At 42.6% G+C, this 72,089-nt stretch overlaps 1 protein-coding gene, 1 long non-coding RNA gene and 1 pseudogene across 2 annotated transcripts; 2 read left to right on the top strand and 1 right to left on the bottom strand.

Moving 5' to 3' along the window:
* Positions 1 to 3,918: 3,918 nt before the first annotated feature.
* LOC148341655 (E3 ubiquitin-protein ligase TRIM35-like) lies at positions 3,919 to 5,108 on the top strand (annotated as a pseudogene).
* A 37,800-nt stretch (positions 5,109 to 42,908) lies between these two features.
* Positions 42,909 to 49,117, top strand: LOC148341654 (uncharacterized; the record flags this gene model as incomplete). Its single annotated transcript, XM_088283326.1, has 2 exons — positions 42,909 to 43,880; positions 49,052 to 49,117. Coding segments are annotated over 2 exons (1,038 nt in total), but the record flags the coding sequence as incomplete, so codon positions are not given.
* An 18,470-nt stretch (positions 49,118 to 67,587) lies between these two features.
* LOC148341653 (uncharacterized) lies at positions 67,588 to 69,441 on the bottom strand. The gene is made up of 3 exons (XR_015839758.1): positions 69,366 to 69,441; positions 68,781 to 68,871; positions 67,588 to 68,044 (listed from the first exon to the last, which is right to left on the bottom strand). It is a non-coding gene; the product is annotated as an uncharacterized LOC148341653 (long non-coding RNA).
* Positions 69,442 to 72,089: the final 2,648 nt, after the last annotated feature.

The following is a 72,089-nucleotide window of genomic DNA, read 5'->3' as shown; positions in this document are numbered from 1 at the left end:
ACAATTGTGTCTCTCAGCACCCTTTTTAGAAAATAATTTTTTCGCACAAACGCTGCAACTGAATGGCTTTTCTCCACTGTGTGTTCTTGTGTGGCTTCGTAAATGTGACTTTTGAGAGAAACCCTTGGCACAAACTGAGCAGGAAAAAGGTTTTTCTCCAGTATGCTTTCTTGTGTGGCTTGTTAAACTTGCCTTTATAAAAAAGCTTTCACCACAAACTGAGCAGGAAAAAGGTTTTTCACCACTGTGTGTTCTTGAGTGCGCTGTTAATTGTGACTTTCGAGAGAAACTTTTTCCGCAAACTGAGCAGGAAAAGGGTTTTTCACCACTGTGTATTCTTGTGTGTTCTGTTAAAATTGACTTTCCAGAAAAGCTTTTGCCACAAATTGAGCAGGAAAAAGGCTTTTCTCCACTATGTATTCTTGTGTGACTTGTTAAATTTGCCTTTTGAGAGAAACTCTTGCCACAAACTGAGCAGGAAAAAGGTTTTACACCACTGTGTGTTGTTGTGTGTTTTGTTAAACTTATCTTATGAGAGAAACTCTTGCCACAAACTGAGCAGGAAAAAGGTTTTTCTCCACTGTGTGTTCTTGTGTGTTCTGTTAAACTTGCCTTTTGAGAGAAGCATTTTCCACAAATTGAGCAGGAAAAAGGCTTTTCTCCAGTGTGTGTTCTTGTGTGTTCTGTTAAACTCGCCTTTTGAGAGAAGCATTTTCCACAAATTGAGCAGGAAAAAGGCTTTTCTCCACTGTGTGTTCTTGTGTGCAGTTTTAAAGAGAATTTTGAGGTTAATGATTTCCCACAGTGAGAACATACCCAACTGTCAGTGGGACATGCCCTTTCAACTTTGGCTTGCCCATCATCATCATCATCATCGTCATGAGCATCTGATAATGTGTCCTCATTATGTGCTTGTGATGGCCCCCAGTGGTCTTCGTCACCTTCTGTTGTCACGAGATGACTTGAACTGCTACTTGGAGGCTCCGCCCCTCTCTTGTTCTCACTCTCATCCTTGTTTACATCTTCAGTCTTTATAGGGACAACGTTCACTGGTGACTTGTTGATCTCCTCCTCCTCCTCCTTTTTGATGTGAGTCAAGTCTGGCTCCTCTTTCACAGAACGGAGATCGTTTTCACTGACGTCTGCAGGACACAGAAAGACAAACACACATTTGGTTTGGTCAAGTCAAACCTCATGCGGCGACTTTTTCTTATATTGTTTACTACCGTGCTACCTTGACTTGTGCCTGCCTCACACGGAGCAATACGTGCGACCCCAACTTGGACCGGACCATGGGGGCATTTCACAAAATTACGTCCTACGATGTAAGCCTCCCGTTAGCCGCACAACAGTGATAAACGAGCATTTAAAAAGGAAGCACGTTGCGGCTGATGCCCGATTTCATTCCTGACATGGTCACAGACGTTTCTGGAAGCGAGCTGAAGTTAGCGCACACAGGCTGATGGAACACCTGTTGTGGGACCCTAACATATTGATGCAGACCACTGGGGGGCATTGCAAACTTAATGTCATCGATAAAATATGAATCCTTCAAGTGAAATATGCTTACAAGTATTACATTTTGCATTTAGGGATAGAACTAAATGTTCCTGGCCTTTTTGGTAGAAAAGGGGGTTGTGACGTTCTCCCTTTTTAAGCCCATAGTAAGCCAAAGATGCAGATGCATTCCTTGCCGCATGCGCTTGTTCAGTGATGAGATCCGTGCAACACTGGATGGCCGCATTCAATGTATTTTAAATGTTTGGATGAGGTGAAACTATGCACACGTGCACAAAACTGTGCAGGGCCACCGGAGGTTCATTGACTCACCCGACCAAGCCAGTACAAACTTCATAAATAAATAAGACCAATACGTATTTTTTTTTTTTTAAACTTAATATTTTGTGTTTTATCCACTAAAATTGATCAACCGCCATTGATGTTTTCGCCGCAGTGTGCACATTTTTTAGAGTCAGTCAGAATTCCTTCTGTCAAGAATTGCATGAAAAAGATATAAAATAAGTAAAATGTAAACTGTTCAATAATCAGTTCAAATTTTATACTGGAAAAAACATGGAGTTCACCCCCCACTATTGGTTATTCTTTGGCATTTATTTTCTGCACTGATTTCATTTGGCATAAACAAATGTTCAGCAAACCGACAAGTAGAAGGCAATATTCAAAAATAAAACGGCAATAACCGTGAACGCATGTCCCCAAACAACTTAATGTTGTGATGCATATTTCTAACGATAGAAAGTCGTTCTTTCCAAAGCAAATGAGAGTAAGACGGGTACAAACCTGCTTCGTGTAGCACAACACGAGGCTGGTTGCAAACTTCGTCAAGCAGTTGAAGATGTTGCTCGTTCTCTTCTTTTATTCCACAAAGTTCCTCTTTGTACTTGGGTGTCGTTCTTTCACACATTTTCAAATGATAATTCCAAAAAACCCGCCCTTGATCGCTGCTTGGCGATGAGTCATGTGCCTCTTTTCGTTAGCGGCTAGCTAGCTAACTAGCTAAGCTAACTACGCCGAAAAGCATCAACGCGCGAAGATGAGGTTATCGGGACACAAAGACTTAATGAATTATGTCGTAGTCCTTTAGAGTAGCACTGGACATCCTTTGAGAAATTTACAGTCAGTTCCACACTAAATCAGAAGAATTTAGCGGAGGTTTTTTTTGTTCCCGTGTGGACGGGTCGGTGGATGTGGTCGAGGTCCTTCGGAAGCTGCGCGCTTGTTAATGACGTCATGCTTTAAACACGTATTTTTCAAATATATTTCTTTGCCTCTGTGTTTGTTTTTACACCTGGCTGTTCTATTTTAATATATATTCTATATAATATTTCAATTCAGTTGATAATTTTTTTTAAACAAAATAACTGCATCCCACCATGATGACGCGCCAGCCGCACGTCACTTCCGCTTATGCTCCGAGAAGTCGCTGCTGCAACAGCAGTGGAACGTTTACGTTTCTCCTACCGAACTTGCAGCAACTGATCTCCGTTCTCATCATTTTTCCTGCATTTGCAGGATTATTTTCTGTCAACACGCCTGCCAACCTGGGGCCTGGAACGAAAGCAATTTGAATATGCAAACTCATAAAGAATGGAAAAATATGAACACTTGAACACTCGTCTTCTGTTGGATACAGAGACGCGCAGAACTGTGCTGAGAGGGACCGAGCCCCAGACTTTGTACTAGATCTCCTGTTAGGAATAAATCCGCTCCCGTGTGGAATTACCGGCTTCCTGGTCATTTCTCTCTCAAACCGTGCACGCATAATTGTTGGATGAATGTAGGTCGTGTTTGGTTAACAATTAATGGAGTCAGATAACCAATTAGAACAATTTGGTAAACTTTTGGTCCAGATTTATAGTTAAAATTCCAACAATCCCCACAAGAATTTGTTTCAATATTTCTGATTGGTTTGGATGAAATCAGTGATTCTCATCTGTTTCACACTCGACTTGCATTTTGAAACCATTGAGGCACTGTCTGGGCAAACAGGAAGTCGATGATTTGAGTAGGTCCCCCCCGTCACTGCACTATGAGAGCATCTGAATAGGACAAAATTATCAGTTTTACGATCATGCAGTGAGTCTGAATATTCTTTCGACTTGAGCAACTTCTTGACCTGACACTCCCTTCGCCGGCCGTTATCTCTTTTAATGTTGCACTTTGGTACCTGGCTAATTGCAGTTGCACAATAATAAAGACATAAAAGTTTGTTCAATACAATTCAAGTCCAAGTGTCATCGATTGAACTCTGGCAACAGAAGCACAGCTCCAGGAAGTGCACTTTGGGCTTTTTTAGGATGTCAAATCATCTGTCCACTTGTGACTGAGGCAGACGCACAGTGGCTCTCCTGAAAGAGAACGTTGGAAGCTTGTTGACGGAGTGTCTTTGCGAATAATATGGCCAGCCATGTTGGGGTCATTCTCCAATGTCCGACCTGTTTGGACGTCTTTAAAGATCCTGTCGTGCTGCCTTGTAGTCACAGCTTCTGTCGCACGTGTGTGCTGCAATGGTGGGAGCAGAAAGGAGATCTATCGTGTCCGGTCTGTAGGACTGAGTTTAGTTCGATGGATATTCCTTCAAACCTGGCCCTGAAGAATGTGTGTGAGGCTTTTTCACAAGCCTCAGTGGAGGCGGAGGAGAGATGCAGCTTGCACAAGAAGAAACTGAAACTCTTCTGTTTGGACCACCAGGAGCTTGTGTGCCTCATCTGCAGAGATGCAAAAATCCACACTGGCCACAAATTTTGTCCCTTCTGTAAGGTGTCAAAGGTCACAAAGAGACAGTCCAGGAAGGCCTGAAGGACATGAAGAAAAGACTGAAAAAATTTGAGATAAGAGACAACTGCAACGAACAAGCGACGTACATCAAGGTCCAGAGCGAGTAGGTTGAAAATAAAATTAAGAAGGATTTTGAGGAGCTTCGTCGCTTCCTGCAGGTTGAGGAGGAGTCCAGGTTGTCCACTGTGAGGGATCAAAAGCAGAAGAAGACTCAGAGGATGAAGGAGAAGATTGAGGCTCTCAGCAGAGACATTGTCGCTTTCGCAGATGCCATCAGGAGCACAGAGGAGCCACTGACGTCAGAGCCCGTTTCCTTCATGAAGAACTTTCAGACCACGGTGACCAGAACCCAGAAGCTGTCCGACAAGCCCGAGTTGCTCCCAGGGGCTCTGCTGGATGAAGCCAAACATGTGGGCAACCTCACGTTCAACGTGTGGGAACGAATGAAGGAGATGGTCTCCTACAGTCCAGTCATTCTGGACCAAAACACGTCTGCTCCAGAACTCAGTCTGTCTGAAGATCTGACCAGTGTGAGTTTTAAAGAAGGACAGCAGCGTCCAAACAATCCAGAGAGGTTCAAGTGGAACGATGTGCTCTGTTTGCTTTGGCCTCGGGAACACACACGTGGGATGTGGAGCTGGGAGACAACATACGCTGGGAATTGGGGGTGCTGTGGAGGGACCCTTGTTTGCCATATGACATGAAACTATGCCGCATTTCATTTTTTGATGGTGACTACATTATGTTTTGTGAGCCACTTGAATCTTGGACTAAGCCTGTGAAACTGTATAGGATTCGAGTTCAAGTGAACACGAACGAAAGATCAGTTTCCTTCTCTGACTCTCTTACAAACACTCAATTCTGCAAAACAAAACCTTCCACTTAGCTACGGTTGTCACACAACACGAAAATGTTTCCTGACTTTGAGACGGAGGATAAAATTCCTCTGCAAATAATTCCACTTGCTCCTCATGTTCCAACTCAAAGTCAGAGATGTTTTGCTCCCACATTAGAAATCTGATCTGTTGTTTTGCATGAGATTTTTTTCCCAGCGAGATAGTTGACATGGATTGATTTACTCAATAAGCTGCAAACAAAACAGAAAAATTTTGAACAATGTTTCCTGATTAAGAATGTGGGAAATGTCATGTCACACTTTGCCAAATTTTAAGAAATAAATAACGAAATGTGCAATGAAGTATTTTTTAGTGGTGTCAGAAAAACGCGTTATTAATGGGATTAATCCAACCCCATTTTAACGCCGTCAATTTTTTAAATAACTTAGCACCTGCCATGTCACTCAGGACTTCTTCATGCTTGGGAATCTGATAATGTTCTCTTATATGAAACAAATGAGTGCCTACCTTCTGCCAGGGAGTTGTGGGAAGGTCAGTTGCTAATACGTGCATAATATAGAAAACACAAAAAGAAGAGCCAGGGGGATTTTAAACAAAAATTCTTTGTAAATAACATAAAGCAACAGCTTTAGTATGTTTACGATACGTTTTTTTAAAAATAATTTTATGGTTACTATACGGTTTTTTTAATGGTTACTGTAATGTTCCGTCTTCTATCTGAAGTAGTCACGCAGGCAACGTGATGCTGCAAGCTTATGTCTCTTTATTTATTGACTTGCATTCTCGTCTTTGTGCGTACACACTTGTTCGTCTGGTAACCAAACACACGTCAGGCAATACTGCCAACTAGTGACCAATGATATAACTGCTATCATTACATCTCCCTTTCAAACGTTAAACAATGCCTATGCCTTTTTTATTATTATTATTTTATTATTATTATTATTATTATTATTATTATTTTGTTTTGTTATCAATTATTTTAACTTCTTATCAATATCTATCCATTTTTTTATGACAACAAGCAGCTCTACAACATTTTTAGCAACAATCACACAACATTAAACATTTTCAATCAGCCTGTCCGGTTGTCGTCTCACTCTTGTTGATCTTCGAAGAGGTTCAGTAATCCCAGAAATTGCTGGCGGTTGAGGTCTGTGCTCCTTCGATGTATCCGCCTGCTTTGCAGCCTCAGCCGCATCAGAAGATTTCTTCCAGTCCTCGGGAACCTTCAGAAGACTCCTCCAGTTCCCCCTCACTCTTTGTCCATGCTTTGTTTCCACAATGTAAGATCTCGGTCCGGCTTCGCTAAGGACAGTCGCTTTTCTGTCCCAACAATTAGGTCCCTCGATCCTTACAGTGTCTTTCTCAGAAAGACGTTCCAGATGTTTTGTAGCTCTGTCATATGCAATTTTCTGTTTGAGTTTGAGCATTCTCTTATTTTCAATCCAAATGTTGTGGTCATGTCCTTGTGGTATTTGTGGAAGCGTGGTGCGAAGCTTACGGCACATGAGTAGGTCAGCAGGCGAAGCTCCCCACTCCAGAGGTGCAGCTCTGTAACTCAATAGGGCAAGGTAAGGATCAGATGCATCATCCTTGGCCTTCCTTAGCAGTCTCTTGATGATTTGCACTCCCTTCTCAGCCTGGCCATTTGCCTGTCGGTATAAAGGGCTTGAAGTGATGATGTGAGCCTCAGCCTCCTCCGCCGTAACGCAGTCCTTGATGTCACTGTTAGGGTGCGGCGCTCGGGATAATGCATCAGCAAGCACTATGTATTCTCCAGGCGTGTATATTAGCTCAAAATCATAGCGCTGCAATGTCATCATCATGCGTTGAATTCTGGGCGTCATGTCATTGAGATTTTTCTTCCTAATTGAAATCAGTGGCTTATGATCAGTCTCTGCTATGAACGTGGGCAGTCCATAAACATACGTGTGAAATTTGCCACATCCAAACACTAAACCCAGTGACTCCTTTTCGATCTGAGCATAGCATTTTTCAGTCTCTGACATTGACCTGGATGCATAGGCTACAGGTTGCCATGTGTCTCTCGCCTTTTGCAGCCGTACGGCACCTAGCCCATCTTTCGACGCATCCGTGGAAATTTTGGTTGGTTTTGATGGATCAAAGTAGGCAAGGACTGGCTCAGCTGTCACAGTTCTCTTTAGATCTTGCCATTCTTTGTCATGTTTTGTTGTCCACTCAAAGACTACGTTGTGATGCAGCAGCAAACTTAGGGACTTTGTCCTTGAAGAGAGGTTTGGAATGAACTTGCCCCGGAAGTTTATCATCCCCATTGCTTGCAGAAGTCCTTTTTTCTCAGTTGGAACTGGCATGTCCGGCATTGCTTGCACTTTGGTCCCGTCAGGCACCACTCCATCTGCTGTGAGCTTGTCTCCCAAGAATGTCAATTCTGTAACTCCAAACAGACATTTCTCTCGTTTTAGTTTAAGTCCATTCATTTTAACTCTTTGTAGCAGTTCCTCAAGTCTCTCATTGTGTTCTTGTTCCGTGTTTCCCCAAACAACCAAATCATCAATGTACACACGGGTTCCTTCCAGACCTTCTATGATTGACTCCTTAGCTCTGTGAAAGATCTCAGGCGCAGACTTTATGCCAAATGGCAGTCTCAGAAAACAGAAACGCCCAAATGGTGTGTTGAAGGTGGTGTACCTGCTGCTTTCGGTGTCCAGCTTGAGCTGCCAAAATCCATGCGATGCATCTAATTTGAAGTACTTAGCACCTGCCATGTCACTCAGGATTTCTTCACGCTTGGGAATCTGATAATGTTCGTTTTTAATGTTCTCATTCAGATCTTTGGGGTCGAGGCAAACACGTAACTCTGGGGAGTTCCTCTTTTTAACACACGTGACGGAATTTACCCAGTCGGTGGGTTCTTCCACTTTCTCTCTGACTCTTATTGGTGTCATTCTGCTCAGTTCCTTTTTTAATCTCTCTTTGAGAGGGGCTGGAACTCTTCTCGGGGCATGTACTACAGGTTTAGCATCTTCCTTGAGCTGTATTTTGTAAGTGTAAGGTAGCGTACCTTGTCCTTTGAAGACAGAAAAGTATTTGTTGACTATACTCTTACTACCTTCACTCTGCAACATTTTGTTGTTCTTATTGACATCCTTGCTGTTGATTTGGTAAATTCTTTTTACCAGTCCAAGCTCTTCAGACGCCTTGTCTCCAAGGATTGACTCCAGTCCACTTGGCACAATTGTGAACGTTAATTTGTGTTGTCTTCCCTTTGCTGTCACTTTTAGCCTACAACATCCCTTTATTTTGATTGGCTGATTGTTGTCGGTTTTCAATTTCACGGCCTTGTTAGACGGTTGCGACAGCCAATCAGATCACGAGTTGGTTACAGTGAGCCTTTTCGCTGGCCTTACGCTGAGAGTGATGAACGCGTTTTGTAATTGGATACTCACTCGTGAGGGGGCAGCGCGATGCAGAATCAACACACTCGTAACACAGTCGTAATTGGCGGCCGTTCGAAAATCTAAAATATATTCTTGCTTTTTTTGAACCACAATGGCCGAAGGAGGGAAAAGCATGGATTTAATTGCAGACACACTTGCAAGGACATTTTCAAGTCGGACCTTTCAAGAGAAGCTATATCGTCCAACACTCACTCAGTGGTGCGTAAGTGTGTTTCTGGATATTATTTGTCCAGCCGTGGTGTCATAAATGATGGTATTTTAATGGGGATTTATTCAAGTAGGACGAAGTAGGACTTCACTGAAGGCTCAGGTGTGAAATGCACTGAATTAACTTAAAAATTAAAAGTAAAAAACTTACGATTGTTTAAGAATGTGCAAGCAAGAACTCAATCTGATCGAAATGTTGTGCTTTGAGAAATGTTGATAAATAAGGATATTTTCCAGGAGGTATTTATTTCTTTGTTGTTTATTCATTCAATTCTATACTTATTTCAATATTTGAGTATTATTTTTCTTTCAAAATGTCGTATATTTTGTCTTTGAAGTGTGGGTCCTTGCTGCCTTCCGGAGAGGCAGCTGAGCAAGGCTGGATTGGTGATGGAAAAGAACGAAAGAAAGAAGAAAGATTTTATTCTCGTCACATGCTGATGTCAAAAGAAGTCTCCCCAAAAACGTGCGAGCCCCCTCTCAGACATTCCCTTCTGATGGGGAATGCCCAAATAGGACATGAATATCTAATTTTCCCTTGTTGCATATGCATTCCCATCACGCTAGTCTTCGGGATTTCCGTCCAAAAGTCCCCCAGAGGGAGAGCAGATGCGTCTCCCCTTTGATACGACCAGTCTACTCGTGACCACCTTAAATTACTCTCACACCCTGGAAGGTCACTGACCTGGCGAGAGAATTGCCCCCACCATAAACAACGCTCAGGCCTATTTTCTCTCAGTGCAGTATCTGGTTACATCGGAACTTCAGAACCAAGACTTGTCACTTCTGTGAGCTCCAGTCCCTTCATAGTTTCATAAAGAGAATTACTTCCCATATCTATATTAGGCCATTTAAAAATATACGACTTTTTTTTAATTCATTTCAATGTATATTTAAGCTTGCTTATGTAATAATACAATATTTATTCAATTATTTTAGTATGTAAAATTCTCAACAATTTAAACCTTTTTATTTCACACTTGAATATTTCTTAACATATTTGTTCTTTTGAATTTGGATGCAATTTAAATTATTCCATCCATCCAGCCATTTTCTGCCGCTCATCCCGGGTCGGGTTATTGAATTAATTTTTTAAGTATTTTTTATAATTCAATATTTATTTCAAGATCAGGACTCTTCTCAATTAGTTCAATATTTATGAAATGTTTCTATATTTATTATTAATTGAATTAAGTCTGTATGTGGTTTCCAATTTTAAATTTTAATATTTTCCTATTTCAATATAGAAATAATCCAATGTATAAAAAATATAATACAGCATGAAAAAAAAAAATTGGTATATTTGACAAAATGATAGTTTTTTTCCGAAGTGAGATTCTGCTTCGCAACAAACCCCAAACGATTGATAGAGCTCAACCTAGAAAGTGTATTTTGCCAGTCAAAAATTTATTCAGAAAGCGAAATATTGAATGTATGTGAGGGGATATTTGAAGAGTTTGAGTTTTGTTCAATGGACCATACATATACGAGCCAGCCAAACACAGCGAGAAAACCAGCGCTGACTCCAGTCGCCATCAAGTTGCCAACTCCTGACATACCAAAACCTTTGAGAGAAACTGAGCCGATTTGCGTTTCTCTTTCTGGTTCTTTTTATAGTTCAACTTCTAGATCTGTTTTTCACCTTTTCACACTGCGTAATGAAGGCCAGTTGAGCAAGTGGAACAAGTGATTTTATTTATGATTGTGGAAGGCACCGATATCATCAGCACCGTTTCTTCTCACACCTTTTCCATTAGGTACGATTAAAAAGACAACTGAAAAGCATAATGTTAAAAAATGTTGTTCCAGGCAATGGCAATTTATTTTATTTACATGTTTGATGTAAACACCAAAACAAATCATCGTCACTCAGACACAATGGTTCTTCTGGCAATGATCACATTGGCTTAATGTCAATAAAAGGGCTTTGCAAAATTTAATTTATCATATTTCATTCAAAATCACATTTACATCTTACCACAAAGAGTCAGTTCCTTCAGTTTTTTGTTGTATTTTTTTTAAGCTTCAAGGATCGCTGCTTTTCTCAGCAGCACAATTGTGACTCTCCGCACCATGTTTAGTGAAGAATTCTTTAGCACAAACGCTGCAACTGAATGGCTTGTCTCCACTGTGTGTTCTTGTGTGGCTTCGTAAATGAGACCTTCGAGAGAAACTCTTGCCACAAACTGAGCAGGAAAAAGGTTTTTCACCACTGTGTGTTCTTGTGTGGATTTGTAAATTTGACTTTGTTGAGAAGTATCTTCCACAAACTGAGCAGGAAAAAGGTTTTTCTCCAGTGTGTGTTCTTCCATGTTTTGTTAAATTTGACTTTTGAGAGAAACTCTTGCCACAAACTGAGCAGGAAAAAGGTTTTTCACCACTGTGTGCTGTTGTGTGTTTTGTGAAACTTGCCTTATGAAAGAAACTTTTGCCACAAACTGAGCAGGAAAAAGGTTTTTCTCCACTGTGCGTTCTTGTGTGTTCTGTTAAACTCTTCTTATGAGAGAAGCATTTTCCACAAATTGAGCAGGAAAAAGGTTTTTCTCCACTGTGTGTTCTTGTGTGTTCTGTTAAATGTGACTTTTGAGAGAAGCAGTTTCCACAAATTGAGCAGGAAAATGGTTTTTCTCCACTGTGTGTTCTTGTGTGGCTGGTTAAATGCGACTTTTGAGAGAAACGCTTGCCACAAACTGAGCATGAAAAAGGCTCCTCTCCACTGTGTGTTCTTGTGTGAATTGTGAACGTTGACTTATGCAGGAAGCTTTTGCCACAAACCGAGCAAGAAAATTTTTTTTCTCCACTGTGTGTTCTTGTGTGGATTTGTAAATTTGACTTTGTTGAGAAGTATCTGCCACAAACTGAGCAGGAAAAAGGTTTTTCTCCAGTGTGTGTTCTTCTATGTTTTGTTAAATTTGACTTTTGAGAGAAACTCTTGCCACAAACTGAGCAGGAAAAAGGTTTTTCACCACTGTGTGCTGTTGTGTGTTTTGTGAAACTTGCCTTATGAAAGAAACTTTTGCCACAAACTGAGCAGGAAAAAGGTTTTTCTCCACTGTGCGTTCTTGTGTGTTCTGTTAAACTCTTCCTATGAGAGAAGCATTTTCCACAAATTGAGCAGGAAAAAGGTTTTTCTCCACTGTGTGTTCTTGTGTGTTCTGTTAAATGTGACTTTTGAGAGAAGCATTTTCCACAAATTGAGCAGGAAAATGGTTTTTCTCCACTGTGTGTTCTTGTGTGGCTGGTTAAATGCGACTTTTGAGAGAAACGCTTGCCACAAACTGAGCATGAAAAAGGCTCCTCTCCACTGTGTGTTCTTGTGTGAATTGTGAACGTTGACTTATGCAGGAAGCTTTTGCCACAAACCGAGCAAGAAAATGTTTTTTCTCCACTGTGTGTTTTTGTGTGCGGTTTTAAAGACAACTTTGAAGTTAATGAGTCAGTGTGACATGCCCTTTCACCTTTGGCTTGCCCATCAGCATCATCATCATCATCATCAGGAGAGTGTGATAATGTGTCCTCATTATGTGCTTGTGATGGCCCCCAGTGGTCTTCATCACCTTCTGTTGTCACGTGATGACTTGAGCTGCTGCTTGGAGGCTCCGCCCCTCTGTTGTCCTCACTGTCATCCTTGTTTTCATCTTCAGTCTTTATCGGGACAAAGTTCAGTGGTGACTTGTTGATCTCCTCCTCCTCCTCCTCCTCCTTTTTGATGTGAGTCAAGTCTGGCTCCTCTTTCACAGAACGGAGATCGTTTTCACAGACGTCTGCAGGACACAAAAAGACAAACACACATTATGTTTGGTCAAGTCAAAGCTCATGCGGCGACTTTGTCTTATATTGTTTCTACCATGCTACCTTGACTTGTGCCCGCTGCACACGGAGCAATGCGTGCGACCCCATCTTGGACCGGACCATGGGGGCATTTCACAAAATTACGTCCTACGATGTAAACCTCCTTTTAGCAGCACAACAGTGATAAACGAGCATTTAAAAAGGAAGCACGTTGCGGCTGATGCCCGATTTCATTCCTGACATAGTCACAGACGTTTCTGGAAGCGAGCTGAAGTTAGCACACACAGGCTATTGTGTGCGTCTGATGGAACACCTGTTGTGGTACCTTAACATATTGATGCAGACCACTGGGGGCCATCGCAACATCATGTCATTGATAAGAGGAATCCTTCAAGCGAAATATGTTTTCAAGTATTTCATTTTGCATTTATAGATAGTTTCATCGTGGGTACTTTTTGCTTCCGTTATAATCTGGATCCCTAAAAGAATTAAAGGGGCCCTGGAATCAGAGTCCCTATTTATTGTATGATTTACGTTTGGGGTTTTTTTTTACCCAAAATGACATTTATCCTGCGAGTAAGTTCCGACGTTACCCTTTTTATTTTATAAAATTTCTGTTTCTAAATAAATTTTAAAACAAAATTACGTTTGAAGAGTAAAAGTTCTTACACATAAGCATTCAGCAACAACACTTTCACTCTGACTTTCATGTTGACATATTTGAATAATGACTGTATATTTTAAAGTTATCCAATATGTATTAAAATTAGACACACCATAATATTTTAAGAGTTCACTGAATTATTTTGGAACTGCAATGATGCTTAACAGCCATAGGGTGACAGTAATGAGTAACAAAGTAACACAACACCTCTCATGATTCCGTCATCATTGTCATTTGCAAAAATCACCAGGAACTATGAGATGCTGTCGAGATGCAAACCACCTGGGCCACAGGAACTTTATTACCAGGAACTAAATGTTCCTCGGCTTGTAGTTGGAAAAGGGGGTTGTGACGTTCTCCCTTTTTAAGCCCATAGTAAGCCAAAGAGCAGGTCAGTGACTTCCAGCTTGAAACAGGGATCCATGTTGCGACTCGACCACAAGTCGCATGTGGATGCAAAATGCTTGACATGTCTACGCTTCCGTCCCGATGTTGTCCATATTGGGAAGTGCGGTTTGCGACAAATATTTTCGTACCTCTTGTCGGCTGCTTTCATGAGGCGTTTAAATCCTGTCCGCTCCATTGTAACTCGAGGAGCTCTATCTTTAGAGCTATGTGCTCGGCTATCGCGTCCACCTCTGAGACGTTCTCTCGTATGGTGTCGCCTCCGTTATGGGCTGTTGTCACTTGTCCAAACTTGCTCCTCACTTTGAACTTTTAGCACAAGCTCCAAGTCAACAGCATGGTTGTGTTGTGGGTGGTGAAAAAGAAAAGGTTGGACGTGCTGTTTCAAGTGCTTACGATGCACTTTGTAGTTCATGTTTTTTTGCTTAAACATCGTCTTTATGGAACCCAAAACATTTCCAAACGACAGATGTCCACTTTATTTTCGGGACAAGTGCGACAGGAACAATTTCAACTAACGTTCCTTCGTCCGCAGCCGTGTCAGCCGCTTCAGGATTTGAATCGCCAGCTACGAACTCGTCTTGTTTACATTCTTGTTCAGAAGGGAGGAGTCACGTGACTACACGCGCTGTAGCCGTCTTAAAGGGGCATGAGCATCGCCGCAGACAGAAAAGACTTCTTTTTCTTTTTTTTTTTTTAGACACCGAATTTACCGACATGGGCAAAATGATGCCGGTCATTCTAATAAATTTCGGTAACGGTAAATTTTCGGTTTATCGCCCAGCCCTAACACATAGTATTTTCATGACCCACACTCTCATTCAGAACAAACAGATTCAGTCTGCTCAGGTCAAACTGATGACACCCCAGATAGCACTTCATGGACAAATACAATAAAACACATTCTCCACATAGGCCATAGAAGATACAAACATATCAAGTTGGGGGAGGACGTCACAGGGATGCTATCTCTAATCTCGTTGCACACTTGAGTACAATGACAATAAAGAGATTTCTAATTTCTAATTTCTAATCAAGAAGACCCAAAAATATAATCTGATCTGGGAAAACATACACCACACAATCTGTACACTGACGAGATTACAGGGGAATGTGAGCAGGAGAGACGGAGAGACTGCCGCCTGCCTGAGAGGGTCAGCCTTGGACCTGGAACGTGGGCCGGGCCGGGGGAAGGAGCAAGGACGACCGATTCAACCTACATGACCCTTGACATAAAAAGCCTCCTATAAAATGTGAGGCTGGGCTGAGATCAGCCCGCCATTTTTCGATAGTACTCGTCTTGAGTACAGTTTCTCGTCAGATTAAGACAAAGCCGCCCAGATATCTGTATTTGTACTATTTCCTGAACGCCAGAAATTGAAGAAACTAAATATTGGAACTCTATTCAGTTGTTGTTGAGTCTTTATTTGACCCTATTCTTCTTGAGTACAAAAAACGATCACGCATTGGAGTAACTTTGGCATTTAAGATTCATTTCCAAAATGTTTCTCATTTTCTCGGTGGCTCAACTCCAACAGTGGATATAAAAGTACACTACATCTGTCAGCATAGTTTTGAAACATGATGACATGACAAACTTAATTTCTTTCACAACATTTAAAAACCGGAATAAGTAAAATGTTAAATAATCAGTTCAAATTTTAAACTGAGAAAAAAAAACACGGAGTTTACCCCCCGCTAATGGTTATTGGCATTTAATTTCTGCACTGATTTCATTTGCCATAAACAAATGTTCAGCAAACCGGCAAGTAAAAGGCAATATTTAAAAATAAAACGGCAATAACCTTGAACGCATTTCCCCAAACAACCTAATGTTGTGATGCATATTTTTAACGATGGAAAGTCGTTCTTTCCAAAGCAAATGAGAGTAAGACGGGTACACACCTGCTTTGTGTAGCACAACAGGAGGATGCTTGTTAACTTCGCCCAGCAGTTGAAAATGTTGCTCGTTCTCTTCTTTTATTCCACAAAGTTCCTCTTTGTACTTGGGTGTCGTTCTAGCACAAATTTTCAAATGATAATTCCAAAAAATCCGCACTTGATCTCTGCTTGGCGATGAGTCATGTGCCTCTTTTCGTTAGCGGCTAGCAAGCTAACAAGCTAAGCTAACAAGCTAAGCAAACTACGCCGAAAAGCATCAACGCGCGAAGATGAGTTATCGGGACACAAAGACTTAATGAATTATGTCGTAGTCCTTTAGAGTAGCACTGGACATTCTGTGAGAAATTTACAGTCAGTTCCACACTAAATCAGAAGAATTTAGCGGTGGACTGTTTTTGTTCCGGTGTGGACGGGTCGGTGGATGTGGTTGAGGTCCTTCGGAAGCTGCGCGCTTGCTTATGACGTCATGCTTTAAGCACGTATTTTTCAAATATATTTCTTTGCCTCTGTGTATGTTTTTACCCCTGGCTGTTCTATTTCAATATATATTCTATATAATATTTTAATTCGGTTGATAAAAAAAAATAAATAAAAAATAACTAAAATAACGCCACATTGGCGCGTAAGATCTGACGTCACTTCCGCCTTTGCCTCGAGAAGCCGCTGCTACTCCAGCAGTGGGACGTTTAAGTTTCTCCTCCCGAACTTGCAACAATGCTGTGTTTCACTCGGGCTGCGAGATTGTATGAATATAATGTCTGCAAATACTAGCAGTGCTTCTCAATTATTTCACGCCCGCCCCTACCAAGAAGAAAAAGATTCGCGCCCCCCACCACCAATCTTTTTCTGTCTTTGTAGATTGATGTTAGATTGTCAATAAAATATCCCTTAACTAAGCTAAATTGCTAATAAATATAATTTTGAGAATTATTATTGTGAGGATCTCGAAACTCAGTACTCTGTTGTGCAAATATTGATGAGATGATAAATATTTACTAATACGTTTTTTTTTTTATCTTTATTCACAGAAGCAAACCAAACACATTTATGAATACCGAAATCCATGCGATGCATCTAATTTGAAGTACTTAGCACCTGCCATGTCACTCAGGATTTTTTCACGCTTGGGAATCTGATAATGTTCTCTTATATGAAAAAAATCAGTGCCTACCTTCTGCCAGGGAGTTGTGGGAAGGTCAGCTACTAATACGTACATAATATAGAAAACTAAAAAAGAAGAGCCAGGGGGATTTTAAACAAAAATTCTTTGTAAATAACATAAAGCAACAGCTTTAGTATGTTTACGATACGTTTTTTTAAAATAATTTTATGGTTACTATACGTTTTTTTTAATGGTTACTGTAATGTTCCGTCTTCTATCTTAAGAAGTCACGCAGGTGACGTGATGCTGCAAGCTTGTGTCTCTTTATTTACTGACTTGCATTCTCGTCTTTGTGCAGACACACTTGTTCGTCTGGTAACCAAAACACACATCGGGCAATACTGCCAACTAGTGGCCAATGATATAACTGCTATCATTACATCTCCCTTTCAAACGTTAAACAATGCCTAAGCTTTTTTTTTCATTCTTATTATTTTTTATTATTATTATAATAATTTTGTTTTGTTATCAATTATTTTCACTTCTTAACAATATCTATCCATTTTTTATGACAACAAGCAGCTCTACAACAATTTTAGCAACAATCACACAACATTAAACATTTTCAATCAGCCTGTCCGGTTGTCGTCTAACTCTTGTTGATCTTCGAAGAGGTTCAGTAATCCCAGAAATTGCTGGTGGTTTTGGTCTGTGCTCCTTCGATGTATCCACCTGCTTTGCAGCCTCAGCCGTATCAGAAGATTTCTCACAGTCCTCGGGAACCTTCAGAAGACTCCTCCTGTTCCTCCTCACTCTTTGTCCATCCTTTGTTTCCACAATGTAAGATCTCGGTCCGGCTTCGATAAGGACAGTCACTTTTCTGTCCCAATGAGGTCCCTCGATCCTTACAGTGTCTTTCTCAGAAAGAGGTTCCAGATGTTTTGTAGCTCTGTCATATGCAATTTTCTGTTTGAGTTTGAGCATTCTCTTCTTTTCAATCCAAATGTTGTTGTCATGTCCTTGTGGTATTTGTGGAAGCGTGGCGCGAAGCTTACGGCACATGAGTAGGTCAGCAGGCGAAGAAGCTCCCCACTCCAGAGGCGCAGCTCTGTAACTCAATAGGGCAAGGTAAGGATCAGATGCATCATCCTTGGCCTTCCTTAGCAGTCTCTTGATGATTTGCACTCCCTTCTCAGCCTGGCCATTTGCCTGTCGGTATAAAGGGCTTGAAGTGATGATGTGAGCCTCAGCCTCCTCCGCCGTAACGCAGTCCTTGATGTCACTGTTAGGGTGCGGCGCTCGGGATAACGCATCAGCAAGCACTATGTATTTTCCAGGCGTGTATATTAGCTCAAAATCATAGCGCTGCAATGTCATCATGCGTTGAATTCTGGGCGTCATGTCATTGAGATTTTTCTTCCTAATTGAAATCAGTGGCTTATGATCAGTCTCTGCTATGAATGTGGGCAGTCCATAAACATACGTGTGAAATTTGCCACATCCAAACACTAAACCCAGTGACTCGTTTTCGATCTGAGCATAGCATTTTTCAGTCTCTGACATTGACCTGGATGCATAGGCTACAGGTTGCCATGTGTCTCTCGCCTTTTGCAGCAGTACGGCACCTAGCACATCTTTCGACGCTTCCGTGGAAATTTTGGTTGGTTTTGATGGATCAAAGTAGGCAAGGACTGGCTCAGTTGTCACAGTTCTCTTTAGATCTTGCCATTCTTTGTCATGTTTTGTTGTCCACTCAAAGACTACGTTGTGATGCAGCAGCAAACTTTGGGACTTTGACTTGAAGAGAGGTTTGGAATGAACTTGCCCCGGAGGTTTATCATCCCCATTGCTCGCAGAAGTCCTTTTTTTTTTCGGTTGGAGCTGGCATGTCCAGTATTGCTTGCACTTTGGTTCTGTCTGGCACCACTCCATCTGCTGTGAGCTTGTCTCCCAAGAATGTCAATTCTGTAACTCCAAACAGACATTTCTCTCGTTTTAGTTTAAGTCCATTCATTTGAACTCTTTGTAGCAGTTCCTCAAGTCTTTCATTGTGTTCTTGTTCCGTGTTTCCCCAGACAACCAAATCATCAATGTACACACGGGTTCCTTCCAGACCTTTTATGATTGACTCCATAGCTCTGTGAAAGATCTCAGGCGCAGACTTTATGCCAAATGGCAGTCTCAGAAAACAGAAACGCCCAAATGGTGTGTTGAAGGTGGTGTTCCTTCAGCTTTCGGTGTCCAGCTTCAGCTGCCAAAATCCATGCGATGCATCTCATTTGCTAAAGTACTTCGCACCTGCCATGTCACTCAGGATTTCTTCACGGTTGGGAATCTGATAATGTTCTCTTTTAATGTTCTCATTCAGATCTTTGGGGTCGAGGCAAACACGTAACTCTTGGGAGTTCCCCTTTTTAACACACGTGATGGAATTTTCTTCCACTTTCTCTATGACTCCGATCCATGTCATTCTGCTCAGTTCCTTTTTTAATCTCTCTTTGAGAGGGGCTGGAACTCTTCTCGGGCATGTACTACAGGTTTAGCATCTTCCTTGAGCTGTATTTTATAAGTGTAAGGTAGCATACCTTGTCATTTGAAGACAGAAAAGTATTTGTTCACTATACTCTTACTACCTTCACTCGGCAACACTTTGTTGTTCATATTGACATCCTTGCTGTTGATTTGGTAAATTCTTTTTACCAGTCCAAGATCTTCAGATGTCTTGTCTCCAAGGTTTGACTCCAGTCCACTTGGCACAATTTTGAACGTTAACTTGTGTTGTCTTCCCTTTGCTGTCACTTTTAGCCTTCAACATCCCTTTGTTTTTATTGGCTGATTGTTGTAAGTTTTCAATTTCACGGCCTTGTCTGTGACTCTTTCCGGTTTCTCTTCAAGTGATTTCAAGTCTTTTTCGTTAATTATGTTTGCTTTTGCTCCTGTGTCAATTTTAAAAGTAACAAGTGTGCCATTGACAAGCAGTGGTGCAATCCATTTATCTTCTTTTACTGCATTAACAGCTTGCTCTGGGTCTCCTCTAGTTTGTTGTTGCCTATCGCTTTCGTCATATGACACGATTTTGATGAAAAAAGTGTCACTTAGGTCATCACTATCATCTGTGTCTTCCTGCACGGTGTGCACTTTCTTCTTGGTGTTGCACATCTTAGCATAGTGATTTTGCTTTTTACACTTAGCACATGTTCTCCCAAATGCAGGACATCGTTTTGGCTCGTGCATTTCTCCGCACTTTTTTCCAGCTGAATGGAGCTTGATCATTTTCATTGTTTTTGGTCTTTTTCTTGAATCGCAGTTTACCTTTCCTTGTCACTGCCTTCACGGACTCTGTTTTTTTCACAAGATGGCGCTGCTTGGAAAGTTAGCACGTGCTGCTTTGCTAGCTCGTTAGCTTGGCAAGGCTTTCCTTATTATTGAGTTTTTCAGATCACCAAAGTTACAAGACTTAGCTTTAATTTTGAGATCGGTGAGGAAATTGTCAAAGGACTCACCGCGCTGTTAGAGTCTTGAACGAAACACGTATCTCTCATAAGTTTCGTTTTTCTTAGCAAGACAGTTTTCATCAAATTTTTGTAAGACCGTTTCAAACTTGTCTTTATCTTCGGTTCATCATAAACAAAGGTGTTGAATACCTCGATGGCCTCGGCTCCGGCATTGGTTCGCAAAAGGGCTATTTTTCTTTCGTCCGCTCTGTTACCGACTCCCACGGCGGCAAGGTAGAGCAGGAATTGTTGCTTGAAAGCTCGCCAACTCTCGTCCACATTTCCCGTCATTTTCAGCGCTTCTGGTGGCCTTACGGAGTCCATCTTGCGTCAGTCCTTTTCTTGACCCGCGACCTGGTACCATGTAACGTTCTGTCTTCTATCTTAAGAAGTCACGCAGGTAACGTGATGCTGCAAGCTTGTGTCTCTTTTTTTACTGACTTGCATTCTCGTCTTTGTGCATACACACTTGTTCGTCTGGTAACCAAACACACATCAGGCAATACTGCCAACTAGTGACTAATGATATAACTCCTATCATTACAGTTACTTTACGTTTGACATCAAACCACTTCGTCGTGATGACGTCAGACATTTCCGTGTTCCTTTTATTTTATGTTTAGATACTTAATGGTTGCAATACAACATTTCTGTTCATAGTTGCTGGCTCTCCACCCAAACGCAGTTCAAGTCAGACTTCTATTAAACGTCGAGCGTACATAGAAACAATTCATTTTAGCGATTACCGCGCTTATCACCTCCTCGCCTCCTCGTTTTGCACGCTACTTGTTAGTGGAGTCGTTTATTTGCCATCACGTAGCTTGTTGCTGCTGCTGTGCATGTACTTACATATAGTTCAAATAAAGTCCGTGCTGCTGCGGCACAAGATAGCTTAGCGCAGGGCATTTAAGTAGCGGCGAAAGAAATCACTTCCGGGACAACAAGCGACAGGGCGACGCAATTTTTTATTTTTTTTTAATCAGTACCGCGTGAACTAGGGGCACATACAGCTTTGTCCGAGATCGCCTTTTTCGGTTCCAAAACTATGCATCGTTCAGCTGGACTACGGCGGACAAAAGCATGTTCCCCAGGGTCCCACGCGCCCGCCTCAGCATCGCACCGCGACCCATGATTTGAGAATCACGGCTTTAAAGAGTGAAGATGAAGACAAGGGTGAGAGTGAGGACAACAGACACGCGGAGCCTCCAAGCATCACGTGACAACAGAAGGTGACGAAGACCACTGGGGGCCATCACAAGCACATAGTGAGGACACATCGTCCCACGCTCCTGAAGACGACAATGATGATAATGATGATGATGATTTTCGGCACCGCGCAAGTGGCTGCCTGTTTCAGCAGCACTGGCTCACCGTTGAGCCTTCTTCGTGTGTTTTTCCCTCTACCCTGTTTATTTATTTATTTATTTCACCTCATCACAGCAATGGACATCCAACTTGTGGTGGTTTTATTGCTGCTGGGGGCTGTTTTTTGCGCGACCGTGTCCGGAGACATAACTCTGAGCTACGGATCGATCGTGTACACAAGAGATCACCTGTTAGCACCCTAACCCCGCACCGGCTGCCGGAGCGAGACCCGATTTCCCCCGGGAGCTGAGGAGGAAGAGACGGGGATGCGGAGGCTAAACACCAGGCAAGGAGGAGACGATAGCACCCTGTCCTCCCATCCGTTATTATAGGGAATGTTAGATCTGTTCCCAATAAAATGGACAAGCTAACAGCGTTAACCCGTCACGAGTGGAATTTCTGGGAGGCTAGCTTGCTGATGTTCACGAAGTCTTGGCTAACAGAGCTAACGCCGGACGCCATCGTCAAATTGGACGGCTTCCAAATTCTACGTGCGGACAGGACACTGGAAAGCGGTAAGAAGAAAGGAGGAGGGCTGGCTGTGTTTATTAATGATAGATGGTGTAATCCTGGGCACATCACTATTAAGGAGCAACTTTGCAGTCGGGACATTGAACTTCTAGCTGTTAGCGTGCGTCCGTATTACGTCCTACGAGAGTTCAGTCACGTGATCTCGGTGGCGGTGTACGAACCTCCGTCTGCTAAGAGTGACACAGTCTGTGACGTACTGACTGCTGCTGTGAGTAGGCTACAAACAAAGCACCCAAATGCCCTGCTCCTTATCACTGGTGACTTCAATCATGCTTCTCCTTCCTCCTCTCTGCCTTCATTCACACAATATGTGACTGCCACACCAGAGACAATAAAATCTTGGACCTTTTCTATGCCAACACCAAGGAGGCGTACACATCACTGTCCCTCCCCTCGCTGGGCAAAGCTGATCACAACTTGGTGGCTCTCCTTCCTGTGTACAAACCTCTGGTCCGCAGGCCGCCAGCTGTGACAGGCAAAGTTCAGAGAGGGTCTGGAGAAGCAGAGGAGGCCCTAAAGGACTGTTTCAACACAACTGTGTGGGAAGTATTCAGCGAAGCCCGCTGGGAGGACACTAATGGTCTAACGGACACAATTACAGACTATAATAATTTCTGCATGGAGAACACCATTCCCACCAGGACAGTAAGAGGTTTCTCCAACAACAAACCATGCATCACACCAGACATTAAAGCTCTCCTGAAGGAGAAAAAGATGGCTTTTGTGTCAGGCGACAAGGAAGAGCTGAAGAGAAACGTCAGCTGAGAAGGAGGATCAGAGAGGGGAAAAAGTCCTATGGGATGCGGATGGAGGAAAAGCTGCAGAGTAATAATGCCATGGATGTCTGGAGGAGCCTGAAGACCATTTCAGGCCACAGAAACCAAAGCCCCAGAAGGAGGGGGACCTTCATTGGGCAACTGAGTTGAACCTATTTTTCAATATGTTTGATCAGATGCCTACCCCCGCTTAGTCTCCCCTGCTGCAGCCCCCACCAAGCCCTCCTGCCGCTGCGAATGAGACCCTCTCTCCCCCTCTCTCTCCTCTCCCCCCCACAGGCTTCAGTTCCCTGCCACATCAGACAACCACCACTTCCTACTGCTCAGCCTTGTTCCTCACAACATCTCAGGTGAAGAACCAGCTGAGGAAGATAAAGGCAAGGAAGGCAGCGGGTCCAGGTGGGATTCGTTCCCAGCTCCTCAAATCCTGCGCAGACCAGTTGTGTGGAATCGTCCAGCACATGTTCAGCCTGAGCCTGAAGCTGGGCAGAGTCCCCCAGCTGTGGAAAACATCCTTCCTGGATCCCCCATCCGAAGGAGCTCAACAACTTCAGACCAGTGGCGCTGACGTCTCATCTGATGAAGACCCTGGAGAAACTGGTCCTCGTCCATCTGCGCCCCCTGGTGAGCTCTTCGATGGACCCACTCCAGTTCGTATACCAGCCTGGCATCAGTGTGGATGATGCCATCATCTACCTGCTCCACACTTCACTCTCCCACCTAGAGAAGGCGGGGAGCACTGTGAGGATCATGTTCTTTGATTCCTCCAGTGCTTTCAACACTATCCAGCCCACCCTATTGGGAGACAAGCTGGAGCAGGCGGGAGTGGCTCACCACCTCATCACATGGATCCATGACTTCCTCACAAACCGGCCACAGTACGTGAAAACACACGACTGTGTGTCTAACGTGCTCCTCTGCAGCACAGGAGCGCCGCAGGGAACTGTTCTGGCTCCCTTCCTATTCACCTTCTACACCTCGGACTACAAATACAATTCCTCTACCTGTCACCTGCAGAAGTTCTCTGATGACTCTGCGATTGTCGGCCTCATCACTGACGGAGACGATCGGGAGTACAGAGGGGTTACGCAGGGTTTTGTGGACTGGTGTCAGCAGAACCGCCTCCAAATCAACGCTGGGAAATCCAAAGAGCTGGAAGTGGATTTCTGCAAGAGTTGGCACTCTCCCCCTGCACCAGTGAATATCCAGGGAACAGACGTTGAGAGGGTCTCAACTTAAGAGTACCTGGATGTTCATCTGAACAATAAACTGGACTGGAGCGACAACACAGACGCTCTCCATAGGAAGGGGCAGAGCAGACTCTTCCAACTCAGGAGACTGAGGTCCTTTGGCGTTCAGGGGACACACCTCAGGAATTTCTATGACTCTGTGGTTTCATCTGTCTTTTTCTATGGAGTGGTCTCCTGGGCAGGAGGCATCTCGGGCCGGGACAAAAAGAGACTGGACAAACTAGTGAGGAGGGCCAGCTCTGTCCTGGGCTGCTCCCTGGACTCTGTGGACTCAGTGGGGGCAGGAGGATGATGGCGAAACTGGCATCAATGCTGGACAACCCAGCCCACCCACTCAATGACACTCTTGGAGCACGCCACAGCTCCTTCAGTGATAGAGTGAAGAGATTTTTCCGCTCCTTCCTGCCGGCTGCTGTCAGACTTTTTAACAAGAACATTAGGACAGGTGTCAGGTTCGTCAATCAGACATAATATATTTTTAAAGTTTATCTTACCCCAGGTGTTCCGTGCTGTCCCTTCTGGTTCAGTCGGATGGTGATCGAGCCGAGAGTCGGGATGTTGTAGCGAGGCTGGCCTCAAGATGAGGGTTTTAAATACTAGTTGCTGTGCACAGTCTTTCTCCAGCCGTCACTGTTCTCTCCGCTCGATCCAGTCACCATCCAGCCCGAACTTTGAAATGTCACGGAAGAATCAGAGACAAAAATAGACACGAACACCAAGTGGCAAGAGTCTGGCAGCCAGGAGAGATGATACCCCAGTGATCCTGTCGAATCTCTGAAGCTTACTGCACCTCCCTGGGCCTTTTATTGAAAATCACGAGTTATATCACAATACAGGTTTACACAACAGATCAAGGGTATGTTTATTCTGGTCGCAGCTGTTGTTGATCCTGCTCACGTCCGCACTTCTTTCATGTTGATTTGGAGTCGACTTAACCTGGGTGCAGGTGGCTGTTCCCAGAGTTGTTAGTTAATGTGTGAACCAAAATTAGCAACAAAACCTATACCGTGTAGTTAATGTTGTGCCGTGTGATATCAACTTCTCTTTATTACATTTGTTAATAATTGTTCTTATGTTATTTCTCTGTAGCCACTTCATAAGAATTTCTTTATTATTCCCGACATTCTTTTTTAGCATAGGTGTCGTCGTAGTAGCAGCAGACTTCAGCAAACATCTCTTATCAGGATTCAGCACGATGTTGCTTGCATCAGCTTTTCTCCTGCATTTCCACTCAAACTGCAAACACTCAAGCATAGTCTACTTCACTAGATTGCAACATGTTATATGCTTATATGCACTACGTATTAAAATAAAGCTGTGTCACGGCAAATGTATAATAACCTCTTAATGTTATTCTAACAGGTATAATTGACAAAATGATATTTTTTTTCCGAAGTGAGATTCTGCTTAGCAACAAACCCCAAACGCTTGATAGAGCTCAACCTAGAAAGTGTATTTTGCCAGTCAGAAATTTATTCAGAAAGTGTAATATTAAATGTATGTGAGGGGATATTTGAAGAGTTTGAGTTATGTTCAATGGACCATACATATACGAGCCAGCCAAACACAGCGAGAAAACCAGCGCCGACTCCAGTCGCCATCAAGTTGCCAACTCCTGACATACCAAAACCTTTGAGAGAAACTGAGCCGATTTGCGTTTCTCTTTCTGGTTCTTTTTATAGTTCAACTTCTACATCAGTTTTTAACCTTTTCACACAGCGTAATGAAGGCCAGTTGAGCAAGTGGAACAAGTGACTTTATTGATGATTGTGGAAGGCACCGATTTCATAAGCACAGTTTCTTCTCACACCTTTTCCATTAGGTACGATTAAAAAGACAACTGAAAAGCATAATGTTAACAAATGTTGTTCCAGGCAAAGGCAATTAATTTCCTTTACATGTTTGATGTAAACACACCAAAAAAAATCATCATCACTCAGACACAACGGTTCTTCTGGCAATGATCACATTGGCTTAGTGTCAATAAAAGAGCTTTGCAAAATTCAACGTTTCATGTTTTATTCAAAATCAAAATTTACACAAAGAGTCAGTTCCTTCAGTTTTTTGTTGTCTTTTTTTTAAGCTTCAAGGATCGCTGCTTTTCTCACCAGCACAATTGTGACTCTCCGCATGCTGTTTAGCGGAGAATTTTTTAGCACAAACGCTGCAACTGAATGTCTTGTCTCCACTGTGTGTTCTTGTGTGGCGTCGTAAATGAGACCTTCGAGAGAAACTCTTGCCACAAACTGAGCAGGAAAAAGGTTTTTCTCCAGTGTGTGTTCTTGTGTGCCTTGTTAAATGAGAATTTCGAGAGAAACTCTTGCCACAAACTTGAGCAGGAAAAAGGTTTTTCACCACTGTGCGTTCTTGTGTGGATTGTTATATCAAACTTTTGAGAGAAGCTTTTACCACAAACCAAGCAGGAAAATGGTTTTTCTCCAGTGTGTGTTCTTGTGTGAATTATTAAATGAGACTTTTGAGAGAAGCTTTTGCCACAAACTGAGCAGGAAAAAGGTTTTTCTCCACTGTGTATTCTTGTGTGGTATTTTAAACTTGATTTTAGAGAAAAGGTTTTACCACAAACCAAGCAGAAAAATGGCTTTTCTCCAGTGTGTATTCTTTTGTGGTATGTTAAACTTGAATTTTGAGAGAAGCTTTTACCACAAACTGAGCAAGAAAAAGGTTTTTCTCCAGTGTGTGTTCTTGTGTGACAAGTTAAATTTGACTTTACAGAGAAGCGTCTACCACAAACTGAGCAGGAAAAAGGTTTTTCTCGACTGTGTGTTCTTGTGTGGATCGTTAAATAAAACTTTCGAGAGAAGCTTATGCCACAAACTGAGCAAGAAAAAGGTTTTTCTCCACTGTGTGTTCTTGTGTGCCTTACTAAATAAGACTTTCGAGAGAAGCTTTTGCCACAAACTGAGCAGGAAAAAGGTTTTTCACCACTGTGTTTTTTTCTGTGCCCTTTTAAAGACAACTTTGAAGATAATGAGTCAGTGTGACATGCCCTTTCACCTTTGGCTTGCCCATCATCATCATCATCATCGTCATGAGCGTCTGATGATGTGTCCTTATTATGTGCTTGTGATGGTCCCCAGTGGTCTTCATCACCTTCTTTTGTCACGTGATGACTTGAGCTGCTGCTTGTAGGCTCCGCCCCTCTGTTGTCCTTGTTTTCATCTTCAGTCTTTATAGGGACAACGTTCACTGGTGACTTGTTGATCTCCTCCTCCTCCTTTTTGATGTTAGTCAAATCTGGCTCCTCTTTCACAGAACAGAGATCATTTTGTCTGACGTCTGCAGGACACAAAAAGACAAATTTGGTTTGGTCAAGTCAAAGCTCAGGCGGCGACTTTGTCTTATATTGTTTCTCCCGTGCTACCTTGACTTGTGCCTGCCGCACACGGAGCAATGCGTGCGACCCCAACTTGGACCGGACCATGGGGGCATTTCACAAAATTACATCCTACAATGTAAACCTCCCTTTTGATGCCCGATTTCATTCCTGACATGGTCACAGACATCCTACGATGTAAACCTCCTTTTAGCAGCACAACAGTGATAAACGAGCATTGAAAAGGGAAGCACGTTGCGGCTGATGCCCGATTTAATTCCTGACATAGTCACAGACGTTTCTGGAAGCGAGCTGAAGTTAGCACACACAGGCTATTGTGTGCGTCTGATGGAACACCTGTTGTGGGACCCTAACTTATTAATGGGGGCCATCGCAACTAAAGGAGTGGAAGAGTTTAAACCTGGCTAGTTTTATTCAACGTCCTGCATCTTGTGTCACTGTTATTCTGTGGAATGCTGTGTGTGTGGCTGGTGCAGCTGGACAAAGAAAGTGAAAGAATGTGAAGGTTTGGGAGGTTTTAGGTTGGTGCCTGGCGGAGACAGATACCTCGAGGGGGAAGGGTCGACAAGAAACTGGACCCTTCAACTACAAGCAGGAGTAGCCACCACTTGAAGAAAGACCAAGAAAAGCAAGCTAAAGTTAACTGCAGCGTACACATAGCCAATAGAATCATGCCAGGATGCCTTAGTCTCTGTGTCATTTGCATATTGTGTCTATAAATTAATGCTGAACAGCGGAGACAAAGAGAGCTGTATTGAGAGGGACCCAAGCCCAAAGTGTAGACTTGTGTGTTAGGAATAAATCCACTCGTGTGTGAAAATGCCGGCTTCCTGATACCTTTCTATTGCAGAACGAGCGCGCATATTGTTGGATGAGTGAGAGTTGGTTAAGGTCGCGAATTGGAGTCAGATTACTAATTCGAGTTTACATTGGTTTAAAATTAAATTCTAAAATTGATTTAAAGATAAATTCCAACACAACATTATGTCATTGATAGAATAGGAATCCTTCAAGCGAAATATGTTTTCAAGTATTTCATTTTGCATTTAGAGATAGTTTCATCGTGGGTACTTTTTGCTTCCATTATAATCTGGATCCCTAAAAGAATTAAAGGGGCCCTGGAATCAGAGTCGCTATTTATTGTATGATTTACGTTTGGGGTTTTTTTTACCCAAAATGACATTTATCCTGGAGGTAAGTTATGACATTACCCTTTTTATTTTTATAAAATTTCTGTTTTGAAATAAATTTTAAAACAAAATTACGTTTGAAGAGTAAAAGTTCTTACACATAAGCATTCAGCAACAACACTTTCACTCTGACTTTCATGTTGACATATTTGAATAATGACTGTATATTTTAAAGTTATCCAATATGTATTCAAATTAGACTAAGATACACCATAATATTATTCGAGTTCATTGAATTATTTTGTACCTGCAATGATGTGCATAACAGGCAGACGGTGTCAGTAATGAGTAACAAAGTAACACAAAACCTCCCATTGTTCCGTCATCATTGTCATTTGCAAAAATTATCAAGAACTTTGAGTTGTGGGGGCGATGCAAACCACCTGGGCCACACGAACTTTATTACCAGGAACTAAATGTTCCTGGACTTGTTGGTAGAAAGGGGGTTGTGACGTTCTCTCTTTTTAAGCCCATTGTAAGCCAAAGATGCAGATGCATTCCTTGCAGCATGCGCATTATCACCGATGAGATCCGTGCAACCCTGGGTGGATGCATTAAATGTATTTTAAATGTTTGGATGAGGTGAAACAATGCACACGTGCACAAAACAATGCAGAGCCACCGGAGGTTAATTGACAGAGCCAGTAAAAGTTTCATAAATAAATAAGACCAATACGTACTTGATTTATTAAAAAAAACTTAATCCTTTGTGCTTTATCCACTAAAATTAATCAACCGCCATTGATCTTTTTGCCGCAGTGTGCACAGTTTTTAGAGTCAGTTTGAATCATTCCAGAAGGAATTGCTTGAACAAGATATGTCAGAGAAGTTATTGTCAAAAACGAGACAAGCCTTCATAAATGAATCACCCAGCCAAGATTGTCTTTGTCACTTGCGAGGAGCAGTCCGCCAAAGAGAAAAGCTTTCCCGCTGCTGTGCGGCGTTTTATTGAAGCACAGCAAAGCATTTTGAATATGCAAACTCATAAATAACGGAAAAACATGAATACTTTGACTTTATACCACCCGTCCACACTCTTCCTGTTGTTCGAACGGTTTCAGCTTACAAGACATGTTAGGGTCACACTTCTGTTCAATGCGAGCTAAACGGTTTCCTGTCAAACACGGTTCAAGACGTGCATCTGTTTTTGTGGCTTCCTGCTAAACTGCCAGCATAGACACAACTCTGTTACCACTGAACTCACGTTTTCCTGTTTAAGAGGTCCATGTTTTTGTGACCTTCTATTAACCCGTAAGCATAGTTTTGAAACATGATGACATGACAAACTTAATTTCTTTCACAATAATATAAAAACTTTTGCAGATATAGCAAAAACAAATTGGAGAAGCTGTGGCGCAGAGCACAACATCAGTCAGACCCCGGGTCCACAACCCCTCAGGCAGAGACGCAAACAGAGATTTCGCTTCAGAGTGACCCATTCACTGTCTACCATAGTGTCGAAATTCGGAAAATGTTCCATAACAGAGGAATTCGTCATGGGTGCTGAAACACCACACCCTGCTCGTGACGGAGTATTCGACATAAAAAATTAACTCTGCCAACCGTCTTCACCAATGGGCCGAAATCTTTAGTATGATAATGCGCACCGATAGTTAATGTGATTTGTGGCTCAGCGAACAGAGACAATTCATACCGTTTCCTCTGCTCTGGGGCAAGGCACACATGCGAGGCATGACCGGTCGACATCACAAATACATAATCCTAATGCAAGACGCACTTCTGACCCTCGAAATTGGGTGAATGCATCCTGACAAACCAAATCATCAGAACTCAGTGTTCAATGCAAAGGACCAATTGGTGGTTTGAAGGGGTGGAGGCGGCTACACCGCGCAGACCAGAGCAGGAACAGGAGGTACCACCCGCGGGAGGATGGAGACCCTGGTCTCAGAGCTGCCCAGTCGACTGGAACGGAGGACAACATATGCTTCCCCGGCGGATGTGCACAGTCAAATTCAGTCCCTTCTGGAAATTCAGTCCCACTTGAATTCCAGTGTTTCACAGGTGCGGGTTCGGTCCAGGGCAGTGACTCGGCCAATCTCAAGAGTCCCACAAACGTGACAGTGTTGTTGCTCATTGGGATATGCTGAAGAAGCTTGCAAAGCGTGGAATATCTTGTTCCACCATCAAAAACTGTTGTCCATCAATCGTCACCGGAATGCCAAGACTTGCCGGTCCTTGAATGCTGAGGCTCCGCGGGCACCCCTATCGTGGAATGTGGTCCCAATCGGGTTGAGGCGTCAACTGTGCGTTTGGAAGCCACAGAAGCGTTGTCGGAGGAGGGGGTAGCGATGGCACCCCCGTGCTAGTGGACCTCTTTGTGACTGGCATGGCGCTGGACCACAGGATGGCACATTTCAGGAAGTGGCTCGGTTTGGACCGCTCATCACCCAGTGACCCCACACCCCACATCAAAAGCACGTCCCACTCACAACCCATCTCTATAACCACCCCTACTTCTGTCTGACCTTGTTGACCAGCCGGTGCGGACAACAAGCCTGCTATGGCACTGTGTCACCAGAACCTGGCCCAGGAGCAACGGAAACGGAAAGAGCAGACGCAATGGGAGCTGCATGCGTCGGCTGCTGCATTAGCTGCTTCTCCCCGGTTTTATTTAATTTTTTCCCTCCCCCCATATTATTTTTTCCTTTCCCGGTGAATTAGCACTCTTGGCCCCCTGAACCCGCAAGTGTAACAATTCTGTTCTCCATCCAATACAATATTTTCTTTCATCGATGCAAAAACGGGGGTTCTACTCATACTGATTAGCAGTTTCTCATTGACGGACTGTTTCGCATGATGTCAGTAACTGGGAGGCGCACGCCCTCGAGGACGGCCACCCGGCACAGCTGTGTGGTGGTGACACTATTGGACGGGTCACTGGCGGAAGCTTCAATCCATTCGCGTCTCGCCCCGTCTCCCATAAGAGCTCACTAACTTAATCCCTCATCATATTTTACAAATGCCAATGCCAATTGGTTTTGTCTTCTGTTTATGATTCATATTCATTCCCCATGAACACGTCAATTATAATTTAGCTATTCTTTTTTCACTAACTAATGTAACCCCGTTTTCCTCAACCAATGAGTCAGTATTCTTTGAAGTGGAATATCCGCAGACTAGAAATTTGTAATTTAATTTAAATCAATTTACTGAATCTCAAAAGTCCCCTCATAACATGATAATTCATGACATTCCTGTCATTTCCATCTCAAAATGTCGTTCCATTAATTGAATTACCGTAGTACATCCGTCGCCAAACTGAAGTATGGAACATTAGATGTTTTTTTTTCGTTTTGCATGACCTTTAACCTTTCATGTTCGGTTTCAACAAAATTGTATCTCTTATCAGTATCCCTGTTTCATGAGTTCCTGCCGGGGGCACAAAGGAGGAGTTCAGAGAGGAATTTCACCCTCAGGGGCAATCCCAAACTTTTGTTTCCAGGACATTGTAACACTCTGGGCTGGTTTATTGTTCTTCTTATTGCAATTTTACTGCATTCAGTCTTCCTCGAGACTGAATACGTTCTAGTGTTTGCCAAATAGTTAATCCTAGTTTCTCACTTTAGCTTTGCACAGTCAATATATGAACTTTTTCAACTGCACAATCACTTCATTGAGGTCTAGTTATCAATTGTTTACCATAGTCAGACTTTGGCCGTCAAAGAGACCTGTTCCTGAACCATATGTTCACGTTTTCATCACTCAGGGCTTTTCCGTGTTGACAAATCACAATACGATACGTGGAAGCGCGCTTCTCTTCATTATTTCTATTTCCAGCTCATAATTTTCCTGATAAAATTTACACCCTGGCCAGGGTCTGTGCTCAAACTGAGCTTATTCACGACTATGTTGTCTATAGCTATAGTTTTACAATTCCTATTTCTCATCTCTTTAACCACTAGACCTTTCTTTTCTTCATCTTCTGCACATTTCTCCCGCACAAGTCCCCATTTACTTAGTTCCTATCATCATTTTTTTTCATTTGTCCATTTATTTATACTTTTTCTAATGTTCTTTCATAGTGTGGTTACTTTGACATCTTTGAATGTTTTAATCATTTATAGAGGCCTCTTGTTTAAACAATAATTGAAACTAACACAGGGATTTTCCATGACCAATCAGCCAGCAGACCCACACGCACAAGCTCTCTTTCACGACCCCAAAAGCCCCGACCGCTTGGACACAGGCGCACAACACCCATTGTGAGTAAAAGCATCTCACTTGAAGTTCAGCCGGCCGGCTGTTGAACGCCTGCGCCCCAGCACCCTGAGACCCTCAATGGAGCAAAATGCCAAAAATGTGGTATATATTGTTGTTGATGTGTGGGTCTGTCTCAGCTTCCCTCCGGACAGGTCGTGTAGCATGGCAGAATTGGTGATGGAAAAAAATTCTCTGACACAGCCATTTTGGTTCGAAAGAGATTTTATTCTCGTCACATGCTGATGTCAAAAGAAGTCTCCCCAAAAAGAAAAAAGGGAAAGGTGTCCCCTCTCTCCGGCCTTCCCTTCTTATAGGGAATGGCCACACCAGACATGAATATTGAAGGTTTGTATTACGATTGCTGGCATTATTTTAAACACTTACGGGACAGAAGGTCAATTATTTAATTTAGCAGGTTCATATTTACTGAATATGTTAAACATTGATTGAACAAAAAGCATTTATCAAATGAAAGTAGAAGTACAGTGCATCGATAAGATTGACTGGGATTGTAGTCATGGTGTTTACTGATGCATTCATATGCTAAATTTAGATGACTTCGTTTAAATGCAAGACCTCAAAATTGCACACACCGTATTTTCATGACCCACGCTCTCATTCAGAATAAACAGATTCAGTCTGCTCAGGTTAAACTGATGACAAACCAGATAACACTTCATGGACAAATACAATAAAACACATTCTCCACATAGGCCATAGAAGATACAAACATCAAGTTGGGCAGGGGAGGAAGTCACAGGGACACTATCAAGAACACCAAAAACACAATTTGATCTGTGAAAACATACACCACACAATCTGTACACTGACGAGATTACAGGGGAATGTGAGCAGGAGAGACCGAGAGACTGCCGCCTGCCTGAGAAGGTCAGCCTTGGACGTGGAACGTGGGAAGGAGCAAGGACGACCGATTCAACCTACATGACCCTTGACATAGAAAATCTATAATATGAGATCAGCGCGACATTTTTCGATTGTACAGTTTCCCGTCAGATTAAGAAAAAGCCACCCAGATACTATTTCCTGAACTCCAGAAATCAAAGAAACTAAAATATCGGAACTCTAATCAGTTGTTGTTGAGTCTTTATTTGACCCTATTCTTCTTGAGTACAAAAAAATAACACGCATTGGAGTAAGTTTGGCTTTCAAGATTCATTTCCTAAATGTTTCTCATTTTCTCGGTGGCTAAACTCCAACAGTGGATATAAAAATACACTACATCTGTCAGCCTAGTTTAAAAACCACAATATGTAAAATGTTAAATTAACAGTTCAAAATTTATACTGGGAAAAACATGGAGTTCACCCCCCACTATTGGTTATTCTTTGGCATTAATTGTCTGCACTGATTTTATTTGGCATAAACAAATGTTCAGCAAACTAGCAAGTAAAAGGCAATATTTAAAAATAAAATGGCAATAACCTCGAACGCATTTCCCCAAACAACTTAATGTTGCGATGCATATTTTTAACGATAGAAAGTCGTTCTTGACAAAGCAAATGAGTAAGACGTGTACAAACCTGCTTCGTGTAGCACAACAGGTGGCTGCTTGTTAACTTCGCCCAGCAGTCGAAGATGTTGCTCGTTCTCTTCTTTTATCCCACAAAGTTCGTCTTTGTACTTGGATGTCGTTCTTTCACACATTTTCAAATGATAATTCCAAAAAATCCGCCCTTGATCTCTGCTTGGCGATGAGTCATGTGCCTCTTTTCGTTAGCGGATAGCTAGCTAACAAGCTAAGCTAACTACGCCGAAAAGCATCAACACGCGAAAATGAGATTATCGGGACACAAAGACTTAATGAATTATGTCGACGTCCTTTAGAGTAGCACTGGACATCCTGTGAAAAAATTACAGTCAGTTCTACACTAAATCAGAAAAATTTAGCGGTGGTTGTTTTTATTTCGGTGTGGACGGGTCGGTGGATGTGGTCGAGGTCCTTCGGAAGCTGCGCGCTTGCTTATGACGTCATGCTTTAGGCACGTATTTTTCAAATATATTTCTTTGCCTCTGTGTTTGTTTTTACCCATGTCTGTTCTATTTTCATATATTATTCATTTAATATTTTAAATTGGTTGATAATTTCTTTTTTACAAAATAACTAAAATAACGCCACATTGGCGAGTAAGCTCTGACGTCACTTCCGCCTTTGCCCCGAGAAGCCGCCGCAGCTCTAGCAGTGGGACGTTTACGTTTCTCCTAACGAACTTGCAACAATGCTGTGGTTCACTCGGGCTGCGAGATTGTATGAATATAATGTCTGCATATACTCGCAGTGCTTCTCAATTATTTCACGCCCGCCCCTACCAAGAGGAAAAAGATTCGCGCCCCCCACCACCATTTTTTTCTGTCTTTGTATATTGATGTTAGATTGTCAATAAAATATCCTTTCACTAAGCTAAATTGATAAGAAATATAATTTTGAGAACTATTATAGTGAGGATCTCGAAACTCAGTACTCTATTGTGCAAATATTGATGAGATGATAAATATTTATTCATACGTTTTTTGTAAAAAAAAAACTTTATTAATATTAGCAAACCAAACACAGTTATTAATACGTACATAATATAGAAAAGACAAAAAGAATAGCCAGGGGGGTTTTAAACAAAAATTCTTTGTAAATAACCAGAAGGAACAGCTTTAGTATGTTTACGATTCGGTTTTTTTCATGGTTACTTTAATGTTCCGTCTTCTGTCTTAAGAAGTCACGCAGGTAGTGATGGGTCCAGCGACACTGAGACGTCGATGCGCGCGCCGAGCTTCCAGGGCAAACCCCGTGTCGGTGCGCGTACCGCTTTAAGAAAGTCACGTGACCACTACCAGAATTTTGTCGACACGGCTGTCGCGCGCCAAACCGTGTTCATAGGGACGCGCATCTGTCAACAGGATGGACGCTCAAAACAAGCATCGAGTTATTGGCGCATTACTTTGCGTTAAATATCCACAAGATGGAAGACGTCACTGTTGATGCGCACTCAGAGGTGCAGCGCTATACGTCAGCAGGACACGTTGCACGTACGGAAGACTCGCTCTTATACTGGAAGTCAATGGAGGCAACGTTCCCTCACCTATTTCTATTAGCCACACAGGCGTTGTGCACACCGGCCTCTTCAGTGCCTTGTGAGAGGATCTTCTCAAAGGCGGGGGAAATTGCCTCAAAAAAAGAAATAGACTGAATAACAAAACGCTGGAGAAACTAATTTTTTTAATAAAAAACTTTAATTACAATGAGTCCATTGTCATTCACAACACTTTTATTTGGGCATTCAGACAGATGTTCACTTAATTTATCAACTGCGTCTCAAATATCAAAGATTTTTTAATGAAATTGCATGTATGTAAAAATAATGTGAAAGGAAATGCCTAATCAGAATCAGAAATCCCTTTGTCATTGTACTCAAGTGTGCAACGAGATTCGAGAGCTCCTCTCTCCAGTGCAATACAACAATAATTCAGTTAAATATATAAATTAGATAAATATGAAAATAAATAGTGCGATGGAATGTAATACGAAATAGAGGATATATAAAAACACATCACGTCGCTAATCAATGGAATTGGATAAAATTAGTTTGACAGATCAGTGTCAGATGACCCTGTCAAATGTTTCCTGCAAGTCCACCAGGTGTCAGTATTCAGCAACACAGTGTCAACACAGTGTCAATACATTGTGTCACTGTGTCGAAACGATACAGGATGCCTCATCTACCCATCACTAGCGAGGACGTGAGCAAGCGCATGAACTTGACAGGAAACAAACGCGGTCGTGGAAGTCCGTAAAGTCCGGCAATGACCCGACACTGCGTTGTCGGTCTGGGAGGCTTAAATAGTCCGAGTGATCAGGGGAGCAGATGGGAATCAGGTGCGTGATGATTGACGGGAAGCAGGTGTGTGGCTGGCGAGGGCGGGTGCTGAGGAAAACGTCCCCACTCAGCTGACAAAATAAACAGAAGCAGCACATGGCAGGAAGGAGGGAAGAAAATAACAACAAAAACACTGACATGCCCGACACGGGTCATGACAGAAATAGTACAAAGACAGATATCTGGGCGGCTTTTTCTTAATCTCACGAGAAACTGCACTCGGGCGAAAAATGCGCGCCATCTTTCAGCCCAGCTTCAGTTTTTATAGGAGTTTTTTATGTCAAGGGTAATGTAGGTTGAATCGGTCGTCCTCGCTCCCTCCCACGGCACGGGTCCACGTCCAAGGGAAGGTTAATCATCGTCTGGATAGTTGATTCCCATCTGGTCCCCAAGACTGGCACGCCAAGGCTGGCCTTCTCCGGCGGGCAGTCTCTCCGTCTTTCTACCCGCTGGCATTCCTCTGGAATCTTGTCGGTGTGCATGTGTGCGTGTGTATGTGCAGGTGTATGTATATGTCTGTGTGTATGCATGCGTATGTGCATGTGCTCCGATCTCCAATTGTTATGTCTTTCAGAATGTGTTTTTTTTTATAGCGTCTGTGCGAGTCCTCCAGTGCCCAATTTGGTGTGTTTGCATCTCTCCAGCCAATGTGGAGAATGTGCTTTGTCGTATTTATCCATAAAGTGCTGTGAATGTGAGGACAGCTCAAGGAAATGCTATGTGTGCAAATTTGTTCTCACTACTGAGAATTTCAATAAAGTTCACACATTTAAACTAAGTACTATAAATTTAGCATATGAGAATAATATAATAAATCAGTAAACACCATGACAACAATCCCAGTCAATCTTATCTATGCACTGTACTTCTACATTCATGGGATAAATGCTTTTTGTTTAATCAATGTTGAACATATTCAGTAAATATGAACCTGCTAAATTAAATAATTGACCTTCTGTCCTGTCAGTGTTTAAAATAATGCCAGCAATCATAATACAATGCTTCATTTATCATTGCAGTACTTTTACCATAACAGCATTTTTTATCATTGCAGCATTTTATTAATTTTCCCTCTGTACCATGGACAGACATTCGGAGTGTTTCCTTACACTTGTATATGTTGAGGGATGTAAGTGTGTATATTCAGGGGGATTGTGTATATACGTATATACAGTATATATTTGCATGTTTTTTATGAATGTCTGCTGCTGTTATACATAAACTGCTACATTGCACCGCCGCCTCGGTGTGATCAATATGTTTGCTGCTGTAACACTGCAAATTTACCCATTGTGGGACTATGAAAGGACATCTCTATCTTTATCTTTAAAAACCTTGTGTTGGTGCTTGCTAAATAATTTTCCATAAGATTAAGATTGAACAAAATGGTGAAACAAAAATTTAACGATTAAACATTGAAGAATAAATTATTCCTAAAACAGTTCAATGAATCTTGAAATTAATAGTGAATTATTGTAGTTTAATGAATACTAAAACGAATAATGAAATATTAAAGTACTTAAATAAATATCGAAATCATTTTCGAACACAATAACAGTTAAGTAATAAAAGAGTGACATATTTTAATTTAAAATTCGCAACCACATCGCAACCTGGTGAAAAACCCTGTAAAAAGGCAAATATGTTGACATAAAGTATCACTTTATCATATCAACTGTTCATAATAGGGAAATACATTTGGAATACTATCCAACCAATAACATGGTGTCAGATGTGAAAACAAAACCAGCAACAAAAGTCAAATTCAATACATCTCTCAAGTTCATATTTGGGAACTAAAATGTTACTTCATGTGCATACGGTTCAAATCGGACGTTTTTCCAATGTTTAGAAGAAGATAACAATGCTTTGCATCGCAAATGGCGACATCTGTCGGTGAGTTGGTGACAGTGCGCCACACAGCCAGCAGCCAATCATATCACAGCGGGGTGTGTCCTGTTCTTCCGCTTTCGTGACGAACAGGAAGTCCTTTCTGTGCGACTTTGAAAAACGACGCCATCTTTCATTCGTCTTGTCGAACAAAGAGAAGCACACGAGTTATCGCCAAGCAGAGCTCAAGTGCGGATTTGTTGAGATTGTCATTTGAGAATGTGTGCAAGAACGACACCCAAGTACAAAGAGGAACTTTGTGGAATAAAAGAAGAGAACGAGCAACATCTTCAACTGCTGGAGGAAATTTGCAACCAGCCCCGTGTTGTGCCACTCAAAGCAGGTTTGTACACGTCTAACTCTCATTTGCTTTGTAAAGAACGACTTTCGATCGTTAAAAATATGCATCACATCATTAAGTTGTTTGGGGAAATCGTTCAAGGTTATTTCCGGTTTATTTTTTAATATTGCCCTTTACTTGCCAGTTTGCTGAACATTTGTTTATGCCAAATGAAATCAGTGCAGAAAATAAATGCCAAAGAATAACCAACAGAGGAAGGTAAACTCCGTGTTTTTTTCCCAGTTTAAAATTTGAACTGATTATTTAACATTTTACATATTCCGGTTTTTATACGTTGTGAAAGAAATTAAGTTTGTCATGTCATCATGTTTCAAATCTATGCTTACGGATTAATAGAAGGTCACAAAAACATGGACCTCTTAAACAGTGTTGGAATCTAACTCTATGAATGTACCAAAAGTTTATCAAACTGTTCGAATTAGTTATCTGACTCCATTAAATTAATCACAACCTACATTCATCCAACAATTTTGCGCGCTTGTTTTGAGAGAGAAATGACCAGGAAGCCTGCAACTTCACACGGGAGCGGATTTATTCCTAACAGGAGATCTAGTACAACAAATTCCTCAACACAGTTCTGCGCGCCCCTGTACCCAACAGAAGACCCCCACCCACGAGTTGCCCTGGATCATTTATACATTTAATCAAAAACAAAGACATCCTCCTGTCCTACTATTGGCCATGTGTCATCTGTAGTTAACTTTAGCTTTCTCTTAGTGGACGTCTTCTGCCCGCAAGGTGACGTGTCGGCTCTTCCCATGGCGCACCAATGTTGTTGTTTGTGCGCTCCACTGTCCATGAGCCACTGGATCCGTTATTCTGCTCTCACGGTCGACCGTGTGACCATCTCACACCAGCACCTGGATGTCCTTGATGTCTGGAACCTTTCCGCGTCAGCTCACCCAGTTCTCCAACGTGCGGCTCGTCCTGCACAAAACATCTGCCACCCATGCATTTCACACAGCCTGGCCGGACCTTTTCCCATACATTGAATTAAAGCCCAATCAGTATATATCTTTATTGCATTAAACTGAATACATGTAACTTGTAGTGAATCTTATAAAATCCTTCAACAGGAAAACGTGAGTTCAGTGGTAACAGAGTTGTGTCAATGCTGGCAGTTTAGCAGGAAGCCACAAAAACAGATGCACGTCTTGAACCGTGTTTGACAGGAAACCGCTCCTCGCAAGTGACAAAGACAATCTTGGCTGGGTGATTTATTTGTGCAGACTTGTCTCGTTTTTTACAATAACTTCTCTGGCATATCTTGTTCAAGCAATTCCTTCCGGAAGGAATTCTGCCTGACTCTAAAAAATATGCACACTGCGGCGAAAACATCAATGGCGGTTGATGAATTTTAGTGGATAAAACACATTTTATTTTTTTTTTGAAAAATCAAGTACGTGTTGGTCTTATTTATGAAATTTTTACTGGCTCGGTCAATGAACCTCCAGTGGCTCCTGCACTGTTCTGTGCACGTGTGCATAGTTTCACCTCATCCAAACATTTAAAATTCATTTAATGCATCCATCCAGGGTTGCACGGATCTCATCAGTGAACAAGCGCATGCTGCAAGGAATGCATCTGCATCTTTGTCTTACTATGGTCTCAAAAAGGCTGAACGTCACAACCCCCTTTTCTACCAACAAGCCCAGGAACATTTAGTTCCTGGTAATAAAGTTCCTGTGGCCCAGGTGGTTTGCATCTCCCCCGCAACTCATAGTTCCTGGTAATTTTTGCAAATGACTGATGACAAAACAATGGGAGGTGTTGTGTTACTTTGTTACTCATTACTGACACCCTATGGCTGTTATACATCATTGCGGTTACAAAATAATTCAGTGAACTCTAATATTATTATGGTGTATCTTAGTCTAATTTGAATATGTATTAGATAACTTTAATATAAACAGTCATTATTCAAATATGTCAACATGAAAGTCAGAGTGAAAGTGTTGTTGCTTCATGCTTATGTGTAGGAATTTTTACTCTTCAAACGTAAATTTGTTTTAAAATTTATTTCAAAACAGAAATTTTATGAAAATAAAAAGGGTAATGTCGGAACTTACTCGCAGGATAAATGTCATTTTGGGTAAAAAAAACCCAAACGTAAATCATACAATAAATAGCGACTCTGATTCCAGCGCCACTTTAATTCTTTTAGGGATCCAGATTATAATGGAAGCAAAAAGTACCCACAATGAAACTATCTATAAATGTAAAATGAAATACTTAAACATATTTCACTTGAACGATTCCTATTTTATCAATGACATTATGTTGCGATGTCCCCCAGTGGTCTGCATCAATATGTTAGCAGGGTTCGCGGTTAACTTTAAAAACTGCTTGCCCATAGGGCAAGTGCCACTAGAATTTGCCTTGCCCGAATGGCCAAATTACTTGCCCGACTTGGGCAAGTGACAATTTTTTTTCTCTAAGAATAAAATGTTTATGGTTGTAAAATGTGCGCCACAAATGTAAATAAACATATAATCTGATAAACATAAATTAATCTTGTTTTCATCATCAACCATGAAACCCTACTCACAAGAGCAAATGTATCATCCTGTGCAGTTACTGAAAATGTTAATTGTAGTTTTAATAATTAACAAATCTGCATGTTAATAATTAACAAATCTGCATGTTAAATTGGGAAAATGATATTACAGCAATCCAGATTATCAATTTTAAATCCAGGAGAGCTTATTAATTGAGGAATCACATGAGTAAATTATGAGTGTGGGAAATTTGTGTATTCCTTTAAGACCAGTGCCTGTGGCGCTGCCTCCATAAGTTTCATAGCATAAACAGAACACAGTCACTGACACAATGTCAGGTCACATCATGGAGCTAATGAATTAACAGCCAATAATCAAATATTACTCCCTTCCTTACTCGCAACTGAATTGTCTACTTAAAAATATTCGAGCTATTTTAGTCATGTCAGAGGAATCCGAAATGTTCGGATTTGAATGAACTCGTCGCCACTTGTAAACATGCGCAGAATAAGGTAGGAAAACTTCCGGCTGTCAATTTTCGGCCGAAATATCGTAGGTTTTTGTTGTGTTTTTCAAACTTCAAATGAGGATGCAACTACAGAGAGTTCCAATACTGCGGGATTTATTGACGTCCACTTCAACTCGACATTCACTGAACTAACTGATCCCCGTAGCGCCCGCCCATTGTCCCCGATAAGGACCAAACCATAACATAAGGGGGTGTCTGGGTTAAACCATCACCATACAGTGCACACAAACAGATCACATCGCAGTTTTCGGCGAAATTAAAGATATTTGGCTGCTTTAAAAAATGCTTTCCCCGGTCGGGCAAGTTGCCCATGATTTTACCTTGCCCGTGGCCAAATTTCACTTGCCCCGGGCAATCGGGAAGCGATTAACCGCGATCCCTGATGTTAGGGTCCCACAACAGGTGTTCCATCAGACGCACACGATAGCCTGTGTGTGCTAACTTCAGCTCGCTCCTAGAAACGTCTGTGACCATGTCAGGAATGAAATCGGGCATCAAAAGGGAGGTTTACATCGTAGGACGTAATTTTGTGAAATGTCCTCATGGTCCGGTCCAAGTTGGGGTCCACGCATTGCTCCGTGTGCGGCAGGCACAAGTCAAGGTAGCACGGTAGAAACAATATAAGACAAAGTCGCCGCATGAGCTCTGACTTGACCAAACCAAATATCTTTTTGTGTCCGACAGAGGTTAGTGAAAACGATCTCCGTTCTGTGAAAGAGGAGCGAGACTGGACTCGCATCAAAAAGGAGGAGGAGGAGGAGGAGATCAACAAGTCACCACTAAACGTTGTCCCTATAAAGACTGAAGATGAAAACAAGGATGAGAGTGAGGACAACAGAGGGGCGGAGCCTCCAAGCAGCAGCTCAAGACATCACGTGACAACAGAAGGTGATGAAGACCACCGGGGGCCATCACAAGCACAAAATGAGGACACATTATCAGATGCTCATGATGATGATGATGATGATAATGAGCAAACTAAAGGTGAAAGGGCATGTCACACTGACTCATTATCTTCAAAGTTGTCTTTAAAAGGGCACAGAAAAACACACAGTGGTGAAAAACCTTTTTCATGCTCAGTTTGTGGAAAAAGCTTCTCTCAAAAGACACATTTAACAAGCCACGCAAGAACACACAGTGGAGAAAAACCTTTTTCTTGCTCAGTTTGTGGCAAAAGCTTTTCTTTTAAGCAAAATTTAAAAACACATACACGATTACACACTGGAGAAAAACCTTTTTCATGCTCAGTTTGTGGAAAAAGCTTCTCTCAAAAGACACATTTAACAAGCCACGCAACAACACACAGTGGAGAAAAACCTTTTTCCTGCCCAGTTTGTGGCAAGAGTTTCTCTCGAAGGTCTCATTTAATAATTCACTCAAGAACACACAGTGGTGAAAACCCCTTTTCATGCTCAGTTTGTGGAAAATGCTTCTCTCAAAAGGCAAGTTTAACAGAACACACAAGAAAACACACGGGAGAAAAACCTTTTTCCTGCTCAGTTTGTGGCAAGGGTTTCTCTCGAAGGTCTCATTTAACAAGCCACTCAGGAACACACAGTGGAGAAAAACCTTTTTCCTGCTCAGTTTGTGGCAAGAGTTTCTCTCGAAGGTCTCATTTAACAAGCCACTCAAGAACACACAGTGGTGAAAACCCTTTTTCATGCTCAGTTTGTGGAAAATGCTTCTCTCAAAAGGCAAGTTTAACAGTACACACAAGAAAACACACTGGAGAAAAACCTTTTTCATGCTCAGTTTGTGGAAAATGCTTCTCTCAAAAGGCAAGTTTAACAGTACACACAAGAAAACACACTGGAGAAAAACCTTTTTCATGCTCAGTTTGTGGAAAATGCTTCTCTCAAAAGGCAAGTTTAACAGAAAACACACTGGAGAAAAACCTTTTTCCTGCTCAGTTTGTGGAAAAAGCTTCTCTCGAAAGACACATTTAACAAGCCACACAAGAAAGCACAGTGGAGAAAAACCTTTTTCCTGCTCAGTTTGTAGGAAAGGTTTCACTCAAAAATCAACTTTAACAAATCATACAAGAACACACAGTGCAGAAAAACCCTTTTCCTGCTCAGTTTGTGGAAAGAGTTTCTATCGTAAGTCGCTTTTAACGAGCCACACAAGAACACACACTGGAGACAAGCCATTCAGTTGCAGCGTTTGTGCTAGAAAATTCTTTTCTAAAATCGGTGCTGAGAGTCACAATTGTGCTGGCGAGAAAAGCAGCGATCCTTGAAGCTTAAAAAAAAGAAAACAAAAAACTGAAGGAACTGACTCTTTGTGGTAAGATGTAAATTTTGATTTTGAATATATGATATATTGAATTTTGCAAAGCTTTTTTATTGACATTAAGCCAATGTGATCAGTTCCAGAAGAAGCAATGTGTCTGAGTGATGATTTCTTTTGTGATTTTACATCAAGATGTAAATGAAATTAATTGCCTTTGCCTGGAATAACATTTTTTAACATTATGCTTTTCAGTTGTCTTTTTAATCGTACTTAATGGAAAAGGTGTGAGAAGAAACTGTGCTTATGAAATCGTTGCCTTCCACAATCATCAATAAAATCACTTGTTCCACTTGCTCAACTGGCTTTCATTACGCTGTGAAAAGGTGAAAAACTGAACTAGAAGTTGAACTATAAAAAGAACCAGAAAGACAAACGCAAATCGGCTCAGTTTCTCTCAAAGGTTTTGGGATGTCAGGAGTTGGCAACTTGATGGCGACTGGAGTCAGCGCTGGTTTTCTCGCTGTGTTTGGCTGGCTCGTATATGTATGGTCCATTGAACAAAACTCAAACTCTTCAAATATGCCCTCCCATACATTTAATATTTCACTTTCTGAATAAATTTCTGACTGGCTAAAACCTCTTTCTAGGTTGAGCTCTATCAAGTGTTTGGGGTTTGTTGCTAAGCGGAATCTCACTTCGGAAAAAAACTATCATTTTGTCAAATACAGTGAAACCCCGCTACTTCGCGGTTCACCTTTCGCGGGTTCAATGCTTCGCGGGTCTAAAAAATAATCGGGGGCATTGTAGTTTCGCCGAGCGGCACAAGGGGGCGCTGAAGCGGTTAGACGGCCGGCGTGCGCCGAAGAGGAGAGTGGACGAAGAAGAGAGTAGACGAAGAAGAGCAGGTTCCCCCGGACACAATTGATGGCGACGTTTCGCGCGGTTCGGACCGTATCAGAGCTCCGGCCGGCGTGCGTGGCAGTTAAGCCGTAGATGAGCACCTTCCCCGGGCACGGGCGGTGCCAAGCGGGCCCTAAGTTTAACCGAATGGAAGCTCCCGAGGAGGAGGGCATGCTCGCGTCACAGTAAGCCGTAGATGAGCACCTTCCCCGGGCACGGGCGGTGCCAAGCGGGCCCTAAGTTTAACCGAATGGAAGCTCCCGAGGAGGAGGGCATGCTCGCGTCACAGTAAGCCGAAGAGGAGCACCTTCCGCCCGGGCACCGGCGGAGCGCGAGGCTGTCAGTTATGAATGAATAAATGAATAAATAAATAAATGAAGAATGCCACCTATCATTTCACTGTCATGATCTGTGCCTGTCATGCCGCGTGTTTTTGTTTTTTCAGCTGTGTGGGCGTTCCTCCAGCGATCGTCTCGCGCCATGCCGTCAGCTGCTGCGAAACGCGCTGATTACACTGACTATATAGTGATTATAATAAATATCTTTGTATCACCACCTTTTTTCCCGGGTCTGCGTTTGGAGAGTCCTGTTCAATCCTCCAGCTCTGCTGGAGGATCATAACATTCACAGGGCACACCGGACGGCGTACCACCAGGTAAAAGTCGAAGTAATTAAATAAATACAAAAAGAAGTAATTGAATAAATACAAAAATAATGGCTGGGGAATAAAAAAATAATAAGTTTTAATAATAATTTTTTTTGTTATAACATGAATTTCACTCTCTCTCTCGCTACCAGTGTGTATATATATATATATATATATATATATATATATATTTTTTTTTTTTTAAGCATTTTTGAAGGTGTGCTGCTACTTCGCACCTATATATATTTATATATATATATATATATATATATTTATATATAGATATAGAAGTATTTATATACAGTGTTTTTTTTTTTTTTTTTGAAGGTGCGACCCTACTTCGCGGATTTTCAGTTTTCGCGGGTGGTCTCGGTCCCCATTAACCGCGATAACCGGGGGTTCACTGTATACAGTCATAATTCAAATATGTCAACATGAAAGTCAGAGTGAAAGTGTTGTTGCTTAATGCTTATGTGTAGGGATTTTGTCTCTTCAAACGTAATTTTGTTTTAAATTGTATTTAGAAAGAGAAATTTTAGTAAAAAGGGGAATGTTGGAACGTACTTGCAGGCTAAAAGTCATTTTGGGGAAAAAAAAAACAAACAAACGTAAATCATGCAATAAATAGTGACTATGATGCCAGGGCCCCTTTAATTCATTTTGGTATCCAGATTATAATGGAAGCAAAAAGTACCCACGATGAAACTATCTCGAAATGCAAAAAGAAATACTTGTAAACATATTTCTCGAAAAGGATTTCTATTCTATTAATGACATGTTGCGATGGCCCCCATCAATATGTTAGGGTCCCACAACAGGTGTTCCATCAGACGCACACAATAGCCTGTGTGTGCTAACTTCAGCTCGCTTCCGGAAACGTCTGTGACCATGTCAGGAATGAAATCGGGCATCAGCCGCAACGTGCTTCCTTTTTAAATGCTCGTTTATCACTGTTGTGCTGCTAGGAAAGGGAGGTTTACATCGTAGGACGTAATTTTGTGAAATGCCCCCATGGTCTGGTCCAAATCGGGGTCGCACACATTGCACCGTGTGCGCCAGGAACAAGTCAAGGTAGCACGGTGGAAACAATATAAGACAAAGTCGCCGCATGAGCTTTGACTTGACCAAACAAAATGTGTGTTTGTCTTTTTGTGTCCTGCAGACGTCTGTGAAAACGATCTCCGTTCTGTGAAAGAGGAGCCAGACTTGACTCACATCAAAAAGGAGGAGGAGGAGGAGGAGATCAACAAGTCACCAGTGAACGTTGTCCCAATAAAGACTGAAGATGAAAACAAGGATGAGAGTGAGGGCAAAAGAGGGGCGGAGCCTCCAAGCAGTAGCTCATGTCATCATGTGACAAAAGAAGTTGATGTCGACCACTGGGGGCCATCAGAGGCACATAATAAGGACACATCATCAGACGCTCATGACGATGATGATGATGGGCAAGCTAAAGGTGAAAGGGCATGTCACACTGACTCATTCACTTCAAAGCTGTTTTTAAAAGGGCACAGAAAAACACACAGTGGTGAAAAACCTTTTTCTTGCTCAGTTTGTGGGAAATGCTTCTCTCAAAAGTCTAATTTAGTAAGGCACACAAGAACGCACAGTGGAGAAAAACCTATTTCTTGCTCAGTGTGTGGCAAAAGCTTCTCTCAAAAGTTTCATTTAACAATCCACACAAGAATGCACAGTGGAGAAAAACATTTTTCTTGCTCAGTTTGTGGCAAGAGTTTCTCTCAAAAGGGCCATTTAACAACCCACACAAGAACACACAGTGGAGAAAAACCCTTTTCCTGCTCAGTTTGTGGAAAATGCTTCCCTCAAAAGGCAAGGTTAATAGAACACACAAGAACACACAGTGGTGAAAAACCTTTTTCTTGCTCAGTTTGTGGTAAAAGCTTCTCCCAAAATTCTCATTTAACAAGGCACGCAAGAACACACAGTGGAGAAAAACCTTTTTCTGCTCAGTTTGGAGGAAAAGTTTCTCTCAAAAGTCACGATTAACAGAACACACAAGAATACACACTGCAAAAAACCCTTTTCCTGCTCAGTTTGTGGAAAGAGTTTCTATCGTAAGTCGCATTTAACGAGCCACACAAGAACACACACTGGAGACAAGCCATTCAGTTGCAGCGTTTGTGCTAAAAAATTCTTTTCTAAAAAGGGTGCTGAGAGACACAATTGTGCTGGTGAGAATTGCAGCGATCCTTGAAGCTTAAAAAAAGACAACAAAAAACTGAAGGAACTGACTCTTTGTGGTAAGATGTAAATGTGATTTTGAATAAAATCTGAAATATTGAATTTTGCAAAGCTTTTTTATTGACACTAAGCCAATGTGATCAGTGCCAGATCAGTGTCTGAGTGATAATTAGTTTTTTTTGTTTTCATAGCAAACATTATCAATGAAATTAATTACCTTTGCCTAGAACAACATTTGTTAACATTATGCTTTTCAGTTGTCTTTTTAATCGTAGTTAATGGAAAAGCTGTGAGAAGAAACTGTGCTTATGAAATCGGTGCCTTCCACAATCATCAATAAAATCACTTGTTCCACTTGCTCAAGTTGCCTTCATTATCCATCCATCCATCCATTATCCGCCGCTTATCCGGGGTCGGGTCGCGGTGCAGCAGGGAAGCCCAGACTTCCCGCTCCCCAGCCACATCTTCCAGCTCTGCCGGAGGGATGCCCAGGCGTTCCCAGGCCAGCCGGGAGACGTAGTCTCTCCAGCGTGTCCTGGGTCGTCCTCTGGGCCTCCTGCCTGTGGGACATGCCCGGAACACCTCACCAGGGAGGCATCCAGGAGGCATCCTAAACAGATGCCCGAGCCACCTCATCAACGAGAAATGACTACAATCAATACATAACATATTCCTTCCCCCTTACTGTTAAGGTCCCCTTAGCAAAAGTCAACCTTAATTTTTTTTATTTTTTTTATTTACAAAGTATTGCCAGGTAAAGATTGTGATTCAATACACAACAATTTTAACTTGCCCTACAACCGGGCGCTAACTACGGAGAGAGGGTGGACTAATCTGGACTGGGGATTATTCTGCCCCATAAAATGGGTTAGTCATTACACTACAACGTCAGTCTGTCAGGGGGTCGTCTTTGTCTTTTAGGATAAGTACGACCGATCAATAAGTCAGTTACATTGTCTGTTGAAGATGGCTGAATGATTCCTGGGTTGCGAGGGGTACCGGGCAAAGTCCCCTGAGCAGGCTTGGCTGTTCCGTTTACATTGTCCATTTCAGAGGGTTGCTCCTGGGGTTTCTCTGAAGGTGGATGTTGCTCTTGATGGACCTCTGGCGCTGGATTGAAGGACGTAGCACGAGATGAGTCTTCCCCAGGGCCGGAAGCCAGGAGCAATTGATCAATATGCCGTCTCCAAACGAGGTGATCATGGGTTTTCACTGTATATGATACATATGATGGGCATAGTTCTGAGCGAGAACCTTATCTCCCGCCGTTAAGGACCGTAACTTTGCCTTTGCCCGTTGTCCCATTTGAGCTTCCTGTTGGTGATGAACAATGTCTTTTGTCTTTGGAGGTCTTAAGAGGTCAAGTCGTGTGCGGAGTGTTTTCTTAAACAATGATGAGGCAGGAGACACCTTAGTTGTGGCGTGGGGCGTGTTTCTGTATGACAATAGAAATCTATTGAGGCAACGGTTTAGAGATTGTGTACTTGGGGAGGACCTTAGCGCTTGCTTCATAGTTTGTATGAATCTTTCAGCAAGCCCATTTGTAACAGGATGATACAGTGCAGACCTGATGTGCTGAATACCATTCTCTTCCATGAACATTCGGAACTCTTCCGACACCAGCTGTGGGCCATTGTCACTGACAAGCTGTTGGGGAAGACCAAATCTGCAGAACATAAACCTTAACCCTTCGACAGTTCTCTCTGAAGAGGTGCTTTTCATGACAGCTACTTCAGGCCATTTGCTATGAGCATCGACTACCACTAGGAACATGTGGCCCTCGAGTGGTCCAGCAAAATCAATATGGACTCTTTGCCACGGTTCCTCAGGCCAGTCCCATGGGTGTAAAGGTGCAAGCTGTGGGAGGTTTCTCAATTTCTGTCAGTCACTGCAGGATCTTGCTTTCTCCTCAATGGCTGCATCCAAGCCTGGCCACCAAAAATAACTGCGTGCAATTTCTTTCATCCTAACCACACCGCAGTGTCCAACATGCAACTCCGCGAGTAGTTTCTCTCTGAGGGGTGGTGGAATTATTACACGATAGCTCCACAATAAGCATCCATTCTGGACTGAAAGCTCATCTCGTCTCACTAAGTAAGGCTTGAAGGTTAGTGTCATCTCTCCTCCCCTTCCCTGAGTGATGATATCTACGATCTCGGACAAGACTGGGTCAGTGCGAGTCTTTTTCTTCACCTGCGTTGAGGTAACTGGAGCAACAGACATTTCCTCGAAGTAAAACACTTCGGCGTTCTGCGTTTTTTTACTCCAAAGACTATAGAAAGTGCCTCACGCTCAATCTGTGCAAAATTGCTTTCCGCCTTGTTAAGCATCCTTGACGCCAAGGCAATGGATCTCTCTTCTCCAGACGGCATGATGGGCACAAACTTGGCATAATATGTTAACAACCCCAGAAAAGATCTCAACTGGGTTACATTCTTGGGAGCTGGAGCCTCTACGATAGCCTTTACCTTTGATGGTGCTTTGTGCAGTCCTGTGCTGTCAATCACATGTCCTAAATATTCAACATTTGGTCTGAAAAAATCACATTTGTCTCGTCTGACCTTCAATCCATATTCTTCCAGTCGCTGTAGGGTCGCGTCCAAATTTTGTAAAGGGGACTGTTCATCAGGTCCGGTGATAAGCAGGTCATCCAGGTAGCACTGAACCCCAGAAAGACCACTCAGTATCTGGTCCATTGCCCTTTGGAACAGTGCTGGAGCAGAGGTGATTCCGAAAGGGAGTCTCTGATACCGGTAAAGTCCTTTGTGAGTCACAATTGTCAACAGCTCCTGTGACTCACGTTCCACATTCATTTGGAGGTATGCTTGCGATAAGTCAATTTTGCTGAATTTCTTCCCTCCAGCCAGGCATGAGAAAAGATCATCAATGAGGAGTAATGGATACTTTTCAGTTGACAAAACTGGATTCAAAGTGACTTTGAAATCACCACAAATTCTGGGACTGCCATCCTTTTTTTATGACAGGAACAACAGGAGTAGCCCAGTCACTTGTGCTTACAGGGGCTAGAACCCCACTCTTTACCAATCTGTCGAATTCTGCTTCGACTTTCGGTTTGATGGCGTGTGGGACGGGTCTAGCTTTTAGACACCTTGGGGAACTCCCAGGTTTAACCTTCAGCGTAACAGTAATGTCTTTCATGCTACCAAGTTCACTATCAAAAACCTTGGAATGCTTTTTCAAGATCTTCTGGAGGCAGGTTGTTTCTCCTTCCCTGATTATGAACACTTGTTGCCAATTCAATTTGATCTTCTTGAGCCACCAGCGGCCCAGCAAAGCTGGATAATTTCCTTTTACAACGTACAAGGGAAGAGTCTTTTTCTGTTCGTTATGTTCCACCATCACATACACAACTCCTAGCACTGGGACAGGCGCACCGGTGTATGTTCTTTACTTCAGTCTAGTCTTTTGGAGGACAAGGTGTTGGAATTTGTCTTTACAAACAACTTCCGATATCATGGACACACGTGTACCAGTGTCCAGCTGCATTCGGACTGGCACATTCTCAAGTAACGGTGTGACCCAGTTTCCGTCATCAGGGTCGTCCATAACAGATAAGACATGTACTGTATCTCCCTCTGACTCACAATCACTGTGTTCATCCTCTTCATGTACCATCTACCATTTACATATTTCTTCCGGGTTACACCACCTTTTTGTCTCTCATTATGTTGTTTGTGTGACTGAACCTTCTTACTTCTACAGACACGTTCAATGTGGCCCTTTTTACCACAGTTTCTACAGTCCAAGTCCTTACACCGGCACTCTGTTGACTGATGCCCTGATTTTCCGCAACGATAACAGGGTTGGCTTGATGCTGTTTTCTTTGTAAATTCCGTTGCTCCCTTGTGTATTTGGGTGGAAGTGCTTAACAACTGTGCTTCTTTGGTAGCCATCTCCATTGATGTGCTAATTTTAACCGCCTTCTCCAGTAGCAGGTTAGCTTCTGTCAATAGTCGTTTTTTAATTGACTCACAGCGCAGACCACACACCAGCCAGTCATGTATATTGTCGTTTAGTGAAAGTCCAAATTCGCAATGTTCAGATAACTGTTTCAATACAGCTACACATTTTGAAACAGATTCCCCCTCTTCCTGATTTCTCTTATGGAATCTAAACCTCTCTGCTATGACCAACGGTTTTGGTGCATAATGATTTTTCAGTATAGTCACAATCTCGACATAAGTCTTGTTCCCTCGCTTGTCAGGTTAAACAAGTCTATGCAGTAGGTTGAATGTATTTCCTCCCAGAATACTTAGGAACGTTTGAACGACAAGATTCTCTTCTATCTTGTTAGCCAGAATAAAGTATTCAAACCTATCGGTGTATGAACTCCATTGTTCCTCATTTTCGTCAAATGGCCCCATATGTCCGACCAGAGCCATCCTCGTTTATATTCCTTCAACAATTAGTTCCGGAAAATGTCTTTTTCTTTCTTTTTTTTACTTCGGAGATTTCTCCTACCCCTTCAGCAACGAACACACTTGACGTCCACCACGGGGATCCCTCCCCCTTCGAGGCAGCGGCGTCTCCCGAAACACGGAGGCGGCAGTTAGCTGTTCGGTCAGCCGCGACAACACGCCGCACACCCGGCGAGAAAAAAAAAAAAATTTGACGTCGGCTCACGGCCAAAAACAATCAGCGCAGGGCCATACCTCGTCGCCAGTTTGTTATAACTAGGAGGGTTAATATCCAGAATGAAGACTCGGGAGGCAGGAAGCCATTTCAACTGCGTCTGTATTGTAGCGACTTTGTAAATAGTTCAAGGGTTCTGTGTTTTCCTCTTTTCTGTGGCGGCTGTGAAGGCAGCAGGGGAGTGAACGTTATGTTGTTGTCGTTGTGTTTGGTTGTGGTCTGCTCTGCATCGTTGCGGCCAACAGCAGCCGTTTTTGGCTTAATAATAAAAGTGTTCGCTGATGGACAAATTGGCCTGACTTATTATACAACGTTACACTGGTGTCAGAAGTGATAACGAAAGTATGGCAACGAGTAAAGGAAGTTACGGCTGCCGCCCGCGAGTCAAGGAGGAGGTGGTGGACGATTCTTCCGATGGCGCATGCGGCCGTGATATGAAGCCCGAAAGTGTATCGGAGCATGTTGACCACCAGAGGCGGGCCGCAAGGAAGCTGGCGTTCGATGCTGGTTTCGGCACATTGAATGCTGGGGGAGGAGCAAGCGCGAACGACGTTGACGGTCGCCATTGTCGTCATCAGCCTGTCAAGACTCCAAAATACTCCGGTAGGGCAGACTGGGAGGCTTTCCATGCCCAATTTGAACTTTTGGCACGGGCTGCTGGCTGGACTGAGAAGGATAAAGCACTGCAGCTGGCCATGTGTCTTACGGAGGAAGCTTTGTCCTGCTTGTTATTGCTCAGCCCAGCCGAAAGAGATGACTATGGCGCTTTGGTTGGTTCCCTCAGACGGCGTTTTGGACAATGCAGTCAACCTAATGTTCTACGCTCGGAGCTCTCTAACAGGCAAAGACAGGCTGGTGAACCACTGCGTGTGTTAGTGAATGACATTGAAACTCTGTCAAGGCGTGCATATGCCCATATGCCGACTGATGTGCAGAGTAAGCTGGCCAGGGACCAGTTTATCCGGGCCATTACCCCAAGAGAACTGCGCATACAGACTCAATTGGCGCATCCCCGTACTCTTCAGGAGGCACTGGAGCTGGCCGTGGAGAGAGAGGTCATAGGGGACACCACACGGATTGACCATGTTGACGGCCATGTTGTGCACTCTGCCACACCGGTGAACCAAATCCAGGAGCAACCATTACGGGTGGATGAGCTGACTGAGCTTATTCGCACTAGCACACTGCAGTCGCCACGCAGTGGTGCTCATTCCCGACGGGGCCCTCCAGTTTGTTGGGTGTGTGGCCAGCCTGGGCACATTAGCGTGCGGTGCCCCAAGAAGGCAGATGGTCAGGGAAACGGGCCGGGGTCTGTGTAGAGTGGACGCCGCAGACCCCTGCACCTGTGTCCCAACATGCGTTGTTTCCTGGAGACGGAACCCAACCACAAAGATGGGGGAGAGGAGCTCCATTTTCCCCAGAAGCAGGTGATACTGCAGAGTCTGTGAGGGTGGTTGGCTGGACCCATGCGGGGGATTTCTGTCACGTCCCCATTTCGCTTGGGGGGTCTCCTTGTGTAGCCCTTGTCGACACCGACTACGCTGCAACACTGTTGAGGCCTGATGTATTCCCAGCCGTGGCACGATTGGAAGTCAAGCTTCGAACAGTGACTGGCGAGCTCACCTCTATGCTTGGAAGGGGGGTGGTGACTATCCAAGTGGGGGGACTATGCATGAACTTTCGGGTGTGGGTTGCCGCGGTACGCGACCCCTGCATCATAGGACTGGACTTTCTACGAACAGCCCAGTGCGTGCTTGACCTGGGGAGGAACACGTTGGCTTTTCCAAGAGGCCCCACATTTGAAATGGTGCGCCCTACACAGCCTGAAAAGTCATTCCTTCCGACGTTGAGCGCAGCCATTGCACAGCAGGAGTCTGATCCCACCCATGAACCGCTGGCTCCTATGACTTCTCCACCCACATCAGATGCCCACATTGATGAGCATTCCTCCTCCCCGGCCCCGTGGTCCATGACAGGGTGCGCGAAGTGTGGAAGCGCAACAGTGATGGTTTAGAACCCAAGCAACAGGAGGAGCTGGGGCAACTGTTGTGGGACTTTAAGGACATTTTTGCGCTGACAGAAGAGGAGGTGGGCCGAACAGACTTGGTGCAGCACGAAATTGACACGGGGGATGCACGACCTATCAAAGCACGCCCCCGCCGCATTCCCCTTGCACATCAGGCAGAAGTAGACAGTGTAATTGATGAGATGCTGAAAGCTAGCATCATTGAGCCATCTGACAGCCCTTGGGCCTCAGGGGTTGTCATGGTAAAAAAAAAGACGGTGAAGAAAAGGTTCTGTGTGGACTATAGACCCTTAAACCGCGTGACCAAGAAAGACTCCTATCTACTGCCCCGCATTGATGAGACTCTGGATCTGGTGTATGGATCGTCCTGGTTCTCCTCATTAGACCTGCGCAGTGGATATTGGCAGGTGCCCCTCAGCCCGGAAGGCAGGCCAAAGACTGCTTTCTGTACTGGCAGGGGGTTGTGGCAGTTTCGAGTTCTCTGTTTCGGCCTGTGTAATGCACCTGCTACCTTTGAGCGGCTTATGGACAAGGTGCTGGCTGGCATCCCCCGACAGAAATGTTTGGTCTATTTGGATGACATCCTGTTCCATGGGAACTCTTTCCATGCAGCCTTGGAGGCCCTGCGACAGGTCTTACAAAGAATTTCCACTGCGGGTCTGAAGCTTCACCCTGACAAGTGCTGCTTCATGAGAAGAGAGCTTGAGTTCCTGGGACACAAAGTTGGAGGGGAAGGCATTAGCACTTTGGAGGAGAAAGTGCGAGCCGTGAGGGACTGGCCTACTCCCAGCAACCCACGTGAACTGAAGAGCTTCCTTGGGCTGGCATCCTATTACAGGCGATTCGTGCGGGGATTCTCATGTCTAGCTGCACCGGTTTTCCACCTGCAGCGGAAGGACACTGATTTCGACTGGACTCCTGAGTGCAGACGGGCCTTCAGCTCGCTAAAGAAGGTGCTGACGGAGGCACCCATTCTAGTTCCCCCAGATGCCAACCTGCCGTTTGTCCTGGACACTGATACCAGCAATGTCAGAATTGGGGCGGTTTTGAGTAAAGTGGGGGCAGATGGGAGAGAGTAGTGGCATACTTCAGCAAAACCTTGAATAAGGCTGAACGGCGGTATTGTGTCACACGAAGGGAAATGCTGGCAATTGTGAGAGCCATTAGCCATTTTCGATATTATCTGTCCTGTTTACCCTTCACTGTACGCACTGACCATGCGGCACTCCAGTGGCTATTGTCTTTTAAGGAGCCTAAAGGACAGATTACACGCTGGCTTGAAGAACTGGCACCATATGTCTTCCAAGTTGAGCACAGGGCTGGAAATCACCATGCCAACGCTGACGCTATGTCTCGACGCCCTTGTGCTCTTGCTGGCTGCCGCTTCTGCGAGAAGAGAGAGACCCGAGAGAAGGAACTTTGTGGTGATGAGCAAAGCCCCTCGCATGATCATGTCGACCCCGTATGTAGGGAGGTGCAGGTTGTGGAGGCACCTGAATGGAGGAAGCAGCAGCAACAGGATGTTGACCTCCAACCTGTATTGCAGGGTCAAAACCCAAAGTGGGAGGAGGTCGCTAGATACTCGCCTGCCACTAAAGGACTGTATTCAAAGATTGGGACTCTTTAGGTCAAGGATGGGGTGCTCCAGAGAGCTTGGAAGGAGCCTGCTACTGGTGAGGATAGATGGCAGGTGGTCGTCCCCAGGGCTCTGAGAGAAGCTGTGTTGAAAGCTTCTCTTGGGCCTGCAGGAGCAGGACACTTTGGTGTGTCGAAAACACTTCGCAGACTCCGGCAAAGTTTCTATTGGGGCCAACTAAGGCGAGATGTTGAGGACTTTTGTCGCCGTTGTGACCTCTGCACAGCGCACAAGGGCCTACCAGGCCGGTCTCGTGCCCACCTCCAACAGCTAGCAGTGGGCACTCTTATGGAGAGGATTGCGGTGGACATAATGGGCCCCTTTCCACGCACTGACAAAGGCAACCGTTATGTCTAAGCTGCTATGGACTATTTTACGAAATGGCCAGAAGCATATGCTATCCCCGACCAAGAAGCAGAGACTGTTGCAGACGCGCTGGTTGAAGGCATGTCTACAAGGTTTGGGGCAGCTGAGGTCATTCACAGCGACCAAGGGAGAAACTTTGAGTCGGCTGTGTTCACTGCAATGTGTGAGCGACTGGGCACGAGGAAAACGCGCACAACACCTCTGCATGCTCAAAGTGATGGGCTTATTGAGCGCTTTAACAGGACCTTGGCAAAACAACTCGCAATTCTCACAGCGGAGCACCAACGAGATTGGGACAGGCATCTCCCTCTGGTTTTGTGGGCCTACAGGTCCGCTGTACAGGATTCCACTTCATGTACACCTGCCCTGCTCATGCTGGGGCGTGAGCTACGGACACCGGTGGAAATGGCTTTTGGCAGACCCCCTGATACACCAGCCGTGCCACCAGGACCAGAGTATGCCAGGAGACTTCAAGAAATAGAATAGAAATAGAAATCCCTTTATTGTCATTGTACTCAAGTGTGCAACGAGATTAGGTTGGAGTCATGTCTTTGCTCGCAACCATTTACAGAAGGCAGGTGTAAGGCAGAAAAGGAATTATGACATGAAGGCCAGAGGGACGGACTTTAAGGCCAGAGACCTGGTTTGGGTGTCCAGCCCAAAAAGGAAAAAGGGCAGGTGTCCTAAATTGGACAGGCAGTGGGCGGGGCCGTGTGGCGTGCTGGAGAGGATAGGAGAGGTGGTGTATAGGGTGCAGCTGCCACCTGGTGGCAGACGGGTAGCCCTCCACAGAGACAGACTGGCCCCATATAGAGGTGGTGCCGTTCCACAGCAGCAGTCTGGGTCGCGGACACACTCACAGTGGGTTTCGAATCCCAACCCTCCAAGACGGCGGATTGTACCTCCACTCTCACCCCCATAGGCGGCTACAGTTGAGGACTCATCGCCTGATGCTACACTGACTGTTCCGAGCGGACATGCCTCGGGGCGGCCTCAGCGACAGAGGAGACCACCGGGTCATCTCGGTAACTTTGTTGAATGACGCCCTCGGGACGAGGTTCTTGATAAAGGGGAGGGCAGTGTAACGACTTTGTAAATAGTTCAAGGGTTCTGTGTTTTCCTCGTTTCTGTGGAGGCTGTGAAGGCAGCAGGGGAGTGAACGTTATGTTGTTGTTGTTGTTGTTAAATCACTCGAGGCGCCTGAGGATAATCCTCAGAAGCGCAAGACTCGCGTGTGGGAGTAGCGGGGGGAATGGGTGACGTAGAGTTGGGGGCAAGAGATGACGGGGTGATAGTTATAGATGAAGTGGGGGTGCTACGACTGGCCTGTGCCACCCGTGTAGGCGGAGAGAGCCCAAACAGATTATGCAGACGAAGCCTTGTATGTCCATTGAATATCGGGACAGGCCGGAGCAGCTCCTGTGGAACCCCCGTCGACAGGCGGCACAGTCGATGTCGCTCGCCCTAAGAAGAAGAGATCGCAGATGCAGGACGGGCAATGCAGCTCCGATAAGGGAAAAGGGCGCCTCCCACGACGCGAGTCTGAGTGTAGTAGCCAGGATTCGCAGGGCTCCTCCATGAAGAAGCCCTTCGCGGGACACCTGGAGAAGGTTCCTGGTCTTTGTCCCGCTGTTGTTGTCGTTGTGTTTGGTTGTGGTCTGATCGGCGTGGTTGCGGCCAACAGCAGCCGTTTTTGGCTTAATAATGGATGGATGGACAAATTGGCCTGACTTATTATACAACGTTACAGTATTTTTCGTTCAGCGCTCAACAACAACTTACGTCATCAACAAGTTACCCAGGGGGCACAACTGCATTCTCAATGAGAAACGACTACAATCAATACATCACATCTGTTAAAACCGAAGAACGAAGTTGCGCCTTGATTGAACTCGAAAGGAGTAACACCGAGTGCCTGTTGAAGTAACTATTCCAGACCACGCCCATAATGGCATAAAAATGATGTATGAGTTAGTGAAGGACGTGTTTGGTGAAAAGTAGTTATATTACATTTGGAAGCAGATATTAACAAAGGAAAAACGACTGGTTATTTGATTTTCATTTTAAAAAATAAATTCCCAAATTGAAATACAGCTTGTTTGTTTTCTGAAACAAGGAAGGAAACATCTCAAAACAGCTTGAATTTAAAATTTTGTTTCGACGACGAAAATAGAATATAACACGAGCAAAAATGGAAAAACGGCTTTTCTATTTATTTGAGATTCCCGGAAGTGGTCGGAGAGGGACAAATTGAAAGACTGCAATTGCGTTTTCTAGCCTATAGGTGACAATGTTTTCCACAGTTTTGAATGAGTGAAGACGGGTTTTATCGCCATTTACTGTTTAATAAACAACGACTTTTAAAGTTTGTGGTATATTATTGTTGTAGATGTGCGGGTCTGGCCCAGCTTCCCTCCGGACAGGTCGACAAGCAAGGCTGGAGTGGTGATATAAAAAAACTTCTGAGACACTCTGGTGGTTGGAAAAAGATTGTATTGGTGTCAAATTAGCTGATGCCAGAAGTTCCCCCAAAAAACAACAGTTGCACTATGTTAGAAGTAGAAATGAAGAATTATTACCATCCATAAATTACAACGTATGGAAATACAAACGTAAAATGTTGTTGGGTTTCTCACCTGTTTCACACTCTTTACTTCGCCAGCTTTCTCGTTTGTCACTTTTTCCTGTTTGCTTGTGTTTTGGGTTGCGATTTTTGATTGGCTCTCTTCATCATTGAGGTCAGCGTCGATCTGGAGGAACTCAATGTCGGTGTAATGTGTGCAAAAATATACTTTATTTCTAAAGCGCATTTCACGTATGTGGGTTTAAACTTGAATTGCTGTCTGTTTTGTTTTTTCAGCGTTACCAGTTTACATTAAGTACACTAAATCCATCAAAGGCTATTAATTACATAAATCCTACAATAAAGATAACTTTAACTCTATTGATGAAAGTAAAGTTTAATTTAGGCTATTAAGTAACTCAGTGGTGGGCCTTCAATGCCTTCTCTGTTGGCCAAACATAATCAATCAAAAAAAATGATCAGAATCTTCACATTGATGTCATATTCTAGCTGAGCGTTGTATTTTTAGGTGAGAGTTTTGAATCTCATCAGAATTCCGCTCGCTCGTGTTGCCGGGCAGGTTTCACATACATTTCACATCTTTTCTGTCAAAGTCAATTAGCTTTCATATTTGTTCGATGGTTGCGATAGCCAATCAGATCACGAGTTGGTTACAGTGAGCCTTCTCGCTGACCTTATGCTGAGGGTGATGAACGCGTTTTGTGATTGGATACTCACTTGTGAGGGGGCAGCACTATGCCGAATCAACACATGGAAAGTCCTAATTGGCGACCGTTCGAAAATCTGAAATATATTCTTGCTTTTTTTAAACCACAATGGCCGAAGGAGGGAAAAGTGTGAATTTAATTGCAGATAAACTTGCAAGGACATTTTCAAGTCGGACCTTTCAAGAGAAGCTATATCGTCCAACACTCACTCAGTGGTGCGTAAGTGTGTTTCTGGATATTATTTGTCCAGCCGTGGTGTCAGAAATGATGGTATTTTGATGGGGATTCATTCAAGTAGGACGAAGTAGGACTTCACTGAAGGCACCTTAAATTACTTCCATACCCTGGAAGGTCACTGACCTGGCGAGAGAATTGCCCCCACCATAAACAATGCTCAGGCCTATTTTCTCTCAGGGCAGTATCTGGTTACATCGGAACTTCAGAACCAAGACTGGTAACTTCTGTGAGCTCCAGTCCCTTCATAGTTTCATAAAGAGAATTACTTCCCATATCTAAATTAGGCCATTTAAAAACACACAACTTTTTTTTTCATTTATTTCAATGTATATTTAAGCTTTCTTATGTAATAATACAATATTTATTCAATTATTTTAATGTTAAATTATATCAATATTAATTTAAACCTTTTTATTTCACACTTGAATATTGCTTAACATATTTGTTCATTTGAATATGTGTGCAATTTAAATTATTCCATCCATCCAGCCATTTTCTGCCGCTCATCCGGGGTCGGGTTATTGAATTAATTTTTTAAGTATTTTTTATAATTCAATATTTATTTCAAGATCAGGACTCTTCTCAAATAGTTCAATATTTATAAAATGTTTCTATATTTGTTATTAATTGAATTAAGTCTGTATGTGATTTCCAATTTTACATTTTAATATTTTCCCATTTCACTATATAAATAATCCAATGTATAAAAAATATGATAAAGCATGAAAAAAAATGTTTGGTATATTTGACAAATGATTTAAGTTTTTCCGAAGTGAGATTCTGCTTAGAAACACACCCCAAACGCTTGATAGAGCTCAACCTAGAAAGTGGTTTTAGCTCGTCAGAAATGTATTCAGAAAGCGAAATATTAAATGTATCTGAGGGGATATTTGAAGAGTTCGAGTTTTGTTCAATGGACCATACATATACGAGCCAGCCAAACACAGCGAGAAAAACCAGCGCTGACTCCAGTCGCCATCAAGTTGCCAACTCCTTACATACCAAAACCTTTGAGAGAAATTGAGACTGCTTGCGTTTCTCTTTCTTGTTCTTTTTATAGTTCAACTTCTAGTTCAGTTTTTCACCTTTTCACAGCGTAACGAAGGCCAGTTGAGCAAGTGGAACAAGTCATTTTATTGATGATTGTGGAAGGCACCGATTTCATAAGCACCGTTTCTTCTCACACCTTTTCCATTAAATACGATTAAAAAGACAACTGAAAAGCATAATGTTAAAAAATGTTATTCCAGGCAAAGGCAATTAATTTTATTTACATGTTTGATGTAAACACACAAAAAAAAACTCATCATCACTCAGACACAATGGTTCTTCTGGCACTGATCACATTGGCTTTGTGTCAATAAAAGAGCTTTGCAAAATTCAATTTCATATTTTATTGAAAATCACATTTACATCTTACCACAAAGAGTCGGTTCTTTCATTTTTTTTCTTCTTTTTTTTAATCTTCAAGTATCGCTGCAATTCTCACCAGCACAATTGTGTCTCTCAGCATGCTGTTTAGTGAAGAATGTTTTAGCACAAACACTGCAACTGAATGGCTTGTCTCCACTGTGCGTTCTTGTGTGGATTCGTAAATGCAACTTTTGAGAGAAGCTTTTGCCACAAACTGAGCAGGAAAAAGGTTTTTCTCCACTGTGCGTTCTTGTGTGGTTTGTTAAATGCAACTTTTGAGAGAAACTCTTGGCACAAACTGAGCAGGAAAAAGGTTTTTTACCACTGTGCTTTCTTGTGTGCCTTACTAAATGAGACTTTCGAGAGAAGCTCTTGCCACAAATTGAGCAAGAAAAAGGTTTTTCTCCACTGTGTGTTATTGCGTGCCTTGTGAAATTAGAATTATCGGAGAAGCTTTTACCACAATCTGAGCAGCTAAAGGTTTTTTCACCACTGTGTGTTCTTGTGTGATTTGTTAAAAATGACTTTACATTAAAGCTTTTGCCACAAACTGAGCAGGAAAAAGGTTTTTCACCACTGTGCTTTCTTGTGTGGCTTGTTAAATGCGACTTTTGAGAGAAACTCTTGCCACAAATTGAGCAAGAAAAAGGTTTTTCTCCACTGTGTGTTCTTGCGTGCCTTGTGAAATTAGAATTCTCTGAGAAGCTTTTACCACAATCTGAGCAGGAAAAGGGTTTTTCACCACTGTGTGTTCTTGTGTGGCTTGTTAAATGTGACTTTAGAGAAAAGCTTTTGCCACAAATTGAGCAGGAAAAAGGTTTTTCACCACTGTGTGTTCTTGTGTGGCTTGTTAAATTTGATTTTAGAGAAAAGCTTTTACCACAAAACAAGCAGGAAAAAGGTTTTTCTCCACTGTGCGTTCTTGTGTGCCTTACTAAAGAAGACTTTCGAGAGAAGCATTTTCCACAAATTGAGCAGGAAAAAGGTTTTTCACCACTGTGCTTTCTTGTGTGGCTTGTTAAATGCGACTTTTGAGAGAAACTCTTGCCACAAATTGAGCAAGAAAAAGGTTTTACTCCACTGTGTGTTCTTGCATGCCTTGTGAAATTAGAATTCTCGGAGAAGCTTTTACCACAATCTGAGCAGGAAAAAGGTTTTTCACCACTGTGTGTTCTTGTGTGGCTTGTTAAATGTGACTTTAGAGAAAAGCTTTTGTCACAAATTGAGCAGGAAAAAGGTTTTTCACCACTGTGTGTTCTTGTGTGGCTTGTTAAATGTGACTTTAGAGAAAAGCTTTTGTCACAAATTGAGCAGGAAAAAGGTTTTTCGCCACTGTGCGTTCTTGTGTGCCTTACTAAAGAAGACTTTCGAGAGAAGCATTTTCCACAAACTGAGCAGGAAAAAGGTTTATCTCCGCTGTGTGTTCTTGTGTGCGGTTTTAACGACAGCTTTGAAGTTAATGAGTCAGTGTGACATGCCCTTTCACCTTTGGCTTGCCCATCATCTTCATCATCATCATCATCATGAGTGTCTGATAATGTGTCCTCATTTTGTGCTTGTGATGGCCCCCAGTGGTCTTCATCACCTTCTGTTGTCACGTGATGTCTTGAGCTGCTGCTTGGAGGCTCCGCCCCTCTGTTGTCCTCACTCTCATCCTTGTTTTCATCTTCACTCTTTATAGGGACAACGTTCACTGGTGACTTGTTGATCTCCTCCTCCTCCTCCTCCTTTTTGATGTGAGTCCAGTCTGGCTCCTCTTTCACAGAAAGGAGATCGTTTTCACTGACGTCTGTAGGACACAGAAAGACAAATTTGGTTTGGTCAAGTCAAAGCTTCAGGCGGCAACTTTGTCTGATATTGTTTTTACCATGCTACCTTGACTTGTGCCTGCCGCACACGGAGCAATGCGTGCGACCCCAATTTGGACCGGACCATGGGGGTATTTCACAAAATTACGTCCGATGATGTCAACCTTCCTTTCTTAGCAGCACAGCTGTGATAAACGAGCATTTAAAAAGGAAGCACGTTGCGGCTGATGCCCGATTTCATTCCTGACATAGTCACAGACGTTTCTGGAAGCGAGCTGAAGTTAGCACACACAGGCTATTGTGTGCGTCTGATGGAACACCTGTTGTGGGACCCTAACTTAGTAATGGGGGCCACTGGGGGCCATCGCAACATAATGTCATTGATAAAATAGGAATCCTTCAAGCGAAATATGTTTACAAGTATTTCATTTTGCATTTATGGATAGTTTCATCGTGGGTACTTTTTGCTTCCATTATAATCTGGATCCCTAAAAGAATTAAAGGGGACCTGGAATCAGAGTGGCTATTTATTGCATGATTTACGTTTGGGTTTTTTTTTTACCCAAAATGACATTTAGCCTGCTAGTAAGTTCCGACATTACCCTTTTTATTTGTATAAAATTTCTGTTTTGAAATAAATTTTAAAACAAAATTACGTTTGAAGAGTAAAAGTTCTTACACATAAGCATTAAGCAACAACACTTTCACTCTGACTTTCATGTTGACATATTTGAATAATGACTGTATATTTTAAAGTTATCCAATATGTATTCAAATTCGACGAAGATACACCAAAATATTATGAGTTCACTGAATTATTTTGTAACCGCAATGATGTATAACAGCCATAGGGTGTCAGTAATGAGTAACAAAGTAACACAAGACCTCCCACTGTTCCGTCATCATTGTCTTTTGCATACATTATCAAGAACTATGAGTTGCAGTCGAGATGCAAACCACCTGGGCCACAGGAACTTTATTACCAGGAACTAAATGTTCCTGGCCTTGTTGGTAGAAAAGGGGGTTGTGACGTTCTCCCTTTTTAAGCCCATAGTAAGCCAAAGATGCAGATGCATTCCTTGCAGCATGTGCTTGTTCACTGATGAGATCCGTGCAACCTTGGATGGATGCATTAAATGTATTTTAAATGTTTGGATGAGATGAAACTATGCACACGTGCACAAAACTGTGCAGATCCACCGGAGGTTCATTGACTCTCACCCGACGAAGCCAGTACAAAGTTAATAAATAAACAAGACCATTACGTGCTTGATTTTTTAAAAAAACTTAATATTTTGTGTTTTATCCACTAAAATTGATCAACCGCCATTGATGTTTTCGCCGCAGTGTGCACATTTTTTAGAGTCAGGCAGAATTCCTTCCGGGAGAAATTGCTTGAACAAGATATAAATACCAGAAAATGTAAAATGTTAAATCAGTTCAAATTTTATAAAAAAAAATACATGGAGTTCACCCCCCCCTATTGGTTGTTCTTTGGCATATATTTTCTGCACTGATTTCATTTGGCAAAAACAAATGTTCAGCAGACCTGCAAGTAAAAGGTAATATTTAAAAATAAAGCGGAAATAACCTTGGACGCATTTCCCCAAACAACTTAATGTTGTGATGCATATTTTTAACGATAGAAAGTCGTTCTTTACAAAGCAAATGAGAGTAAGACGTGTACAAACCTGCTTTGAGTGGCACAACACGAGGCTGGTTGCAAACTTCGTCCAGCAGTTGAAGATGTTGCTCGTTCTCTTCTTTTATTCCACGAAGTTTCTCTTTGTACTTGGGTGTCGTTCTTTCACACATATTCAAATGATAATTCCCCAAAATCCGAACTTGATCGCTGCTTGGCGATGAGTCATGTGCCTCTTTTTGTTTGCGGCTAGCTAGCTAACAAGCTAAGCTAACTACGCCGAAAAGCATCAACGCGCGAAGATGAGGTTTTCGGGACATAAAGACTTAATGAATTATGTCGTAGTCCTTTAGAGTAGCACTGGACATCCTTTGAGAAAATTACAGTCAGTTCCACACTAAATCAGAAGAATTTAGCGGTGGGTGTTTTTGTTCCGGTGTGGACGGGTCGGTGGATGTGGTCGAGGTCCTTCGGAAGCTGCGCGCTTGCTTATGACGTCATGCTTTAAGAGCGTATTTTCCAAATATATTTCTTTGCCTCAGTGGGTTTTTTTACACCTGGCTGTTCTCTTTTAATATATATTCTATGTAATATTTTAATTCGGTTGATAAAAAAAATGTAACAAAATAATTAAAATAACGCCACATAAGCGAGTCAGCTCCGACGTCACTTCCCCCTATGCCCGGAGAAGCCGCTGCTGCAAGAGCAGTGGGACTTTTACGTTTCTCTTACCGAACTTGCAACTATGCTGTGGTTCACTCGGGCTGCAAGATTGTATGAATATGTCTGCATATACTAGCAGTGCTTCTCAATTATTTCACGCCCGCCCCTACCAAGAAGAAAAAAGACTCGGCCCCCCCCCCACCACCATTTTTTTCTGTCTTTGTAGATTGATATTAGATTGTCAATAAAATATCCCTTAACTAAGCTAAATTGCTAAGAAATATAATTTTGAGAATTATTATTGTGAGGATCTCGAAACTCAGTACTCTGTTGTGCAAATATTGATGATGACAAATATTTACTCATACGTTTTTTGTAAAATCTTTATTCACAAAAGCAAACCAAACACAGTTATTAATACCAAAATCCATGCGATACATCTAATTTGAAGTACTTAGCACCTGCCATGTCACTCAAGATTTCTTCACGCTTGGGAATCTGATAATAGAGATAATAGAATTACGCTTTTTCAAATTTTGATGACGTCATAGCCCCGCCTACAGAATTACGCTTTTGTCTCGTTGTCCCCGCCTACAGAATTACGCTTTTGTCCAAAATGGCCGCTATCCCCGCCCCTGTGTTAAAACTATCCAATCTCCAGCCACCTATTTAAAAATATTTACATATTCCCTGCCCCTTGAAGGTTTAATACCACGCCTACAGAATTACGCTTTTGTCGAAGTGGGCCCCGCCTACAGAATTACGCTTTTTGTCATTGTGATGACGTTGTATGTGTGTGTGTGTGTGTGTGTGTGTGGGCCAAGGGCCCCGCCTACAGAATTACGCTTTTTGTCTCGTTGTGATGACGTTGTGTGTGTGATTGGGAGGGGGGCTTGGCCCCCCTCCCAAACTGTATGCTTCTTATGTTAAAAACAATGTGTTCCCTGCGTGCGTGCGTCCCCAACCCAAACTGTACTTATGTTATTCATATTTAAATATCTGAAGTATATAAAGCATCCAATGAAATTTTATTTAATTAGATATAGCTCATTTCATTGGATGCTTTATATACTTCAGATATTTAAATACGAGTGAAATAATATGAGTTGAGAAGAGCAGGCGTTGTTTTTACCTTTGAATAAGATGTTTATTCGGTGGATATAGGTCATCCATATTTAAATATCTGAAGTATATAAAGCATCCAATGAAATGAGCTATATCTAATTAAATAATGTAGATGTATAAAATTAAATTAAACGAGTGAAATAATACGAGTTGAGAAGAGCAGGCGTTGTTATTACCTTTGAATAATATGTTTATTCGGTTGATATTTGCCCTTTTTGCAAACATGTCTGGACATATTCCCAGCGACATAAGTTTAAACATGGTATTGTGCAGGCTTGGGGGTTTGTCCGGGCAAGACGCCGGACAACCCTCCAAGCCTGCAGCAGCCTCAAGGTGTTTCAAAAGATAGTGAGTGGCGACATCCTGTCGATCGATGGGCAGCCGTGGGCATCCGGGCGACCACCCTCCTCCTTCTTACCTTTTTGTAAAATCTGCCGAGTCATGTTTACTTGTCTGGACATGTATCTGTTGGCTACATTTGGCCAATCGAACCACGCCATTTAACCCTCCCCCGGTCTCAAACCAGTATAAGTAAAGCCCAAGTCACGCTCTGCACAGACAAGACAATTTTTCCAGCTCGTGAAAGAAATGAAGACGTGTAGACCAAGACATCATCTGGGTGTGAACAGCAAGGCCCGAAGGGTGACAACCATCGCCGCACCTGATCATATTGACAACAACATTGCAGAAATCTCTTCAGGTAAACGATGCAATTAATCTTTAACTATATAGCTTTCTAATATTTAATCATGGTATCTTTGTATTACAGATAGCGGTGTGGATGAACCTACATGCGATCAAGATCTGAATATGGATGTTGTGGAAACCTTTACAACTACAAACATGGAACAGGTTGAGACCTCTACAAATGTAGACCAGGATGGACCCTCTACAAAAACAGGCGAGGACCAGACTGTGCCATCATACTCCTTGTGGATGGGGGGCCCAGGAATCTTAGCAAGACCTGTTGCACCCTCGTACAACAACGGCGAGCCATCGTATTCAGGGTGGAGTCGTCCCGTTTCGCCGACACCGTCGTCGACACCTCCGATGACCCCCACCTCGTCGGCCGAATCTTCACAAAACGAGAAGGTACAACTGTCCAGTTGGTCCGACCAGGCTGATTCTCCACAAACCACGGAGATCAAGGTTCAGACCGTCAACGACCCTGACCACGGACCAGCACCTATTTCCGAAGATGAGGCAAAACATATGTCATGGGATAATCCTCCTAAGGGATGGATTGATATGGATGTCGTATTAGTTGTTAAGGCGGCTATTATTTACATGGTCAGACGTTTTTTGATAAAGTATCACAAAAAAAGGGGTTGTTTGCATAGCTATAGATACCTATGCAATTGTTATTATCTAAGACTGCACTATGACCGCATCATGCCCATCCTTTGCGGTAAAAAGTTTTTACCATGTATTCACTACTTGTTGGATTTGTGTTCTGTAAAAGCGGATAAAGAAACAGTCAAGCGAATTGCAGAGATCTTAATGGTGGATTTAGCACTCGTAAAGGACTTACTGGACCGCCTTAAAGCGGATGAGCCCATATGTTTTATGATATATCGTGATCAACTTGATACTTTCGAAGAATATCTTATAGAAAATATTAACTTTGAATAAAAAATGGGTAATGTCTTCAGAAAATTATCGTTTTTTGGCTATAGAAGCCAAGGGTGGGCATATATAATAAATAGAGCAATTACATATAACCCCGATGATAAAGACCCTTTCATTGAAAATTTTTTATTGTTTATGCAAAAAGTGCGTGCCATGTCTTTAACAATTTTTCAGGAGCCTTGGGAATTGTTTGTGCAACATGTCATATTTTTGAGTCGCTCGGGATTGATCGACACGTTTCAAAATATTTTGGAAAATTGGGAAAATGCGATAAGTGTAGGACATGTACTTACCATACTCACGCTGTTTAACGATGTGATAAGATACCGTCTCCGTCATCAACAACCTGTGGATCTCGCGCACGAATTGAAGCTGTTTGAAGACCTGTTAGAATCAAAAGTTAATCCATCTGTTTTAACCCTGACCTATAGACTTTTTACATCTTAGAGAATCCTTATCACGTGTAACCATACTTAACCTTCTTTCAATAAAAAATGGATGTTTTTAAAAAGATGCTTTTGTGTCTGTCTGTGTGTTTAGATAAATAGCGATGTGATGTTTGTCACTAAATCATAAACCGTCATGAGCGTTAAGCGGTGGTTGAAAAAACTGTACTACGACCCCGCTCATCCAGCCAGCTTTGGAGGTGTAGAACGCCTTCATTTAGCTGCGTCGGAGAAAATGGGTCAAAAAGTGACGCGTCATAAAGTCAAGGATTTTTTATCTTCGCAAGATGCATACACCTTGCACAAACCAGCACGAATTCATTTCCCTAGGAACAGAGTTTTTGTGTCCAGTCCTATGAATCAATTCCAAGCCGATCTATGTGATATGCAAGCTCTGACCGAGTACAACGATGGTTTTAAATACCTACTCACAATCATCGATGTGTTCTCAAAACGAGCGTATGCCCGTGTGCTGATGAACAAGACGGGGCCAGAAGTTGTTCGAGCCTTTGAATCGGTTTTATCCTTTAGCGGCATCCCTAAAAAGTTACAAACAGACAAGGGAAAGGAGTTCTTCAACACGCAATTTCAGAGGTTGATGAAAAAACACAATATTAATCATTTTGCAACAGCCAGTGATTTGAAAGCCTCGGTGGTCGAAAGGTTTAATCGAACTTTAAAAACTCGAATGTGGCGATATTTCACCGCCAACAACACACGTCGTTATATCGACGTATTACAAGATTTAATCGATAGTTACAATGAAAGTTATCATACAAGTATAAAAATGAAACCTAACCAAGTCACACCAGATAACACATGGCTTGTCTTCCAAAACTTGTACGGCAACATACCCTCTGGGGGTAGTGATAGAATAAAAATGATATTTAAACAAGGAGATCTCGTTAGAATATCAAAAGTGCGAGGTGTGTTTGACAAGAAATATGAACAGAGTTTTACAGACGAGTTATTTACGATAGCGGAGTGTGTACCGCGTTTTCCACCTGTTTACAAGCTTAAAGACTACGACGGTGAAATAGTGCAAGGAACTTTTTATGCACACGAGCTCCAGAAAGTCACGATATCCAAGGATCAAATCTTTCAAGTGGAGAAGATTATCAAACGGCGTAAAGTCGGCGGACAGAAACAGTTTCTCATACGTTGGAAGGGCTGGCCTGTGAAATATGACAGTTGGGTCCCCGCTACACAAGTCGTCGACGTATAAATAAGAAGCTTTACAACGAATCTCGACATTTACCAACATGGATCCGAATCTTGAAGGGGGGTTTTACGTCACCTTACCCTCCAATGCAAGTTCTGATGTGTATGTAGACAATACGATAGCTGAATACAGAGTGAATCTGGCTCATCATATCGATCTCGAAGGTAATTGGGAAGTAGCTCTGAGTGAAATATCCTACCCCCATACATGGTTCAACGTGCCTGAAGATCAAGCATCTTTTGACTATGTAGATGCATGGGAGAGATAATAGAATTACGCTTTTTCAAATTTTGATGACGTCATAGCCCCGCCTACAGAATTACGCTTTTGTCTCGTTGTCCCCGCCTACAGAATTACGCTTTTGTCCAAAATGGCCGCTATCCCCGCCCCTGTGTTAAAACTATCCAATCTCCAGCCACCTATTTAAAAATATTTACATATTCCCTGCCCCTTGAAGGTTTAATACCACGCCTACAGAATTACGCTTTTGTCGAAGTGGGCCCCGCCTACAGAATTACGCTTTTTGTCATTGTGATGACGTTGTATGTGTGTGTGTGTGTGTGTGTGTGTGGGCCAAGGGCCCCGCCTACAGAATTACGCTTTTTGTCTCGTTGTGATGACGTTGTGTGTGTGATTGAAAGGGGGGCTTGGCCCCCCTCCCAACTGTATGCTTCTTATGTTAAAAACAATGTGTTCCCTGCGTGCGTGCGTCCCCAACCCAAACTGTACTTATGTCATTCATATTTTAATATCTGAAGTATATAAACCATCCAATGAAATGAGCTATATCTAATTAAATAATGTAGATGTATAAAATTAAATTAAACGAGTGAAATAATATGAGTTGAGAAGAGCAGGCGTTGTTATTACCTTTGAATAATATGTTTATTCGGTTGATATTTGCCCTTTTTGCAAACATGTCTGGACATATTCCCAGCGACATAAGTTTAAACATGGTATTGTGCAGGCTTGGGGGGTTGTCCGGGCAAGACGCCGGCCATAGACACCCTCCAAGCCTGCAGCAGCCTCAAGGTGTTTCAAAAGATAGTGAGTGGCGACATCCTGTCGATCGATGGGCAACCGTGGGCATCCGGGCGACCACCCTCCTCCTTCTTACCTTTTTGTAAAATCTGCCGAGTCATGTTTACTTGTTCTGATTACGAACATAAGGTGTTTGAAACGATAGTGAGTAGCTCACGACATTACTTCTCAAGGTGTTTGAAAACATAGCTCAATATTGCCATCTAGTGCCTTAAGGGTAATATAGCAGAAGCCTCAATTTCACTATGAATAATCAAAGTATGAAACGTTTAATGTTTAAAGGTAATATAACAGGAACATGTACTTACCTAGTGAAACGTTTATATATTAAATTGAACAAAAGTTTTCCTTTTCAAGGGATTGACAAAAAATAATCTGTAATAAGGAGGTCATGAATTGTATGGAATTATGTACCTAGTGAAACGTTTATATAAATATAACAGGAACATGTACTTACCTAGTGAAACGTTTATATATTAAATTGAACAAAAGTTTTCCTTTTCAAGGGATTGACAAAAAATAATCTGTAATAAGGAGGTCATGAATTGTATGGAATTATGTACCTAGTGAAACGTTTATATATTAAATTGAACAAAAGTTTTCCTTTTCAAGGGATTGACAAAAAATAATCTGTAATAAGGAGGTCCTGAAATGTGTGGAATTATAGAAATAGAAATAGAAATAGAAATCCCTTTATTGTCATTGTACTCAAGTGTGCAACGAGATTAGGGGGCTCCCCTCTCCAGTGCAATACAACAATAATACAGACAAATATATAAATTAGATAAATAAATAAGACAGTGCAATGGAATTTAGTACTGAATAGGGCACAAAGAAACACATCACATCACAATTATGTACCTAGTGAAAAGTTTATATACTAAATTGAAAAA

The sequence above is a fragment of the Idiotropiscis lumnitzeri genome, chromosome 2 (genome assembly GCF_059441095.1).
Source record: "Idiotropiscis lumnitzeri isolate Australia: NSW breed Sydney's pygmy pipehorse chromosome 2, RoL_Ilum_1.0, whole genome shotgun sequence".
NCBI classification, from domain to species: domain Eukaryota; kingdom Metazoa; phylum Chordata; class Actinopteri; order Syngnathiformes; family Syngnathidae; genus Idiotropiscis; species Idiotropiscis lumnitzeri.
This window is presented reverse-complemented; position numbering and strand designations above follow the sequence as displayed.